Source organism: Hypanus sabinus, chromosome 18 (genome assembly GCF_030144855.1).
Source record: "Hypanus sabinus isolate sHypSab1 chromosome 18, sHypSab1.hap1, whole genome shotgun sequence".
NCBI classification, from domain to species: Eukaryota; Metazoa; Chordata; class Chondrichthyes; order Myliobatiformes; family Dasyatidae; genus Hypanus; species Hypanus sabinus.
The window spans coordinates 7,159,700-7,220,647 of NC_082723.1; the positions used below are offsets into that span (position 1 = coordinate 7,159,700).

The window sequence follows — 60,948 nt, forward strand, 5'->3', positions numbered from 1 at the left end:
ACTGCGATCCATTACAGTTTCCTGCTCTTCTCGACAACATTAGGGGATTGCCTCAATCCATATACAAGTTCCCTGCAGCAGAGGAGACTGTAGAGGTGTGGCAGGCGTGTAGTGTCTGAGTTCTTATACCAACTTCTCGGAAGAGGGGACTGTAGAGGTGTGCTGAGGGCGTATTTCCTGAGTTCCTGTCCCAGTACCTGAGAGAATAAGAGACAGTAGAGTAGTGCAGGGTAAGTTATACCATGACTGGCTCATTCTGGAAAAGGAAACATTGTGGCTGATTACTGACAGCTTAAACTGAAAGGACTATCAATAACATCAGGTCCGTTATGAGAAAAGTAAAATGACGTTAATTGCCCATTGCCCCCTCCTCGTGTTTCCGTCTGCACTGTTGCAGAGTTCAACCAAAGCCGAGCAGTGAAAACGGTGAAACGCCCCGCTCCACACAACACTCTCCTCTCTAGAATCACGTGTGCACTTGGTGCTCGCTGGAACACCGGGGAATCTGCAAACTATGAAAAGAGAGGAGAGCGGAGCGTTTAACTACATATCTGAATCAGATCAGAAATGTTTCTGGCACAACATTCAACTTCCAACTGTCTGCTTCTGTGCTTCTAATTTCGTCCAAAAAATGTCTTCAACAAGTTTTTCTTTGGGGGGGGGGGGGTGAATATGTGAGGGTTTCATGTTCATCTTATCAGACAGTGACAACCTTATTCTTTCCGTCCTCAGATGTTCGACAGAAACACATGGAGATTCTACGGACACGGACTGAAACACTGAGAGTGAACACGATCCTGATGAGGGAGAAGGAGAAGGTTTTCCAGCTGGTTGATCGATACGCTGAGCTCACGGTTGTTTCTACTGTTCGAGATCGGGCACTGGTGGAACATGAACTGCTGGCAAGCGGCAGAGACCAGGAGGAATGGTGAGAGAAACATCTCCGTGGAGAGCTAGAGTAATTCCGCATTGATCATCTGTTTCAGGGCAATTACTCGAATAGTTTTTTGGGAAAAACTGAAAAGATTCTTTTCGCGATCAACTTCGGGATGTTCAGCAGTAGTGGCCGGAGTCCCGGGAATCGGGAAAACAACAATGATTTAAAAGATTGTTTATGACTGGGCCACGGGGGAAATATACCAACAGTTCCATTTTGTCTTCAGTTTCAAATTCCGGGACTTAAACACCATTAACTGTAGAATAAATCTCAGGGAACTGATTCTGGATCAATATCCTTACTTTGGAAAGTCCCTGAGAGAGGTCTGGAAGAACCCAAAGAGATTGTTGTTTATATTCGATGGTTTAGAAGAATTCAAGCACAGATCAATTTTGCAGACAGTTTCCTAGATACAGAACCCATGCACCAGTGCCCAGATCCCGAGTGGTAGTGTGAAGTGTCGGACATTGTGTACAGTTTAATCCAGGGCAAGCTGCTCCCAGGGTGTAGAGTGCTGGTGACCACCCGTCCCACTGCATTACATTTGTTGGAAAAGGCTCGGATCAGTGTCTGGGCTGAAATCCTGGGTTTGTTGGTGAGGAATGGAAGGAATATTTCATCCGACATTTTGATGATGAGATGGTGGCAGCTGCTGTTTACAAACACGTGGAGGAGAACGAGATCCTGTGCACCATGAGCTACAACTCCTCCTACTGCTGGATCCTCGCTATGGCAATGGGCCCCTTCTTCACAGAAAGAGTCAGGGACCAGCAAAGAGTTCCCAAGTCCATCACCCAACTGTAGACCTACTACGTTTACAACATCATGAAAAACCACGGCCGTGCGAGTGAGAACCACCATGATGTGTTACTCATGATTGGTCAGATGGCCTTCAGAGGAGTGTCCCAGAAGAAGATTGTGTTTACAGATGGAGATTTGATCAACTACAGACTGCAGCCTTCCCAGTTCTTGTCCGGTTTCCTGACGGTGCTTTTGGAGAGAGAGGATTCTGCCCGGAGCGTGGTGTACACATTTCCACACCTCACCATCCAAGAGTTTGTAGCTGCAGTCGCACAATTCCTGGATCCGAATCCGGGGGATATCCTGAAATTCCTCACAGAAGCCCACAATACAACAGATGGGCGATTTGAGGTATTTCTCCGTTTTGTTGCTGGTCTCTCGAAACCAATGATTACTCGGATTCTGGCGGAGTTTCTGGGTCCATTTTCTCATGAAACAAGCTGCCGGGTGATTGACTGGGTGAAGGAGGAAGTTAAACGCCAAAATGAAATCACTGGGAATGAAACTGGTCAAAGGAGCCTCCTGAACACATTGCACTACCTGTTTGATTCTCAGAATAGTGGACTAACTCAGGCTACACTGGGATCAGTGGAAACACTTTCATTCCGTGGAATGAGACTGACGCCGATTGATTGTGCGGTCCTGTCTCATGTCATCGGACTCTATGAAACAAGAAAAGAGCTCAAACTGGAGTACTGCCTGATTCAGTCTGAAGGAATCCAGTTGCTGGGACCCGGGCTGCACAAGTGCCAGGATTTGAGGTAACTTGTTTTTAACTCTCAGTCTGAACAGTGGAACTGTTCCATTGTTTTGTTTCAATGTAAAGGATTTTGTTTAAAACTGTAATAACTCAGATTGTGAAGAGTTGTGAAAAATGATTCCTCAAGGACGAGAGGGTTCTGGGATTCCTTGCAAAGGGATGTTGGTGACTTGATGAGATCAGTGACCAACGGCCATTGGTTTAATGGCAGTAGATGGCAGGAATGGCCATGTTTCTCGCTGCCTGTGTCAAGTCCATTAATAATGTTCTTTCTCACTGTCATTAACACCCAGTCCGACACTGACTGCTGCAGGTGGGTCAAAGCTTCACACCTCCTTCCCACTGAGGGACAAGGGGGAGTCAGCAGACTGTCCGAGTCAGAGGGAGAGCATTTCTTGTATGAGAATGTCTCTCCCTGTTGCTATTTCCATCAGTCCACCTGTGTGACTGTGAACACAACCAGATACCCAGACCTCGTAGGCGCATCTCTTTTCTCCGGATTGTGATCCACCCGTCCTTGCGATTTATTTCTGCCTCCTTATCTTGTGGATTCATGTTTCCCTCATAATGTATCTCTCTACCACATCCAACTTCCTTCTGATTGGATCTCTTCAGCTTATTCTCCTTCCTCCTGTGGAATCTTTCTTACCCATCCCCATATCTCCTGTCGGATCTCTCTTCCCCATTCCCCTCACCTTTGAGGATCTCTTCCGCAAATTCTCGTGGACATATTCCAAAACACATCTCCTCCTTACTATGGAACTTCCGTCCACCTTTCAGTTATGACCCTTTCAACCCTCTCAAGTCACTAACACTTTTCTAAATATCGTGGAATGAGACAGAATTTGAGGACATTATAGTTTAACACCAATGGACTAAATCATTGAAGTTCGGTGAATACCCTGGAGCTGTTCAGTGTGGGGCATTGACAGTGATGTGAACTCCAACCAGTGACTTACTGAAGGGTTTAATGTTTCCTGTAATATCCGTGTGAGAAAAATTCCCTCAGACCCATTGTTCGATTAACTTTGTTCATCTATTTGTCTGTTTGCGTTTCGACTTGGGGATAATAAACTGGGAGATCCAGGAGTGAAACTTGCGTCTGCGGCTCTGAGGAAACGGGAGTGTAAAATTCAGAAACTGTGGTAAGGACCAGACTGTGGGAGATTGTGGTTACAGTCACGTGGTGTCTGACACTGAAAATTAATGTGATCAGTAATTGTGTTACTGATAATCACTGAGAATTTGTATCTCCTGTCTCTTTGTGTACTTCACCCTCACTCTCTCTCATCTCCAGGCTGGACAATGACGGTTTCACAGATTCTGGTGCCGAGGATCCCGCATCCGCTCTCAGTACAAACCGATCACTGGCGGAGCTGAACCTGAGTGGTCATAAACTGGGAGATTCAGAAGTGAAACCGGTGTCAGCGGCTCTGAGGAACACGGAGTGTAAAATACAGAAACTGTGGTAAGTACCAGATTATGGGAGATTGTGTTCCCAGTCACTGGGTGTTTTATACTAAACAGTAATGTGATCAGTAATTGTATTACTCATAAACATTGTGGATTTGTGCCTTCTCCTGTCTCACTGCGTCCTTTACTCTCATCTCCAGGCTGTATAGTGTCGGTCTCACAGATTCTGGTGCCGAGATTCTCGCTTCCGATCTCAGTACAAACCGATCTCTGGCGGTGCTGAACTTGGCATCAAACTCGCTCACAGACCGATCTATCCCCGCTCTCCGCCGTCTCATACTGAACCTCCCGCGTCTGGAGTAGATCTAGTGAGTCTTGGTGTTAATGTCCAATGCGATAAAATATTAGCGGATCCGCGGGTTTTCTGGTGATATATTTCTGTGGTTGTTGTTGAAACATTAACCCCAGTCCCCTGTTACGACTCTATTGTGTAATCCATTTATTTCATCTTTAATCCTCCACCTGTTTCAGCCTGGCTGGGAATCAGTTCAGTGAGATCGGGAAGAAGGAAGTGGAGTCTTTGAAGGAACCCAGACCCGGACTGAGAGTGGAACTGTGAACATCTGCGTGTGTCAACATCCCCGCCCGCGGGATGGAGACATTTTGGCCGAATTTGCGCAATCCCCTTTAATGGGCGCCCTCCCCTTTAACTTCCAACGGTCCGAACGGAAGCCGGCTCTGCCAAGCCCTCTGTGACGTCAGAGATGGCTCCACAGTGACATAATTCCGCCTTACACCCAGCGCCGCTGCTTCCGGCGTCCGTACAGGTTGAGATCTTTGCCAATTGTGACCCCGGGAATCGCATAAACAGGAAGACCCCGTGGGTGGGGCTCAGTTCCCGGGATGATATTATTCTGGGAGAGAATGTTTTTTTTTTCCCAGTTTGGGCTGAGGATGATGCATTCGGCAGTCTGGACGATATGATGATGTTAAATTGACAAATACCTCCGCAGTCACCCTGGATCTGTAGCGATCTCGGGCACGGCGCTGAAGTGTAATTTTATAATCATCGATTCCCCGATGCAGAGTATCGGTGAGAAACGGGACTGATTCTTCAGCCTGTCGCTCGTTGTCGCCGATCAGTTAACTGTGTGTGACTGTGAGTGAATCGGGAACAGTTTATTTATTCCCGCACTTCAGCGGCTCACGCATCGTTTATTTTACATTTGTCATGATGAAATCAATAAACCGCTGTAACCTCCTGTCTTGGTGTTGGATTTCAGTCTCACTATTGGAGAAAAAGTGCCCCCCGCACCCGGTGAACTACAATAATGTGTCTGAGCTCCTCACACTGGTGCAGCGGCGTCTCAGCTCCAGGCTGAGGGATGTCAGTCAACCAGGACCTCTTCACTTCCCATCCACATCAACGCTGACACACCGCTTCCTTGCATACCAGATGCACACACTATCCTGACCCCCACCTAGATCCCCGAAGGATCACCTGGTACCCGAGTCACCCCAACCACAAACTACTCCAGCAGCTACCATTCGGTACACGGTAGTACAGCACAAAAGCCAGGACCAACAGGCTCCGGGCAGCTTCTTCCACCAGGCCGTCAAACTGGTATATTTTTTTGCTTATGCAATTGCGCTTCTATGTCGTGTTGACTGTTCTGTTGTACATTGTATTTATTACAAATTACTATAAATTGCGCATTGCGTACTTAGACGGAGAGTTAACGTAAGGATATTTACTCCTCCTGTGTGTGAGATATGTAAGTAAAAAGTCAGAGAAACATGGAACATAGAAACCCTACATCACAGTGCAGGCTCTTCGGCCCACAAAGCTGTGCTGAACATGTCCTTACCTGAGAAATTACCTAGGGTTACCCATTTCCCTCTATGTTCCTGATCTCCATGTACCTGTCCATGAGTCTCTTGAAAGACCCTATCATATCCGCCTCCACTACTGTGGCCGGCAGCCCCTTCCACGCACTTGCCACTCTCTGCATAAAAAAAAACTACCCCTGACATCTTCTCTACACCTGCTTCCAAAAACACTTAGCAGAGCCACTGCCTGCTTATGGATCCTCGGTCACGAACACTGATGAAATCAATAAAGAGGTTTGCTCATTTTACTGGTCCTGATTCTCACTACACCCGTCAAATGCAGAGGCGTGCAATGTTGTCTGGAAAGATTGCGTTAGGTCAGTCCAGAGGACGTATTGCGGCAGGACGCTCCACTGACTCGGGAGGAGCTATCTACTGCCCTTCGGCAACTCCAAAGGAGTAAGTCACCTGGCTTAGATGGACTGAGTATGGAGTTGCATCAGGCTTTCTGGGATGTCCCATGGTTTCATTACAGCCTTGTACTAGGGGAAAGACTAGCCACCGGGGAAATACCCCTCTCATGGCGGACAACTGTCCAGGTCCAAAAAGCATGTGACCTCCACATGCTAAAGAAATGGCGTCCGGCCTCCCTCTTGTGCATGCAATATAAGATCTTCGCCCGGGCAATGGCGAACCGTCTTGTCTCAGCATTGAGTCAGGTGATCCATCCTGACCAATCTTAAACTATCCTATGCCGCTCCATCCAGTACGGGACCTGTCCCACCTACTGCAGGAGACTGGTAGACTGGCAGCGTTTCTCTCTCATGAAGAGGACAAAGCGATTTTCCTGGTGAGCACGCTGCCAGTAGCCCGAAGTCGGCTCATATACTGTGTTGCAGAGTGCCTGTTAAGCTGAACAGATCATTGACAACCTCATTTCCTTCTGAAGACGAGTACGGCAGGGGTGACCGATGTCTTGCGAGATGTATGCGTTCTGAGTCGAACCATTTCAGACCATTCATCGGCGAAAGCTACGGGTCTGCTTCTGCGTGAACCGGACATGGAGGTTGTCCTGTCGGCATGCTCCTCGTGGTGGCAGATAACAGTGACCTGCGAAGTAGGCCCGAGCGCCTAGAAGTTTATTTTCTGAAGCGTCCTCCGCTAAGATCAACTGGGTGAAATGTTCTGGGCTCTTATTGGTCAGAGGCAGGTGGACTCCCTGCTGGAGGAACCGAGAGCGTGTGAGTGGAGTCCCAGCATTTCCTCTATCTGGCAGTCAAACCTGAGTCATTCTGGGGAGACCTAGCTGGCGAACGGGCAGGACCTAGAGACGAAAGTCATGGTCCGGCTGGGACGCTGGTGAGGCCTTCTCAGGGTGCTTTCCTAAGGAAGCAGGGTGGTGGTCATAAACCATCTGGTGGCTTCCGTGTTGTGGTACCATTTGGTCACCTTGACCTTACCCGCCCCCTTTGTCACGAGATTGCAGAGGAAGTTAGTGGACTTCTTCTGGGGTAACAGGGAAAACTGGGGCTCTGCAGCGGTCTTGAGCATGCCAACGGGAGAGGGAGGACAGTCGCAGTTTGCGGCTTCCCTCTTCAGGACTCTGCAGAGATTCCTGTACGCTGGGAACACTGCAAGGTGACACGCGTTAGCGACATTCTTTCCCCGAGGGGCTGCTGTCTCCACGAAGAGATGCGGCGAACACCGGCGTGCTGTTTTGCCGCGTCTGCCGTCACAACCTACAAAGTGTCCGCAACATGGTTGTCTCAGGCCGGGTATCGCCTCAGCTGGCAGAGGGTGGAGTTCCGGCCGATCCTTGCCCAACCCCAACCGATGTCGACGCAACTCAGGTCTGTGACAGTCTCCGGCTGCGCTCACCTCTGGACCGCCGGACCTGCTTGTCGGGCTCAGGCCTTGTAATCCTGTCCGAGACCTGATTCTCACAGAACTTGAGCCGCCTCTTATCGACACCCACAATCCCATTCAGAAATGCAAGTAGGAGGTACCTGAATGGGCTGCTGCTCTATAAACTCTACTTCCTCGTCCTGCTCTACCGTTCCGGGACGCTGTCTTTCCACCTGCAGGTAAGGAGGTTCACCAATTAATGTCCCTTTACGAGGGAGTTCTTCCCATCAACAAGGAGATTTGGGGTGGAGACTGCTGCATAGAGCCGTGCCCTGAAACAAGTTCCTTCGTTGTACACAGTCTCCCAGCCGCATGTCACTTCCTCGCGCTGGAGGTGATCATGTACCAATGTACATGGTGTGTGTGAGACTGCAGACACTTCTCACACATCTGCAAGATCTGCTGTTCACGTACTGTTTACCCTATAGCACCACCCTACTTATATACGTTTATCCAGTAAGGAAGGGTCGAGGACGGATGTGGAGGTCCATGTCTACTTGCTCCCGGGGCTGGCGAAAATAGCTATCCGTGGGTCCATTATTTATTTAAAATGTGCGAATACTTGGTCAATGTGACCGCCAGGGATGGAGTGATACAATGATTGAAATGGAAACCGTGGCAGACAAGATGGCTGGCGAAAGAACTTGCGGTTTCCACGGAGACGATTTGTGGTTCAAGGGTGTTCCACATGGTAATAAATAGATTTTAGTTTGAAACTGCGCTATTTTTATATATTGTTGAGGTTATACGTTGAATATAATGCATGTCTCCCATTTGTTGATTGTTTCTGCTCTGCTGTCGTTCTCTATTGCTAATGTGTATTTTATGTGAATTGAAGATCCATCCTCTCTTCATTTTCGGATTGAAACGTACTCTCTGTTCTCCAAACTAACTGTTCTTTGTCACTCACACTGCTATGAATATTTGTTTCTTCAGCATGACCAGCCGACTTTTTGATTGATATTTCTGGGTTATTTTCTATCCCTTAATTGATTTGCAAACAACCGTTAATGACTTAGGTGACGGAAGAAAGTGGCATGAACAGGGGCATCAGCAAATAGTTTAGTATGTATACACTGATTTTATATATATATATATACAGAGAGAGAGAGAGAGAGAGAGAGACAGACAGAGAGAGAGTTAGAGGAAGTGAGTACGTGGGAAAGAAAAATGAAGAACGTGTGTACGTGTTGTCTGTGTGTGTGTGTGTGTGTGTGTGTGTGTGTACGTGTGTGTGTGTGTGTGTGTGTGTGTGTACGTGTGTGTGTGTGTGTGTGTGTGTGTGTGTGTGTGTGTGTACGTGTGTGTGTGTGTGTGTGTTTGTGTGTGTACGTGTGTATGTCTGTAACTCTTACATATTTTATTATGAACATGTATAAAGTTTCCTAACCGTGTTGTGGATTTTGAAACGGTGAGTAAGGGATAAAGCTGAGAAGACATCCATTCACTGGCTGAGGCGATAATGGTTTTTAACTTGAATTTATTTGGTGTGTGACTTTGTTTGGCTATACTACCTCTATTTCCACCAGGGCACTCCGGAGGTAAACCCAAGTACACTGGTTTTTATGTTACAGCAGGAGAAGTTGACATTTGTTTGCGGAGCTGAATCTATAAATAACAGAAAATATCGCGCCAATATTCACACCAGAGAGCGTGCTGGCGGATGTGTTTGTAACCCACAGGGCGGTGAATGATAGCCTTATCAGCCCATTATATTCCTACAGGTAATACTGTGGTAATTCGCCACAGTATTTCAGCATCTAACTGCTCCTCAGGTGGATTCAACAGCGGTTTTGTCCGGCAAGATCCACGGCACATGTTGTGTTCTACACACCAACACACACACACACACACACACACACACACACACACACACACACACACACACACACACACACACACATACACACACACAGATACTACAAATGTGGGGATGATCGTTTAACGGATGGAGGGAACCGTGGACAGCTCTGGACTTCATGGTATCGAAAATAAATGTACGGGGAGGCTGATCAAAATGAGATAAGCATTGATGTTGTCCAGGGCTGATGGAGAGTGTCTGTGTACACAGCCGCTTTGTTGTATATCTGATGTGTCACAGTGTGACGGGGTGGAGTGGGGTTTCTTCCTGAGCGGCCAGTGTGGAGCTGTTGTTTATAAAAAAGTGAATGATATTATGTTAAATTCTGCAGCAGGAGACCTAGAAAGCTTTCATGTATTCCTGAATCCAGAGCACACTGAGGGGAAACCGGATCTATCTGTCAGCAGGCGTGAAAGTGAAAAGTGCCGAAAATGCTGGACACATCATTTCGTGGAAAGAGAAACACAGTGAAAGTTTCAGGTTGGAAAATGGGAACAGTCGTGACCGCTGACAATACAACTGTGGAAAGTTGTAAATAGAGAAGCTCATTGTTCATTTACTGATCTTATTAACATTTTGTTCGAATTATACAGAAGGATCGGAATAAGGTAATGACAATGATGTTGACGTGTTCGTGTTGGATGCCCGCAGCATTTCGACCTGAGACACCGCTGGTGATGTAATTTGTTTGTTCAATAACAATGGTCAGAGGTTGGGACTTTGTCGCTGGAGATCGATCCCCTGTATAACGTCAGTCCAGAGTGTCTTGCGAGCTGTGGAATTTAGTAAAATAGCGTTCACTGTGTCGGATATGGGATATCGTTCACAAATGGGATATCCAGTAATCTGGCGGATTGAGGACATTTACTACCCGGTTATTTCAGCCGATGGAATTTCCGGTAAGCCGCTGTCACACCTGCAAACGGCAGAAACTGAGAGTAAATTCCGATTATCTGAAGTGTTTCTCTCGTTACTTGCTTCCACAGCCACCTGCCCAGTCCCCGCATTTCAATCATGGGCGGAAGGCGCCGGCAATATTAATCCCAGTGTTTTCATAGTCGGCAGCGCCGCCTATTGGAGCCGAGATGCTGCGTTTTACTGAAATCCTCTCCGCTGCCTCGATGTCATGGAATAATTGTGAATCGAAATGTCTGCACAGCAGGACACCGGCTTCACTGCGTCTGTGCATTTTGTGGTTCTGTCCACAGGAATTCAGTGTGAATTGCGTGGCTGGGTGCTGGAAATGTGAGCAGAGGGAACTGCAGATGTGCATTTCGTTTCATTCCTGTGCTGCTCAGAGACAGTGATGCTCACTCTGTCCATCCCTCACTGCGGCTGAGGAATCATTTAAGCAGCTGGCCTGTCGTCGGTTTGGGAATTCATCCAGAATTAGCCCATTTACAAAACTCGCGGTAATTTCTCGGTCACCCCGATACTGCACACTTCCAGTCGCTTCAGATGTCCTTGGTCCAATGGCCGACTGTCACGCCAATAATGCACACTGTCAACTGCTTCATAAGTTCTGGGTCCGTTATTTTTTTTTACTTTTTGAAGCAGAGAAAAAAACAATCACAAGATCTAATCTAATTCGAACACACTAGCCGACTAGTCAGTAACTTCTCGGCTTCCTCTTGCAGTGAACCTGGTGGAGATTATCATCCTGTCCCGAGGAAAGTATGGTCTCTCTAAATGTATCACTCTCTACCTGCTGGACATGGCAGCGACCGATCTCCTGGTTCTTATCTCCGACCCACTGCTAAAGTGGAATGTTTGCGTATACTTTTGGTCATCCTTCGGACTCCCGTCTGCAGGGTCGTTGTTTCCCTGATTATAGCAATCACCGGGGTCTCCGTCTGGCTGATAGTTGTGGCCATTTGTTGCGAAAAGCTGAAAACAAAATACTGCATCAAAGGAACGGCGGCTGTGGTTATCGGGACAGTGAGTGTTCTGGGCTGTTTAGACAATATCCCTTTTTACTTTACATTAGAGTCTTCGGTGATAATTAATTGAGTTTTCTATGGGTGCTTGAACAAAACGAGTTTTTCTACGTCCCCTTCGCGGGCCGCACTTCACATAATTTATCGCATATCAATACCTGTCTCCAATTTGTTCTTATTTTATTAATCAGTGCTCTGACAGGCGAATATTTTCCGCCAATGAAGTCCGGATGGGGCTCCGGGACGGCAACAGCGAAAGTAAAGACAGGGACAGGGAGATGGAGAGCCGAAGGAAATCGGTCGTTTTACCATTCAATATAACCGATAGTTTTATATTTCTGTGGTTAACGCGACTCTCTTTTTAACATCTACGTGAGGATTACAATCATCCTCCGTTACTCGGTACCGGATCCGATTTATATCGCAGACTCTACGGCGACGGCTGCAGAGTCTGAGCTCCTTACGCCGTGACTCAGGGCAAGTTTACCGAGTAGCTCAAGAACGCGGTTGAATATTCGCTGAAAGTGTTAACCAAATTCTTTAAATCACAGAGCGACGAGTTGGTTTCCGCAGTAGAATTAAGGCAAACAACACATTCCCTCCATAAGCGACCCACTTGCCGAAGTGTAGAGCTACGGTTAACAACTAAGCGCTCTGAAATACGCAGGCATTTAGTGGTGATATCTTTCACTCGCTATCCACCACGTATAGGTGAAATGCGTCCTTCATCAGGTTTCGCTTAAACATGTCGGACCCGCCTCAGTGGTAATTCACCCTGATGGACTCTCTGTTTGCTCAGTCCGGGTTTGCTCAGTTAGGATAGATCGGCTCCCTTTCCTCCACCCTCTCCGCTGATTATCATTCTCCCATTTAGTGATGTTCATGGTGTTTTACTCCCAATCTCTCTCACGATTCCCTCGATTCCACTGGAAACTACCTCGATTATCTCCTCGCACTCGCGAAACACCGGTTCAGAAACATAGAAAAGTTACAGAACAATTCGGTCTACCAAGCCGTGGCAACATGTCCTTACCTTAGAATTACCTAGGCTTTAGACATAGCGCTCTATTTTTGTAAGCTCCAGGTAGTCATACAGAAGACTCTTAAAAGATTCTATCGTTTCTGGCTCCACCATCGGCAGCCCATTCCACGCATTCACCACTCCCTGCGTAAAAGTCTTACCACTGACATCTCTGTACCTACCTCCAAGTACATTAAAACTATGCCCTGTCGTGCTAGCTATTTCAGCCCTGGGGAAAAGCCCCTGACTATCCACACCATCAATGCCTCTCATTATCTTGAACACTTCTATCATGTCACCTCTCATTCTAGTTGCTCCAAGAAGAAAAAGCCTCACTCAACCTATTCTCATAAGGCATGCTCCCCAATCCAGGCAACATTCTTGTAAATCTCCTCTGCACCCTTTCTATGATTTCCACGTCCTTCCTGTAGTGAGCAGACCAGAAATGAGCACAGTCCCCAAGTGGGGTCTGAACAGGGTCCTATTTAGCTGCAACGTTCCCTCTAGACTCCTGAATTCAATTCCACGATTGATGAAGACCAATGCACTATACGCCTTCTTAACCGTGAAGTCAACCCGCTTAGCTGCTTTGAGTGTCCTATGGACTCGGACCGCAAGATCCCTCTGATCCTCCATACTGCCAACAGTCTTACCATTAGCACAATATCTGCCATCATATTTGACCTACCAAAATGAACCACCTCACACTTATCTGGGTTGACCTCCATATGTCATTTCTAGGCCCAGTTTTGCATTCTGTCAATGTTCTGCTGTAACCTCTGACATCCTTCCACATTATCAACAACACCCCCAAATGTTGTGCGATCAGAAAATTCACTCACACCCCTCCACTTCCTCATCCAGATCGTTTATAAAAATCACAAGGAGTAGGAGTGACAGAGCAGTTCCTGAGGCACACCACTGTCACCAGCCTACATACACAATATGACCCGTCTACACCCACTCTATGCATTCAGTGGGCAAGCCAGTTCCGGATCCACAAGGCAATGTCCCCTTGATTCCATGTCTTCTTACTTTCTCAGTAAGGCTGGCATTGGGTACCTGATCAAATGCCTTGCTAAAATCCATGTAACCTACATCTATCACTCTACCTTCAACAATGTGTTTAGCCACTTCCTCAAAAAAACAATCAGGCTCGTAAGGCACGAATTGCCTTTACAAAGCCATGTTGATTATTCATAATCATATTATGCTTCTCTAATGTTCATAAATCCTGCTTCTTAGGATCTTCTCCATCAACTTCCTAACCACTGAATAAGACTAACTGACCTATAATTTCCCGGGCTATCCCTACTCTCTTGAATTAGGGAGCAGCACATACAACTCTCCAATACCCCAGAACCTCTCCCGTCTTTACTGATGATGTATAGATCATTGTTAGAGGCTTAGTAATCTCCTCTCTCGCGCTTCACACAGTAGTCTGAGGTACATCCCGTCCGGACCCTGTGACTTATCCAACGATGCTTTCAAAAAGCTCCAGTCCTTCCTCTTCCTTAATAACTACATGGTCAAGCTGTTCAGTCCTCTGCATGTCATCCCCACAATCACCAGAGGACAGAGGACAGAGGAGCAGTGGGCAGGCCAAACTTTTCTTAACCCCCGGCATTGGTGGAGCTGGACTTATAGCTGGAGACAGGCATCAGGTAACACTACTTTTGCCACTGAGCATTAACTGGACCTGGAAATGGCTTGCAATCCATATCATTACACAAAGTAGCACAGACGGAAGGCAATTCTTATCTTGACACAGAGTCGGACAAACAGCAGGCAATTCTTATTTTGACTCGAAGCAACAACCGGCCGACAATACTCAGCTGGACACGAAGAGACATAATTCCCCAAGTAAACCTTGGTACTGAAGCAACTTTGAATCCACTGTTCTCGGCGGCCTGGACGTACATGGCCAGACTGGCAGTGGTGACAGTCTAGCACTGAACAGATGTAAACCGGCCTTTTTATGTTGCCAGTTCAGTAGAGAATTAGTTGTTTTATTCAAGGAGCCCATGAGAACACGGGGAATAGGGAATTAAGGGAAAATGAGGAGTCAATGGACAGGACCATTGCAGTCATACTTTCCGGGAGGTTTGCCTTTTCCCAGCACCCGGACAACTGTGGACAAGATGCCATTAAACGGCCAAGTATTTACTCTAGTCAATAACCCAGAAACACTCAACACCACAATGCTGAACTCTTGCAGTCGTACTGTCCCGGAGAGCTTCCTAACCCTATCACCGGTCAATCTGTCTTTCTCCTACATAGAACATAAAAAGTGAGAGCACAGAAACAGACACTTTGTCCCACAGAGCATGCCAACAATGTCGCCATATTAAACGGAAACCACCTACCGATACATGATCAGTCTCCCTACATTCCCTGGTAGTCCATGTGTCAACCATTAATGTAACAGTGATCTTGGACTTCTGGGTTCTCTGCTCTCAGAAGCTTTTTGACCATCGTTGTGAATTAGGGAAAGAGAGAAAGGATAGAATGAATGACTCTGGAGGGAGAGCGTGGCACCGTCATAAAGCCAAAGTGCAGGGAGGGGGCAGTGGAAGCGAGAGTGAAAGAACGAGAGGGGGAGTTAGGGGTAAGGGACAGGGAGGGAACAAAGGAGTGAGAGAGAGTAGGGGAGCAGAGAGAGAGAAAGAATACGGCAGGAAGATTGAGAGAAATGGAATGAAGGTGACAGAGAGAAGGGAAGTGCGGAAATGCGGCAGATAGGAGGGGGAGGGAGAGGGATCAAGAAGGGCGAGAGAGTGAGGGATGGAAAAGAGAGGTGGAGGAACAGAGACGGGGAGGCGAAAGTAAGTGAGGTTGGCTGTTCAGAGGCAGGGAGAGTTAGAGGGGCTGCAGGTGGGAGGGACAGAAAAGAGTGCGGTAAAAGAGCGGATGAAATGACAGAGGGGCCGAGGCGGAATGGAGCAGACTGGGGCAGGGTTGGGTAGTGCGGAGAGGTAAGCAAGAGCGACGGGAAAGATGTATGCTGAGATAATGAGGTGAAACAGTCATAAAGTAAGGATTGTAGGGGATGGGGAGAGGCATCAAGGGGAGGATCTGGCCTACAAAAGCGGGAGGAAGGAGAGGGGAGAGAGAGGGAGGAAGGGAGAGAGAGGGGGTGGGAAAGATGGGGGAAAGGAGACAGTCAGATGGGTTAGGGAGAGATGGGGAGAGGGGAGAGTGGGAGGCAGAGTGAGGGGGAGGGGAGGCAGACAGGGGGAGGGGAGGCAGAGAGAGGGCGGGTGGGGCGAGGGGTAGAGGGGAGAGAGGGGAGAAGCGGAAGATCGGGGACAGCGTGGGATCAGAGGGATCGTAGGTTCCAAGTCCATAGGATACTCAAAGCTGTCATGCAAGTTGACAGTGTGGTTAAGAAGTCATGTTGCAGCTATATCGGACCCTGGTGGGACCCTACTTGCAGTATTGTACTCAGTTCTGTCGCCTCACTACAGGAAGGATGTGGAAACCGTAGAAAGGGTACAGAAGGGATGTACAAGGATGTTGCCTGGATTGAGGAGCATTCATAGGTTGAGTGAACTCGGCCTTTTCTCCTTGGAGTGTCAGAGGATGAGTGGTAACCCGATAGAGGTGTATAAGATGATGAGAGGCATTAATCGTGTGGATAGTCAGAGTTTTTTTTCCCAGGGCTAAAGTGGCTGCCACGAGAGGACACAGGTTTAATGTGCTTGGAAGTAGGTACAGAGGAGATGTCAGAGTTAAGTTTTCTTTTATGCAGAGTGTGTGAGTGCGTGGAATGGGCTGCCGACAACGTTGGTGGAGGTGGATACGATAGGGTCTTTTAAGAGACACCTGGACAGGTACACGCAATTTAGAAACATAGAGGACTATGGGTAACTCTAAGTAATTTCTGAAGTGAGGATATGTTTGACATAAGTTGGTGGGCCGAATGGCTTGCATTGTGCGTAGGATTTCTATGTTTCTATGGGGAGAAAAAAAGGAAATCGGCAAGAGGTTCAATCCAGGAGCAAGCAGAGAAAGTGTTCCAATCCGGAAAGTCGCGTTTGTGGATCGTTGTGCTCATGACATGAAATGGCTTCTGCTTTATCACCTTGCCAACAGCCCTACAGCTTCCAGTTCTGACCTCACGCAGCTTTTGTTCAACCGTCTCATGTTTCTTACCTATGTACTTTGTGAGTTCGACTTTCTTCACAATTAAGCCATATTGTTCCTTTTACCAAACTGCATTCTCATTTGTTTCTCAACACTGTATTCCATCTGTCACGTATACGCGCACTCTCCCAATTTGTCAGTCCTGCTGCAATTGCATTGCTTCCTCAGCACTGACCATCCCTCTACCTATCTTCCTAACATCCGCAAACTTTGCCACAGAGCCAGCAATTCCACGATCTCAATCACTGATAATGTGGCAAACAGCGGTTCGAAAGCGGATCCCTGAGGAACATCACTAGTCACTGCGAGCAAACCACTAAAGGCCCCTTTTCTTCTCACTCACTGCCTCTTGCCTGTCAGCCATTCCTCATTCCATGTCAGTATCAGTTCTGTAATGTCATACATTCCTATCTTGTTAAACAGCCTCTTGTGTGGCAGTCGCTTGCTATGGATCTCGCCACCTCTCTCAGTAGAAAGGAGATAAAGTAAGAACCGGCAAGTGATCAATAGGAAGACCCGCGAATGAGTCTTAGTTTCAGGCGATGCGAACGGGGAAAGTAAAATACAGAAACTGATTTAAGTATCGGTCTGTGGGAGATTGTTTTCAATATCACTGGGTGACTGTGTTATCAGTGATTGAAATACAATGTTGGAAAATCCATGGCCATGCACTTTGATAGTAGAAATAAATGAGTGGACAATTTTCTAAACGGGGAGAAAACCCAAAATCTGAGATGGAAAGGGACTTCGGAGTAAAGGTTAACTTGCATTTCGAGTCGGTGGTGAGGAAGGCAAATGCCATGTTAGCATTTATTTCAAGCGGTCCAGCATACCAGAACAAGGATGTGATGCTGAAGCTTTATAGGGCATCGTGATTCACGTTTGTGCAAGTTTTGAAATATAACGCATCCATTGTTATTGATGCTGCAGCACAATCTGTTCACTTCTTTATTCTTCAAACTCTTTCATGCTTACGGCGATTCAACTGACTTCCGAGGAAAAGAATCAGGTTAAGTCACTCTGTAGGGAATGTAGATCAATGGTTGGCATCTCCTGTTACCAGTTGACTCGCTCCCATGTGGACAGAAGGACAGAGATTGCTCTGTTTGTCCGGTGAACTCGCGTGCGTCCTAAACAGACAGGCACGTACAGGCCTGAATTTCCTATCAAATCCAACTGATGGTCGCATGACAGATTCCAGAATGTTACCGACGTTAGTATAAAAAAGGTTATGTCGAATTACATAAAAGTATTCAGGATGCATGAAATTATTCATACATATTCCCACGAACCAAAGGAGCAATAATACTCATTTCCCATTACCCCTGTACTTGTCAAAGGGATGCTCCGTCGTCAGGAACCGAAGGGATTTGACCCGTTTCATCGATTATTTCAGTGTATATCAACTATTAACTGATATTGCCTGCTGTTTTACAGGGGACAGGCCGCTTTTTGATAACGCAAGACCGCGCCCTAGAAGCTAAGGGCGCCTTCGGGTTTCCGAGGCCTCGCAGCCCTGTGGACTAGCCAACTGAAACGACGCGGGAGAAAAGGGAACATCGGGAACAGCTGATCGGCTGTCGGGGGCTCTGCACTCGGTAAACTGCGCGCTGTCTCTCTCTTTCGGTGTCTGAGATTGCGTTACCGATTCTCCAGTTGGAGATCTCAGGGAAGAAAAGTGACGCGACAGATTATACCATCGCAAATCAGCGAGTTCTTTTGTTTATGTCTTCCCTGAATTTCTTTGTTATTAATTTTAAGAATAGAAGCAGGTAATATCAGTAACGGGGAGGTTAACGCGAGCCTGACCTATCAGGAAGGGAGCTTTTATAATATCGGTCAGGCGAGAAAGGAACTGATTTCCGCGGATACCTCCGGCCCAATTTATCCGAAGCTATTTGTGAAACAATCATGTCATCGGGCTCGTACACACACAATCCCCAAATGTCACTAATCAGACTGGATACATTTCTGCATCCAGACTCCAAGGTCCAAAAAGAAATCTGCTAAGGGTTTGACGGCCATGTGCAGAAGCACTCTTTCAGAAGGAAGCTCTGTTGTCGGAAATCGGGGGTGACGACACTCATTGTTTCACAAACCGGGCTGATGTACCCATGCTGTGCACAGACGGATGGTGCTGAACTGACCACCTATCTGAGATTATTTAACAACTTTACACGCACTACATTGCCATCATAATCACAACATAATTAAACAAAAGCACAATGAAGCGAGAAATGCTAAAAATATGTCAGACAATGCGTTACTTTAATTTATCGGGCCAAGTAAAGACCGTTGGAACAGAATAATAAGCATCTTTCGTACATAGGATCGTGGCCCAAATCGTGTTGGAATCAAATTTGATTTTAATTTTGTCTTATAGTTTGCTTCAGAGTATAACTAACTTCTGGAATCCTTCACGATTTATCAACAGTCTGAATTGCCGGTCAGGTAAAAACAAAAACGTTGTGCAAAATTGATGTTAGTTACAGCCACTTAATCAACAAAAAAGGAGTTCCACGCTCTTGCACAGCTTGGTCTGCAATAGGTCGATAGAGCAGCTCTACCAAAAATCTGAATAATTCACATACCGCAACGCATCATACCCCGAGAGGAAGTGACGTCAGCGGTCGTTCAGTGGCCCTGCAGAGAACATACTTCCTTTTCAATTCTCGGTGCTTCAGTGAACACTTCATTCTTCCATCTCCTGTGGGGATCTAACGTGTGTCACAAGGGTCGTGACAGAAAATCATTCCGAATGAATGCAATAAGCATATACAAAAGTACGTCTCTTTGCGATAGGAGAACACATATAGGAGTAAAACAGCCTCTGTCTTAATATTTGGTAAATTATTATTTCTCACTACTGCAAATCATTGCACATTGGTAAATTAGACTGTGTGCATTATTATTCTGTACTTTATTACCAGGTTAATCTGCACACCGCTCAGTCTGTTTTTAACTGTTGCTACTCAAACGTATGGTGTTTTCCCCACCCGCGATCAATAAATTATTATTATTATTATTATTATTATTATTATTATTATTATTATTATTATTATTATTATTATTATTATTATTATTATTATTATTATTATTATTATTATTATTATTATTATTATTGTTGTTGTTGTTGTTGTTGTTGTTGTTGTTGTTATCATCATCATCATCATCATCATCACCATCATCATCATCATTATCAAGGCTGTTGGTCCAAGCCTAACATCTGATTGCCGACACTTACCAAAATAAATACCTTCAGACATACAAAAAGACCGACGGGATGCATCACTGTTTAGTAAGGGAAGACGAATCCCTTTGAACGGAACATCCTAGAAAAGGCAATGGTTACGGTCTATTACAACCATGGGTAAAGCCCACCCAACCACTGCGACCATCTACATCAAACGCTGTCTTAGGAGAGCAGCATATGCCATCAAAGATCCTCACCATCTAATTCAGGCTCGTTTCTCACTGCTGCCATCAGATAGAAGAAGTACGACCCTAAAGACTCTCACAACAGGTGCAAGGAAAGATACTACCGCTCAGCAATCAGGCTCTTGAACAAACAGGACTAAACACACTCAGTTGCCCATCTATTGAGATGTTCACACATCCAGTGAACTCACTTTGTTATTTCGTACCCTCGTTACTTATTGCTATTCCTGTATATTTGCATTTGGACAGTTTGTTGTTTTCTATGCTCTACTTGATCTTTTATTAATCTCATTACAGATAAAATTCCATTAATTCTTGAATATGCACGCAGGGAAAATAACTTCAAGGTTGTATGCTGATACATTTGCGTACACCGATAATAAAGTTTACTTTGAACTGTGAGAACAGACTGTGCCAGCATAGTGATAATGAAGGTTTTATCTCTCTGACGATAGCATTCTGCGATTGATAGTGGAGGTTCTATTGTTACTTTTTACGTGGTCACTGCAGACAGGCATGTCCAACCCCCTCCAGCAGCACTGAATGTACTCATATTAAACGGTTGTAATCAGCTTTGCAGGAAAGACAGTACGGTGGACTCCGTTTAATTGGGCATCGGCTCATTTGGCATTTCCCTCTTAGGTTGAAATCTAAAAGAACAAGGAATAAACCAGGAACATAGACGAAATTTCCTTCGTTCATTTGAGGTACTATACCATTTAATTGGAGGCAGGGGATTGGGGCCAAACACTTCTAACTAGCAATAGTCGTAGGCACATGTGCGGCCGTTAGACACTACACTGGGTCTGGAGACAACGGTTTATACGCAGAGTCAGTTACGAGAGTTTTAATTCAATAGCAAGATTTTTGTAACTGATAGCTGGCAAGATATAAGCAGATTGATAATTTGAAACAGTTTTGATCACCGCAGTTTCAAGCATTTAGACATTATGATACCAGACGCAGCTGGGGGCGAAAATATAACAATTTCATAAGCTCAACAATTAAGAACCAAGAGAATCGACTAATAACTTAAATGTGAAAATGCAAATGAATAATTGGAGAATGCAATCGTCTAAAGAATTGCCCAAAGGCAGTCAATGATCTGCACCGGATTTCTGCACAGATTTTGTCCTTTTTAAAGGTCAATCGGAAAAAAAAAACAAGGTAGGTGATTTCTATACTCCATAAGTATTAAGAACTCATACACATTTTCAAGGAACTGTAGAGATATTGGTAAATTCTAATCTGTTCTGTATTTCATTTAAATACATATATTTTTACTCAGCTAATCGAAGGATTATCCTTTTCATATCTGAGGATAATTCTATGAATCTTCCCCACCCACCCCTCATCACTCACTGGCAATTTCTCCTCCAATAGGAAGCGGGGCAACATTTGTCACTACAGGCGCTCTTGTCAGCAGATGGAGACATAAATTAACCTACCAGATGAGGGTCAGATTCAGGACTAGCTCCTCGAATCTCTCCGACAGCATACATTCTCTCAATGTGCCACCCCTACATCATACGTACGCCTGATTGACAGCCGTCATCATCAGCTTCCAATAATGGCATTTCAATTTCGCTAATCATTCCTAAACCTAACTACTATGGGAAGCCTTATCACCTTATTGAAATCCATATACACTACAACCTCTGGTTTACTTTCATAAATGTGGGTCCTCGCAGCAGCAATGAATTCAATTAGGCTAGTGAGGCATGACTTACCACTCCCCTACCCCCACATATTGACAAGCTATACTGACTATCCCTAATCAGGCTATGCTTCTCCAAGTACATGTAAATCCTGTATTGACGAATCCTGTACCAATGTTTTTCCACAACTAAATTAAGATTCACAGGTTTGTAATTCCCAGGCAATTCCGAATGAAGTTATTGACGACGTTATATGCACGTCAGCTCTGGCAAACACGGCAGGACATTATTTCTTACAAGATGGATCACACCATCATGAATGGCTATGATGATTCACTCTCAGAGAATATCAACTCCTTTAAGGCATGTTTAAGGGAGGAAAGGATTAAGCCTGTTGGAGTCGCTGGAAAATCTCTTGACCCTGTGATCTTTGTCTCGGAGGCCTAAGCTGGAACATCGTTTCAGAGGGTCAAATCTGGCTTCAGGTCCTGATGATGATGTGAAAATCTTCGCCGAACAGCTGGCTGGAGTTTTCAGAGTCATCTTCAATTATTTTCCACAGGAGGTGCAAGTTCCCATCTGCTTCTAATGAGCTGCAATCATACCAGTGCGCAAGAAGCCTCAACGGCTGTCACCCAGTAACATTTACATCTAGTGTGATGGAGTACTTAGAGTGATTGATTATAACTAAACAGGGACCTGGACCTACTGTAAATTGCGGGATGTCATAAGAAGTCTAAGGCCGTTGCAATCTCATTGGCTCTTCTCTCGGCTTTGGATGACATGGACAATATTAATAATCACGTCAGGCTGCAAGTTGTTGATGCAACCCATCATAAGCTCATTACGAATGAACAAACTGCAAAACCTCGGTCTCCGTCGTTCTCGCTGCAACTAGCCGGGATGCCGAAAACTTCTGCATTGTACTGGATTTGTCACCGCTGAGTGGAGACCGAGTTTGTAAATCTATCGGGAACAAAACATGTTTGGAAAGGCTCGTGGGGAGCGCCGTAGAAAGATTATGGGACATGTGGCCGTGTAGTAGAGCCAAGGTCAGGGGTGGGGTTCGGTAGTGTAGGTGTAGACACATTCAGCCCTGAAAATAGACGATGCTTTTTGATTCCAAATAATTGGTTTATTGATTATTACAGAATACCTCTATGGTGATTCCCACTTCTTCTCCATTTTTCCATCCATGATTCCCCTCTCCCTCTTCCCTTTCCGCAATCAGACTTACATATTCCCTTATTCCCTTCAGATTCCATTATTAGAATCAAGTTTAACATCACTCATGAAATGGTGTCATGAAATTAGTTTGTTTTTTAAAAAAATATTATTGTGGTAGCAGTACAGTGCATGAATAACACTACCACAGTACTATGCCGTTATCAGAGTGCTGTAGTTACTTCATACGCTAAGTACTATAGTATAGCTATATATGCGCGCGTAAGACTTTTGTACAAACCTCTATAAATTTGTTAATTATACAAATACTGTTGGTAGAATTTCAGAAGGTGAAGAGGAGGAATACGGGGGCAAGGTAGATCTGCTTGTTGAGTGGTGTCGCAATAAAAACCTTATACCCAGCGTCCATAAGACCAGTAAATTCATTGTGGATTTCAGAAGGTGTTGTCAATTGAACACATACCAGTTCTTATCGATGGATCAGCAGGAGAGAGCGCAAAGAGTTTCAATTTCTTTGCTATCAACATCTCAGAAGAGCTGTCCTGGCCCCAATATGTAAATGAAATTACAAAGAAGGCACAAGAGGGGCTCTGTTTGATTCGGAGTTTGTGGACACGGTGTGAAATTGAAGACTCTCACGAATGTCTGAAGATGTGCGTTGGATAGCATCCTAACTTGTTAAATCTCCGTCTGCCACAGGAGGACCACTGCTCATTATTCAATAAAGCTGCGGGACGTTGAGGACTAAGCTTCTATCATGGACAATAAACGCCCCAGCATCGAAGATATCTTCAAAAAGCGATGTTTCAAAAACACGGCATCGATCATAAAGGACTCTCATCAGGACATGCCTTCTTCTCATTTCTGATATCAAGAAGAAGGGAGAGGAGCCCGAAAATACATATTCCACTTCTTGGGATCAGCGACTTCTCCTATAGCTTGAGATTTAATAATCGATAGTGAACGAGGGAAAACGATACATGAGAAGCTGAACAATCAGTCGTGCTTTTGACCGGTTCGTTGCATGGGGAACGGCTGATAATGAAATCACAATTCGGGATAGCATTCATTATCGTGACAGATCTGGTGACAAGAGCGGACTTAACTGACAGTTTTACATTATTATGTCGTCAGACTACTTTGTGAATTACAGTAAAATTTCCCGCTGCACCATCTGTAGAAAAGCGACGAGTGATTTTCTTCCCCGATCATCTAACCGTGGGCAGCGAATGTGTTCCCAGGCTGGGACACACCCATGATTTCTCTAATCCAAATGCACATGTCCCCACTATGGGGCCAGTACCTTGTCCCTTGGAAAATCAGCGTCGGATGAACAGCCAGCTGTGCCACCTGGTAGCAGGATCACGTATCCAGCCGCCATATGCTCAGCTCGAACCGGGATCGACTGGAAACTTTGATAGAAATCTCAAACTTGCCCGTTAAAGGGAAGGGCGGATAATCAGCCCAAAGTGTTTCTATTCCGTTGGTCATGCTGTTCACATAGAGAGCCGATCACAGGATTACTGCCAGTCCTGGTCTGGGTTCCTGCAAAGATCTCAATTCCTTCTCGCCGGTCCGACTGAATGCATTGTCCCTCAGCCTGAAGAAGATGGAATAATAAGGAAGAAATGAACGGATTACACTGTGTGAACAACAGCGATCTGCGCCAATATTTCAACACAATGTTATCGAAAAATATTATTAGAGGAAACAGTAACACCACTGATTTTATCTACTGAAAAGAAGCACAAAGACTCACTCAATCAACTGCAGACTTGCGGCGGTCAGTATGAAGCGGCGGAGAGCGGGGACAGATCGATCTGTGAATGAGTTCGATCCCAGATCCAATACATTCAGAGAAGTGTTTTTACAGAGAGCGGAGGCGAGATCCTTGGTGCAAGAATCAGTGAGACCTGTCTTGTACAGACTGAAGATGAGAGAGTTAAAGACACGTTGAGAAACGTGACAGGGTGAAAATCCCCAATGTTTATCAGCAACACAATTATTGGTCATACCAATGTTTAACCTGAAACAAATTCTCCAGTATTTTGGTACTTACCCCAGATTCTGTATTTTACATTCCGGGTTTCTCAGAGCCAGAGACACCAGTTTCGCTCCCGAATCTCCCAGGTCATTACTGCCTAGTCTAAACACAACAGGACAGAAAGGAAAACGATAAGATTGAAACTCCATGTCCGGTATTACAGGATATAATTTTAATGTTGCAGGAAACACTTCAGGAGATTAATAACTAAACTTAATTATTTCCCGCACTGCCCGCCGCTCAGTCATTTACGGAAAGTCAGTAATTTATTTAATACAATTCTCTCAGATTTTCGCCTAATTTAGCCTCATTCCGTCGATTGCGAACGGTAGGGGGCGAAACAGATAACGTTGTCAGAGTTGGTGAACTTATCATTCATTCATTGTTGGAACACGGAGACATCCTTCAAACACAGGGCAGGAGGCACAGGCACAGAAACAAAAGAAAGCGCAAATTATTTACAGTTTAGAGATAAATATATTTACCCTAATTGCTGGCATTTGTGCAGCACGAGAACCAGACGGTGGAGGCCTTCACTCTCGATGCGGCACCCCCATAGATCGAGATGTTTGACTGAATCGCAGAACTCAATGGAGTAAGACAGGACGGTGCAGTCAATCGGAGTGAATCGCAGTCCACTGAATGAGAGTGTTTCCATCGATCCCAGTATGGCCTGAGCCAGTCCACTATTCTGAGACTCAAACAGGTAGTGCAACGTATTAATGAGATTCCGTTTACCGGCTTCACTCCATGTGTTTCTAGCTTGACGTGCAACTTCCTCCTTCACCCAATCAATCACCCGGCAGATTGTTTGATGTGGAAATGGGCCAAGAAACTCTTCCAAGCGCCATGCTGACCCTGGGGAAGAAAGGCCCGCAACAAAACGGAGAAATACCTCAAATCGCCCATCCGTTGTACTTTGGACTTCAGTCAGGAGCCTCATAATGTCTCTACGTTCTGGAGTCAGGAATTGTGCAAGGGCGGCTACAAACTCTTGGATGGTCAGGTGTGGGAATGTGTACACCACGCTCCGGACAGAATCCTCTCTCTCCAAAAGCTCCATCAGGAACCCGGACAGGAACTGGGAAGACTGTAGATTGTACTTGATCAAATCTCCATCTGTAAACACAATCTTCTTCTCAGACAATCCTCTGAAGGCCATCTGACCAACCCTGAGTAACATATCACGGGGGTTGTCAATCTCACGGCCGTGGTTTTTCAGAATGTTGTATATATAGTAGGAATACAGTTGGGTAATGGTCTTGGGAACACGCTGGAGGTCCCTGTCTCTTTTTGTGAAGAACGGGCCCAGGGCCAGGGCGAGGATCCAGCAGTAAGAGGGGTTGTAGCTCATGGTGTACAGAATCCCGTTCTCCTCAACGTATTTAAAGACATCTGCTGCCACTGCCTGGTCTTTGAAAAATTTGTTGAAATATTCCTTCCTTTGCTCACCAACAAATCCTAGGATTTCCGACCAGACACTGATATCTGCCTTTTCCAATAAATGCAACGCTGTGGGGCGGGTGGTCACCAGCACTGAACACCCGGGGAGCAGCTTGTTCTGGATTAAACTGTACACGATGTCAGATACTTCACACACACGTTCTGGATCTGTGCACATGTACAAAGGTTCCGTGTCTCCTGAATTGATGCCAAAGTCGATTCTGTACTTGAATTCATCCAAACCATCGAAAATAAAAAGTAGTCCCTCTGGGTTCTTCCAGAGCTCTGTCACGATATTCCCTAAGTAAGGATACTGATCCAGAATCAAGTCTCTCATGTTTATTCTACAGTTAATTGAGTTTAAATCCCGGAAGTTGAAACTGAATACAAACTGGAATTCTTGGTATATTTGCCCTGTCGACCAATCATAAACAATCTTTTGTATCATTGTTGTTTTTCCGATTCCAGGGACGCCGGCGACAACAGCAGAACTCCCAGTAGAACTTTTCTTGAAGTATTTCTTTATATCACGTAGAAATCGACGTGAGTAACTTTTATGGAACAAGTGTTCTGTCGGGATTTTATCCAGCTCCCTCCGGAGATGTTTCTCTCTCCACTCTTCATGGTCTCTGCCTCTTGCCAGCAGCTCATGTTCCACCAGCCTGCGATCTCGAACAGTAGAAATGACCGTGAGCTCAGCGTATCGATCAACCAGCTGGAAAACCTTCACCTTCTCCTTCATCAATATGGTGCTCACTCTCAGAGTTTCAGTTTGCACCCGCAAAGTCTCCTTGTGTTTATCTTGAGCCACTTCAAATATAAGAAATTAAGGCGTTTATTCAAATATGTTCTTTTATGTAAGAATAATCAGAATCAGAATCAGAACCACGTTTGCTCTCACTGTCACATGCGAAAAGTTATTTTGCGACAGCAGTGGTGTTTAATGCATAAGGATACTGTAAGATATAATAAGAATGTATAATAAATTGTCAGTACAAAATTTGATCAAAACTCATCAGCTGCTGTTCATGTGTGCATGGACCTTTCGGTAATGTTCTATCAAAAGAGAAGAAAATATTGTGTATGTCTTCATTCTCCTGCACATTTCCGCCTAACAGCAGTAGCGAGAAAGAGGACATGTTCTGGATGGTAAGAACATAGAAAGATAGAAAACCTACAGCACAATACAAGCCCTTCGGCCCACAATGCCGTGCCGAATATGTACTTATTTTAGAAATTACCTCGGGTTACCTCTAGCTCCCTACTTTTCTAAGCTCCATGTGGCTATCCAAGAGTCTCTTATTGTACAAGGACCATATTGTATCCGCCCCACCACACTCGCCGGCAGCGCATTCCTCGCACTCACGACTCTCTGCGTAAAAAAAATACCTACCGTTGACGTCCACTGTACCTACTTCCAAGCACCTTAACACAGTGCCCTCTCATGTTAACCGTTTCAGCCCTGGGGAAAAAGCCTCTGACCGTTGCCTCACATCATCTTATACACCTGATTGCTGGATGACGCCTATCTGGGAGATCACTTGTTTACAATAACCTCGATGCGTGGAAGGCCCATAATGAAGCTCTCCGCATGTTTATTTCCTTTTAATCTTTTGCATTAACCACTGCACACCAGAATCAGAATGCAATCATTTAGAACGCCATCGATAGTACATCTGCTGAAATTTGCTGGAGGATTTGGTGACATACCAGACTATCTCAAATTCCGACTGAAATGCAGCCGCTGGCTTCCTTCGTCGGAACTACATCAGTATGCTGGGCCGACGGCAGAGCTTCAGAGTTATTGACGCCCAGGAACTGAAACTGCTCACCCTGTCCACTGTTGCCTCTCATTCCGACCTAGTCTGTGTTCCCTTGACATTACTTCCTGGCCACAATGAATTCCTTAGAACTGGTGTGCAAGGCTGCTTCAAAGATACCATTGATCTTAGTGATCTATGCAGCTCCTCGTCACTATCTGAGATTGTGCAGACAGCATTTCCAGCGAATTTAGATGTCGTGTTTGCGCTACGCCTAGTCACAACGTCATTAGTTAGAAAACGTAGACGATGTCTTTGATGATTGTTAACGAGAAGGAGCTGTTTTGTACAGATTCCCTTCTACCTGTGAGAGCTCAGAGATACAGTTGGAAAGTGAACTACGAAGGTCGAGGTTTCGAAGTTTATTGATTCATTCTGAGGATCTGTCTGTAGCTCGTGAATTGTGGCAAGTTTTCAGATATTCTGAATGTGAGCAGTTAGACTTGTCGCCAGACATTAAATCAGAACTTCCCCATTCCAGTATTGCTTAAACAATTATTGCCTATTATTTGCCTGGTGACAATGCTCGTCTCTACCTGTGCAGAATAAGTAGAGGCGGATTCTATAGGCTCTTTTAAGTGACTTTTGGATAGGTACATGGAGATTAGAAAAATAGAGGCTATAGGTAAGCCTAGCAATTTCTAAGGTACGGAGATGTTCGGCACAACTTTGTGGGCCGAAGAGCCTGCATTGTACTGTATTTTTTAATATTTTTATCTTTCTAGAATAAGTGTGATTTCTTGGAAAAGAAACGTGACGACGGTCACTGTTCTGCTCCATCTGGTATCACAGTCGTGCCCAGTAACTATTTATCATCACACTCAACGGCCCAATAATCGCTTCCCCTTACCACAGTAGTCGTTTTAGGTATATATGGGTTTCGAAATGAGTGAGAATTGCTTGGATTTTTTTACTGATGGTCTACCAGGACCCATTCAGTTACAGAGTTCATGTTCTTTCTGTTTATAGCAACATCCTTATAGGTTTTCATTTGCTCTGCAAGGAATTAAAGGAATTTGAGCCGAATCGTAAACAAGTAGTGAACAAATTTTCAAATTGAAAGGAAGTCCCCAGTCAGCGACAACGTCTCAAGAATTGTAAGCATAATTATGAGATTTTATTGTATTTGTCATGTTTTACGACATAGAGAGGAGTGTATGGAGTTTCAATATTCATCAGTCAACGGTTTAAAGGATCTCTACTTTTCCCGGATCATTTCAATTTGCAGTTCGTATCATAATGCTTTGGGATACTTTGAATTCTGACCTGAGATTAAACACAAACATAGAAAACACGATAATGCCCTTCGGCCCAGAAAGCTGTGCCGATGATGTACCTGCCTTAGAACTTAGTAAGCTTACACATAGCCTTCCATCTTTCTAAGCTCCATGTACCCATCAAAAAGTCTCTTAAAGGACCCTATTGTATCCGCCTCCACCACCGTTGCCGGCAGCCCATTCCACGCACTCACCACTCTCTCAGTTAAAAAAAAAATACCCCGACATCTCCTCTGTACCTACATCCCAGCACCTTAAACCTATGGCAACCATTTCAGCCCTGGGAAAAGCCTCTGGCTATCCACACGATCAAAGCCTCTCATCATCTCATAAACCTCTATCAGATCACTTGTCATCCTCCGTCGCTCCCAGGAGTAAGGGCCGAGTTCACTCAAACTATTCTCATAAGGCATGCTCCCCAATCCAGGCAACGTCTTTTTAAATCTCCTCTGCACCCTTTCTATGGCTTCCACATTCTTCCTGTAGTGAAGAGACCAGAACTAAGTACAGTACTCTAAGTGGGGTCTGACCGGGTCTTATATAGCTGCAACATTACCTCTCGACTTCTAAATTAAATTCCACGATTGATGAACGCCAATACACCATACGCCTTCATAACCACAGTCAACCTGCGCAGCTGCTTTGAGCGTCCTATGGACTCAGACCCCAAGATCCCTCTGATCCGGCACACTGCAAAGATTCTTACCATTAACACTCTATTCTGCCATCATATTTGATCTACTAAATGAACCACTTCACAGTTATCTGGCTCGAACTCCAACTTCCACTTCTCAGCCCAGTTTTGCATCCTATTAATGTCCCGCTGTAACCTCACACAGTCGTCCACACTATCCACAACACCTCCAAACGTTGTGTCATCAGCATACTTACTATCTCATCCCTCCACTTCCTCATCCAAATCATTTATGAAAATCACGAAGAGAAGGGGTTCCCAGAACGGATCCCTGAGGCATACAACTGGTAACCGACCCCTACAGATTATGACCCGTCTACTACCACTTGCCCTTCTGTGGCATCCAATTCTGGATGTACTAAGCAATGCCTCCTTGGATCCTAGGCCTCCTTACTTTCTCAATAAGCATGGCATGGGGTACCTTATCAAATGCTTCGCTGAAATCCATATACATGACATCTACTACTCTACCTTCATCAATGTGCTTAGTCACATCCTCAAGAAATGCAATCAGGCTCGTAAGGCAGAACTTGGCCTTGGCAAAGCCTTGCTGACTACTCCTAATCATATAATGCTGCTCTAAATGTTAATAAATCCCGCCTCTCAGGATCTTCTCCATCAACTTACCAATCACTGGTCTGCAGTTTCCTAGGCTATCTCTTCTTCCTTTCTTGAATAAAGGAACAACATCCGCAACCCTCGAATCCTCCAGAACCTCTCCCGTCCCCATTAATGATCATCGCCAGAAGCTGAGCAACCTCCTCCGTCGACTTCCACAGTAGCCTGGGGTAAATTACATCCGATCCCGGCGACTTATCTGTCTTAATGCTTTCTAAAAGATCCAGGACATCCTCTTTCTTATTATCTACATGTTTAAAATTTTCAGTCTGCTGCAGGTCATCACGACAATCACTGAGATCCTTTTTTCATCGTGAATACTGAAGTAAAGTATGCATAAAGTACCTCTGCTATTTCCTCCGGTTCCATGTACACTTCCCCACTGTCACAATTGATAGGTCCTATTCTCTCACGTCTCTTCCTCCTGCTCTTCTCATACCTGTGGAATGCTTTCGGGTTTTCCTATGTCTATCACGATATTCCTCAGGAGCTTACAAAAGCTACCTGAAGAATAAGAGATTGCTCAGCATCGAGACCTCACAAAGGATTTCAAATTTAATCAACTAAAATTCAAGTTTCATTATCATTCAACCATACATGAATACACCCGAACGAAGCAACGACCACACACACACAAACACACACACACACACACACACACACACACACACACACACACACACACACACACGCACGCCCGCACACACACACACACACACACACACACACACACACACACACACACACACACGCACACACACAAACACACACACACACACACACACACACACACACACACACACACACACACACACACACACATCTTATTGTGCAAAACCCTGAGATACATGTCCCGCAAACTTATCGTAGATTCCTGGCAGAGCACAGCACTGCGAACACGTCTTACATTGCACCAACGATCGAACACTGAAGAGCAGCACCGACAGGAACGGCCACCGCAACCCACACCCACCCTCAGAAGGTTATGGACGCCACGCTGCAGATCTTCTAGCTACTTTCTCCTGGAGAGCCGCAAAAGGCAAGACGACGGCTTGAGGTTTTACCGTCGCAAGTACGAAGGCAACGCACCTCCCACACCGCTTGTCTAACCACCAAACTGATATTATCAGTTTCCAATACGGTCAATGAATGCAAGCTCAATGTACAAGACTGTTACCCACGGTTACATTGCATGTCACCTTCATGCACCAGCTCCGATACCTTCGAGTAGAAGGCAGCAACACAATCTGCAACCTGACCCGCACCTACGATCCCTTTGACTCACCGCCCAAGTCCTCCGACAAGCCGGACAGCCTTTCCAACAAGCATCCAGCTTCACAGTACTCCGGCCGGAATTTTTCAGCAACTTGTTGTATCGACGTGGTTAAGGACCTTGTAGGAATTGTCGCAAGGTATTGAAGTATTATTTGTAGTCTATGACGTGTGCAGTGTGCCATTATCCCAGAAAGAATGAATGGTGAGTCTATGGTAGCAGGAGTTCTAACGAGAGGGAATAGAATTTGCGATATATTAGGGCCTAGACTGCACAGCATCATTCGTGTTTAGGATTACAAGTGGGTCAGCTCCCTGCCGAAACTGTTAATGAGTTATCAAAGAGCGTTAGGACTCTGCGAGGTGTTTTTTTTTAGGATTCCGCAATGAATTTCTACTGTATCAGTGGGTCATGATTCAAATTGTGCCAGGAACCTGCTGCGAAGTTTTTCCCTGTCACAGTGTGACTGGACCCTGGTGGTGGTCCCAGCATTTCCACTGTTTGTTTCACTTCTCCAGAGTTCTCTTCTCCGAAGTTGGATATTCCATCCGTTGCTTGATAATCAACGAACCTTTGAATCTTTGGTGCAGTTCAAAAGTGATTGCAGGAAGGTATGGGAGGCGTCCAAGGTTTTGGTTTGAACTGAGAGCAATAGGGGCAATAACACAGTACCGAGAGAAGTAGGAGAGTTAGATATATTCAGGACATTCCGAGGACTCTCAGAGAGGTACATGGAGTAAAGGAAAATGCAGGCCTATATGGGACAGCAGGGTTAGATTGATGTTTGAGTAAGTTAAAAGATCGTATCTGCTCGTATTTGATTTGATATTGCTACCTGTGTAAACCCGTTGTCTGTGCATGATTATATTAAACACACCTTAAGTGATATCATTGTTTTTGTTTCTATCATTTCTACTGGGACTGCTCGGGTACCGAGCACCCTGTGTGCTAAAACCCGTTTAGCAAAGTTCATTAAAACCCCCCTCCCGCTATGGTCACCTGTATACCGTTCCACTACCATTAGTCTTTTCCACCCTCGAAGAATATTCTTTCATTGTCTGTCCTTTCTGTTCCTCTCTCAATCGGGTGGTTTCTCATCCTCAAATCTCCAAATAAACAATCCAGGTATGTCCTTTCTCTACTAAGATCTAATACTCTCTAAAGTGACGACATCCTAACGAGCCTTTTCTGCACATGCTCCAAAACTGCCAGCCTTTCTGTAATGCGATCACCAGAATACGCGAAATATAATTTCACCACAGTACTGAGGAGTTGCAGAATAACCTCCCGACTTTTATACTTAACATCCAGGCCCACAAGATCAAACCTTATTTAAGGCCATATCTGTTGTGCTGCCACTCCAGGGATGCAGGGACCTTGCCATTACCTGTGCAGCCGGCTCTTCAATTGGATCTCACAAAATTAGTTCGGCTGCGACGAATCGCCAGAGGGAGTTGCGTAAATGGAGTTAATGTTTAACCAGTTCGCAGTTAAGATTCGAAAGCCAGAGCGTCAGGGCAGTTTCTCTGAATCGGCCCGCGACTACTCATCGAGTGGGATGCATTTGAAAGGGCGAATGATAATAATGCAAGTGTAAACGGAACGGCCGCTCTGTTAAGTGCGCCGGTGTTGGGTTGCCTTGTTTAGCTGAGATCGGACTTGGGGCAGGTAAAGTATTGTCAAGTTTCTCTCCTTTTTGTACGAAGGTGCTAAATCACTGTTGCAGAGCTAAAAACGATAAAAAGGCCCTGGTGGGAGTTATATCCAGACACCCAAACAGTAGTGAGGATGTGATGCATGCAGAAAATGCATGCCGAACTGACAATGTACAATAGATATGCGGGATTTAAATATACAGTTGGATTTGGAAAATCAGGTTGGTGCTGGATCCCAGGAGGCGAAATTTCCAGATTATCTCCGAGAGGGCTTTTCAGAACAGTTCCTGGTTGTGCCCTGGCTTGTTTGTTGTGTAATGAACCAGAATTTATTAGAGAGCATGAGTTATCAGAACCCTTAGTGCAAGTGATCATAATATGATGGATTTTACAATAACATTTGTCAAGGAGAAGCTAACGGCGGATTGTTCAATATTACGGGATAGTAAAGTGATTTTCAGGGACATGAGAAGAGAATTGGCCGATATTGATTGGTAAAGTACACTGGCAGGGATGACGGCATAGTAGCAGTAGCTTGAGTTTATGGAAGCTATTTGGAAGGCCCACGACATGGAGATCCGAAAGAGAAATACGCTTTCCAAGGGAAGATGACACAACTGTGTCTTACAAGAGAAGTCAGAGCCAATATAAAAGACAAAGATATGGCATATGATAGAGAAATGTTTTGGGAAGTTAGAGAATTCTAAAGCCTTTAAAATCCAACAGAAGGCAATGGAATGGTCATTTAGACGGAAATGGTGGAAAAAGAGAGTAGGAGAGCAAATAACATTAAACAGGATGACAAAAGTTTTTTTTCGGATACGTAAGGTGTCAAATAGAAGCAAGAATAGATGTCTAGCCGCATAAAGCTGCAGAGGTAGTACTGGGGGCAAGAAATTGGCGGACGAGCATTTTATCAGTCGTCGCTGCAGAACACACTGGGAGTACGGTGAGAAATTTGCGAAGTTGCCATTGTTAGGTAGAATGTCCTTGGGGAGTTGAATGATCACACCGTATGTAAATCGGATGGATCAAATGGTTCTAAAAGAGGTGGCCGAAGAGATTGTGGAGGCATTAGTAATGATCTTTCAAGATTCTGTGCAGTCTGGATTGTTTCCGGAAGACAGGATATTTCCAAATGTCTCTCCAATCTTAGAGAATGGAGAGAGGCAAATGAAAGAAAATTATAGGACAGTTAGCCCGACCTCAGTAGTTGGGAAGATGTTGGAATCGATCGATAAGGATGTGGTCCCGCGGTACTTGGAAACACATGATAAAGTAGGTTGCAGTCAGCATGGGGTTTACATGGCAAAATATTGCCAGACAATTCTGTTAGAATTCTTTGAAGACATAACAATCAGGATAGACAAAGAAGAACCGCCTGAAGATTTGCACTTGGATTACCAGAAGAACTTTGTCAAGGTGCTGCACATGAGGCTTCTGAACAAGTTCTGAATCCATGGTAATGCAGGAACGATTTTATCATCGATAAAACTATGGCTAATTGGCAGGAGCCAGAACCTTCGAAAAATCTTCCGTTGATCTGCGGCGACTAGTGGTGTTCCACAAGGGTCTATGTTTGGTCCGCTTCTTTTTAAGTGACATGCAAATGACTTGGAAGACAGAATTGATGGTTTTGTTCAGCATTTCCGGACTATACAAAGCTAGAAGTAAGGGTAGATAGTTTTGAGGAAATCGTGAGATGTCAGAAGGAATTAGACAGTTTAGGTGAATGAGAGAAGAAGTGGCAGATGGAACTCAGTGTCCCAAAATGTATAGGCACGCATTTTAGTAAAGAAATAGAATGGTGACTATTAAAAAGAAAAAGAAGCTTTTCTGTGGCCCTAACGGGGATCCCTTCAGAACTGAGATTACGAGCTTTTATATTCAGTGGTGTATCTGAGGAATTCGTTGCCTTGGGCAACTGCTGAAGCCAGGATTTATTCATATGTAAGGCAGAGGTTGTTTGATTCTTGATTGGTCACAACATGAAGGAATACAGGAAGAAGGCAGGAGTTTGTGGCTGAGAGGGATGATCAGTTTGCCATGACGAAATGGGGTAGGTGGGTTTAATGGCCTAATTCTGCTCCTATGTTGTATCGTCCAATGGTCTAAGTGCAGGGCATAACACATATCTGGATTCAGAGTAACGTGTTTCTTCTCCTGCCATAGTTCAAATGTTCTGTATCCTGCTGAGGAATCCATTGACAATATTGCTCCCTGGCCATAATTCCCCCACTTTATTGCGTCTTTCACAAACCTGCAGCTATTCCACGCACATTTTCGTGCACTAATCTTCACTGAACAAAGCTGGTGTCTGACTTCCAGTTAGGAGAAAATTTCCCAACACAGGCAGTGTCTTTCATTGCTAAGTCATTTTCAAATCCAAACCCCTAAATCATCATGAGTCTCAAGGGGATTTTTAAGCTTTCCACGAGAACCGATTTCACAAACTTTACTTAGATTGATGTATATCATATTTGAAGCCTTTTCTCCATCAGTCATCTTTACCATCTCCTCATAAAATCTCAGTCAGGTTTTTAAGACATTACACAATCCCGAAGAAATCTTAATCGTCTATCCTAAATAAGTTCGTGCTGCCGCAAATGTGAGTAAACCTGGTGCCAATAAATCTTTCGGCGTAAGTTTTGCCACTGATGTAAATTTCAGCGGACTATAATTCCTGATTTGCCGTGTGCTGATTCTAAAATCACAGTTGTTTGTAAACTATGAAATCTAGAGTAGTTCTTGTCCTACCTTGCATATGACAGAGCACTCTGGATAAACCCCGTTCTGTGTCCATATAGGCGAACAGACCTGAACCTAATGAAGGAAAGGCATTTTCCAGTAAACGAGCTTAAATAAATGTAGGAAAACATGTTGCGTTTAAATATGAACTTGACTACACTGTCTAAAGTTGCCGTACCGTGCTCCTCGATTTCTTGCACTATCTTCCTCAGCTTCGGTAAGGTCTGGCGAATTTCTACGAAAGACTCCCACATCACCCTCCGAGCCCGAGACCCTTTCTCCATTACTAGGTTCAGAAGTAGTTTGGAACCGTTCTTCCTGCTACCTTTTTCAGCGAGCTGAGTAACCTTCTGCAATGAATGATAAAAAATATATAAATATATATATAACAAAAGATCTTCCGTTCATGAGTGTGTCATCTTCTGATTGTTTTTCGAACAGAAAGCGAGCCTTGAACATGATGAAAGTACCTTGGTTAAACTTATTTCTCTCCTCCTAAATGACCTCCTTAACTATTAAAGCGGTGCAGAAGAATGTGTTCTAGAAGTTTTGACGCCTTTAGAATTGCAATTCACAGTATAGAGAAAATAGAATTGAAAAGAGTGCATGTTGGAAATACTTAGATCCTGACACTAGACTCACATTATCTCGCCAGATCTGTGAAATGTCTCTCAAGTGTGTAACCAAAATTACATTTTCAGGAATCTTGGGCAGCTTATGGATATTAACTGGTAAAATGTTACTAAATGTATGAGATTGGTTTTCATGCTCTTACGAAAGAGTGGGCTTTAGTTGCTTAAATACCCAGACGCAAAGTATCCACGTGGACAACCGTTATAATGAATTAAATGAAGACAAAGGTGGCGGGGACCTGCCATAAAGATTACCTTAGGAGTTACCATGAATGAATGGCTATAGTCTAGATGCAGTATGAAAATCTGTCATGAGCGCTGGTGCCGGAAAGGTAACTTCCTGTCTTTGAAATTCTGCCTCCATTGGCATAAACTCTGTCTACGTTTCTCCTACTTACGTGATACTCTTGGCCGGTGAATTGGTCTGCGCCTGTTAACAGGAGACCGATGCCCTCCACCCCCTCTTCAATCGCCTGCTCCAGTCGGTCTCGGTAGAATCTCGTCAACTGCAGCAACTGGTGATCGTCACAATTTGACAAGAAACACGTGATTTTGGAGTTCGGATCTGTAAACAAAGCGTCCAGAATCTGAAAACATTCCTCACCACTCTCCATATATTTCGAAGTGTCAACCCCAGATATAAAATATGCACTTATACACACAGATGCAAGAAAACTGTAGCTGCGGACTCATCTCGTGCACGTAGAACCAGACATGTGGCACTGACAAGTAAAATATAAATTACACACAACTGGACAACGCGTTGCTAAATTGTAAGAGATAAATGAGCGTTCTGGGGCAAGATTGCATACTACCTCAACGATAACTTCCACTCAACGTCAGTAGAACAAAACAGCTGATTTTTGACAGAGGAAAGGGAAAAATCGGCGAACATAACCAACCTACATTGCGCCGAAACCAAAATTATCTGAAATCCAAATGCTTCCCGTGTGCAGAGTGGGAATACTCTCTCTTCTGAACATATTGTTCCTGGCTGCATCAAGCGCAGTCACGTTCCTCTAAAAGTCGTCGTCCAATTCGATAGGAAAGGAATTGCAGCTCACACGTTGTTCTCACAAATCTAGCCCAGCTGATCTTGAGTATTATAGTTTTGTTCTTCAAATCAAACTACGGAAGTTAAATCTCGCCATTCTTTTATTCATGTAAATGCAAATATGCTATTGCTCATACATTAAAACACGTTCTTAAAGAATCCTACAGCATGCGCAGGCCATCTACCTAATTCTTCAGCGCTATCTGGACGTTATTGTTGAGGTAGTAAGCAATCATGCCCCAGAACGCTCATTTATCTCTCACAATTTAGCAACGCTTTGTCCAGTTGTGTGTACCTTTCCTTATAAACCCTGTCCCCATCACTTCGCCCACAGCGATGAATGCTTCAGAGATTCAGATTTCCATCGACATACGTCTCAAATACTCAAAAATACAACTGCAGATGTTGTGGATCAAAGAATATGTACACAACGCTGGAAGAACTCAGCAGGCCAAGCAGCATCCGTGAGAAAAGAGCAGCCAACGTTTCGGGCCGAGACTCTTCATCAGGAATGGTGGGGGGGGGGGGGGGGGGGTAGAGGTCCGAAGCCCAGAAATAAATATAGGGGAGGAGGTAGGGCTAGAGGCGCCAGGTGGAGAACCAATCAGAGGAAAGATAAAGGGGAGAGGGGAGAAGCATGAAAGAACTGTAGAGATAAAGGAGCAGAAAATTGAAAGGGGAGAGAGGAAGAGAGGGAACTGGGATAGGGGGAGGCAGAGGGAATTACCGGAAATTGGAGAATTAATTCTTCATGCCATCAGGCTGGAGGCTACCCGGACGGTAGTTGATGTGTTGCTCCTCCAACCTGAGTTTGGCCTCATCATGGCAGGAGACGAGGCCATGAATGGACATATCTAGATGGGAATGAGAGGCTGGGTTGAAGGGGGTGGCAACCTGGAGTACATTCCTATTGTGACTGATGAAGCGGTCCCTCAATCTGCGTCGGGCCTCGCCGATGTTGAGGAGGCCGCACCGGGAGCACCGGATGCAATAGACAACTCCAGCAGACTCGCAGGTGAAGTGTTGCATCACCTGGAAGGACTGTCTGGGGCCCGGAATGGCGGTAAGGGGGGGAGGTGTGGGGACAGATGTAGCATTTGAGCTTACAGGGATAAGTGCTGGGTGGGAGTTCTGTGGGGAGGGACGTGTAGAACAGGTAGTCGCGGAGGGAACGATCCCTGCGAAAAGCTAAGAGAGGTAGGGAGGGAAAGATGTGTTGGGTAGTGGGGTTCTGTTGAAAGTGATGGAAGTTGCGGAGGATAATGTGTTGGATCCGGAGGCTGGTGGGCTGGTAGGTGAGGACAAAGGGGACCTTGTCCCTGTTGTGGTGACGGAAGGATGGGCTGAGGGCTGAAGTGCGGGAAGTGGAGGAGATGCGGGTGAGGGCATCTTTGATGACGCCAGAAGGGAAACCGCGATCCTGAAAGAAAGAGGACATTTGAGAAGTCCTGGAACGGAAAGCTTCATCCTGGGAGCAGATGCGGCTGAGACCCAGGAACTGGGAAGAGGGAATGACATTTTTGCATTGGGCAGGGTGGGAAGAGGTATAGTCAAGATAGTTATGGGAGTCTGTGGGTTTTTAGAAGATGTCAGTGGATAGTCTGTCTCCGGAGATGGAGACCGAGAGATCAAGAAAGGGTAGAGAAGTGTCCGAGATGGACCAAGAGAATTTAAGGGCTGGCTGAAAGTTAGAAGCAAAGTTGATGAAATTGACGAGCTCAATATGGGTGCAGGAAGCAGCACCAATGTAGTATTCGATGTAGCGGAGGAAAAGTTGGGGAGTGTTGACAGTAGAAATTTGGAGCATAGACTGTTCCACATAACCCACAAAGAGGCAGGAATAGCTGGGGCCCATGCGAGTGCCCATGGTTACGCCCTTGATCTGGAGAAAGTGGGAAGAACCAAAGGAGAAGTTATTGAGAGTTAGAACAAGCTCCGCCAACCAGAGGAGTGTGGTGGTGTTGGGGAACTGGTAGGGTCTGTTATCCAAAATGTAGCGGAGGGCTTTGAGGCCTTCTTGATGTGGGATGGAGGTGTATAAGGGTTGAGCATCCATGGTAAAAATGAAGCGGTTGGGGCCGGGCAATTGGAAGTTATTGAAGAGGTGAAGGGCATGGGATGTATCCTGCATGTAGGTGGGGAGAGTCTGAACTATGGCGGATAAAATGGAGTCCAATTCGGCAGGCAGAAGTTCGGTGGGGCAGGAGCAGGCTGAAACTATGGGTCTTCTGGGACAGTCAGGCTTGTGGATCTTGGGGAGGAGGTAAAACCAAGCTGTGCGGGATGTGGGAATTATGAGTTTTTTGGCTGGGGGAGGAAGGTGTCCGGAGTTGATCAGGATGGAGATAACGCGGGAGACAGTAGCTTGATGTTTTTTGGTGTGGTCCTGTGACAGGGGTAAGTACGAGGAGGTGTCGGAGAGCTGCCGTTTGGCCTCAATGGGGTAGAGATCCGTCCGCCAGACTACTACAGCACCACCTTTGTCTGCAGGTTTGATGGTTAGTGCGGAGAGAGTGGAGGGCAGTGCGCTCAGAGGGAGTGAGGTTAGAATAGGAGAGAGCGGTGGTGAAGTTGAAACGGTTGATGTCTCGGCGACAGCTAGAGATGGAAAGGTCGAGAGCAGGTAGAAGGCCCGATGGGAGTGTCCAGGAGGAGGAAGAGCGTAGAAGCCTGGAGAATGGATAATCACTGAGGACGAATCCTTGTTGAAGTAATAGGCTCGGAGACGTAGGCGGCGGAAGAAGAGTTCAGCATCATGGCGTGCATGGAACTCACTGAGGTGGAGGCGGAGGGGGACAAAAGTGAGGCCTATACAGAGCGTTCTGCCTCACATAGGGGAAGGTCGGGGGGGGGGGTGGTGAAGACGCGGCATGGGTTGGGACTGGGGTTAATAGACAATAGACAATAGGTGCTGAAGTAGACCATTTGGCCCCTCGAGTCTGCACCGCCATTCTGAGACTATGGCTGATCATTCACTATCAATACCCAGTCCCTGCCTTGTCCCAATATCCCTTGATTCCCCTATCCATCTGATATCTATCTGGCTCCTTCTTGAAAGCATCCAGAGAATTGGCCTCCACCGTCTTCCGAGGCAGTGCATTCCACACCTCCACAACTCTCTGGGAGAAGAAGTTTGTTCTCAACTCTGTTTTAAATAACTGACCTCTAATTCTCAATCCATGCCCACTGGTACTGGACTCTCCCAACATCTGGAACATATTTCCTGCCTCAATCCTATCAAATCCTTTAATTACCTTAAACGTTTCAATCAGATCCTCTCTCAATCTCCTCAATTCCAGTGTGTACAAGCCCAATCTCTCCAATCTCTCTGCCTAAGACAGCCCTGCCATCCCAGGAATCAACCTAGTGAATCTGAAGGGAGGATAAGGAGTGGGAAGTCTCAGGGAGAGGAGGGGTGTTGGAATGTTCAGGGAGAGCGGGCAGAGGGAAGGATGAGGGATCGGAGGGATGGAGAGGGGATAAGGGATGAAGGAAAGGCTGGGAGTTACAACGAGAATAGGAGGTAGCAGGGGAATAGGACGGGCGTTAGGACCGCGGCAGCACCGACAGTCCCGGCCATAGGATCCCGGTCTGAGCCTGACTGGGAGTTGGGGCCTCCGGAGCTTATAGCCCGCAGGGCGTCAAATCCGTGGTCAGAGTCCGGAGAGAGAGAGTTTATGGCCCGCCGGGGGCTGGAGCCCATATCTGTGGTGCGAGTCCGGATCTGGGGAGTTCATTGTCCGCCGGGGGCTGGTGCCCATGTCCAGGGGGCCGTGGTGAACTAACCCTAACCCTAACTCTCTTCCAGCTTTGTTTAATATCATTCTTAAGTCACAGCACTCAGCACTTTCCAGCTTCCTATCGAAGCAACAACTTCACATTTCTGTTTTGTCTGAAAAACATTTGCTGGTTGATATAATAAATACAGGCATTTCCTCCTCCTCGTAATCCGTCTAGTGTCACAACCTCGTGCTCACCTCTTCTTTTCGTGCACTGCAGGCGTAAGGAGACCCTATGTCCTTCCTAAACCTGCGAATGAAGGCCAATCTGGAGTTGGCCCTGAAACCTCAATAAACCATCCTCCTCCAGAAGGGTAGATTTATGTAATTGGATAATATGATGATGATTTCCAAAACATTTTGTACCCAGAATCCCAACCAATTCCTAAGCTATGCTGCTCGCCTGGAACTTCAATTGGCTGTTTGAAGCACTGAGGTTGTGGCTGCAGAGGGGCCTGTCTAGTCCCTGACTGTGGAGATTGCAACTGATAGTTCCCTTCCCGTTTGTCGCCACCTTACCGTCACCGTTATCAAAACGCTCATCGTAGTTATTTTGTGCTCCAGCTTATCCCTGTTATAATTTATCGGTAATGGCTTACAACGCGTCACAGACACTTTGTTTAATTGTTACGCACCAGAACTCACTTCAATTAGAAGATATTCTGTCTCTTGTTCCTTTCACATCAGTGTGACATTCCAGCGAAACTGGAGGAGCTCTACGTCCTCTCCCATGTGTAACTGGGATTCCCCATCTTTCACTGACCTTCTCATCTGGTGGACATCTCGATTCTCCCCGGCAATGGTGAGCCACAATCTCTGTCTGCCTGTCTGCGTCTCCCTCTACCCCCCTTCTATCTCACTCCCTCACTGTCTCCCTCTGTTTTTCTCCTTCCCTCCCTTCCTCACGCCTCGCACACTTCCCTCCTTCCCTCTCCGTCGCAATCTCTCAGTGACTGTATTTAGTTTCACATCCCTTCTCATTCGTCGGATAATTTGATTCTTCCATCCCCTTTCCCCTTTATATTTCGTCTCATCAACCCATCCAAATTCCAAAGCAGCATGCATTGCTCTCTCAGTTGCTGGCTATTTCATATTTCGGATTGACATCCTTTGCTTTTCGTTTCAAGGACATGGATACATTTATTTTTAATTTCCTGAAATCCTACCTTTCGTCTTTTTCCGGGGATATATGCCCACGATTGGAACTTCAGACATGATGACTGCGGGTATTCTCAGAGTTAGATTCTCTGCAATAAACATGTGATATTCAATATGAACGTGTCCTTGTAAATTTAAGTCCCTCTCGTTACCGGACCACTCATAGAAAACGGGATTGTTGTCCGTTTTATCGTCACAAGGACAGAGCTGTACCACTGATACAAAACATCAACTCTATCTAATTTGGATTCCTTGGTATCTGCAGAACGTTGTCATCATTTTCTGTTTTTTTTTGTTTCAAAGTTCGGTGATCAGCATCATTTTGCCTTTCAAGCATCGAGCTTGCGACCCTCCTCGGTCACTTTTATTCCTGCTGAGACTCCTTACCAAGAGGAATCACCCACATCGTCCACACCAGTATGCTCCGGAACGTTCGCAAATAGATTATATTGGGCAGCTGAACAGGTAACTGCCCCTAATGATTAACTAATCCTAGACTGGACGTACAGTTTCTCACGCAGTGCTCACGTGACCATTAAAGGTTGACTTGCTTGCCTTGACAGGTTCATGCATTTTAGCTTTTCGAAGATTATGCATTATCTGCTTAATACGATTTAAATGCATAAACAGCACGAATAACTATATAATTGACATGAATCCTTTTGCTCTTTATATGCAGTGATGTTATGAGATCTTGCTGACTAAATTTATATATTTATTTTCAGTCCTGTTTGTCCCTCATAGCCCCGGCTCTCAGATAATTATGATTAATTGTACATAATCACACCAATTTCATCTGTTTCTGCTTGCATAAGATATCACAACTCTCTGTCTGTCTGTCTGTCTCTCTCTCTCTCTCTCTCTCTCTCTCTCTCTCTCTCTCTCTCTCTCTCTCTCTCTCTCTCTCTCTCTCCCCCTCTCTCCCCCTCTCTCTCTCTGCTTAATCCTAACAGTCAAATTATTGCATACAGTATGAGTGAATGGTATGTTCTCCACACTGGTCAGACAACCTTACGCAAGTGTGAGCTGAGGGACTTCACTCTCACGAACAAAAGGTGGATGTTGGAAATCCAGAGTAACATGCACAAAATGCTCGAAATCAGCAGTTTGAAAGATTATGGAGAACGGTAAGCAGTCGAATCTTGGGGATGAACCCCTGTATCAGACATCTTCTGCCTCTCCATAGATCCCAACTTGACTGTCGATTTTGTGTGCGTTACTGATGAGTCTCCATTGACTTTCTCCTGTAAGGACTCCCTCAGTAGATCGAGCTGCAGTGAACAGATATGTACTTTTGCAAATTGACCGGGTTTTTAATTAGGTGGCCGGGTGATAGTGTCATTGGGAGGACAGGGTCTTCTCTACAGTAGTTGCTATCCCAAAAAGAAGAATAGATGATGCACCTGTGTTTACAAATCACCAATTCCATATAATGTATTAAGATTCATAACTGGACTAGGATGCTACGAGGTTAAGAAGATGCCGTGGAATTTCATGGAATCTCCTGTCTGTAGCCGCATTTCTATTAGTTGATTCCTCTGTATCTGTTGCATGAAACCTTGTTCTTTGTGGGGGAGGGGGGATCAAAGGAATCTGATTTTGCTGTTGACGTTGTTTGAACGTTCAAATCATGTTCACTAAAATTAACAACGCTTACGACTTATCCAAAGTAATTATGGCGGGTTTATGAGAATTTCGCTTCCACAGCAGGGATATTCAACATAATTAGTAGAAGAAGCGGAGGGGATAAGGTGAGAAAGGGTTTTCACTCAGGGGTTGACATAAGTGTAGAATCACTTGCATGTTAACACAATGAGAGATATCGGACTTCCTTCAGAGTTAAAGAGTATTTTGGAGTTTACGAGAAAGTGAGACCCTTCCGTGCACACAGCCTTTGTTGTCTCGCAGCTGGAATTTTACTTTATATAATGTGCCGCGCTGGCTTTCTAGCCGTGTGAAACATTCCTGTTCGGATCAATAGTTGGTCAGCAAAGCTATGAGAAAACAGATAGAAGGAAAGTTGTTTGAAGGGAATAGCAACGGTGGGTTTAATAGGGCGAAAGTTGGGATCAATAGGGTGAATACCTTTTCCCCTACTGGCACAGACTCACTATGGCTGATGTACCCGGTTGCACATTTTCTACAATTATATTTTCTCCTGCTCCGCCTGTATTGTCACTAGAATGCAAGAAAATGAAAGTTTACTTCTAGAGCCTATTGATCTACTTTGCGGCTAAAATATGCAAACATTTCTACAAAGTGAATTCAGCAGTGAGTCTGACATGATTGGTGTCTGATTCCATCATTCAATTTCTTTAAAACAATCTATTTTCTTATATTTGCTATATATTTTTTGTAGAGCATACAAAACAACGCCGGTGGAATGACTGCTTAATTTTCTAAAACTACCCAATGTTTCCAGTATATTTTATTTTGTCGAGTTCATTTAACGGTTCTTACCTTCTGTTGCGTCTTCTAGCTTGAGGCACAGAGTTTGAGGAAACTAGCGATTTGAGTCAGCACTTTGAGTGAAAGCTGCCAGGGTGATCAATTGCACATCACTGTCATAAACCCGACCTATAGACTCTCTGCTGCAACCGCGCCCCGTCCTTTATGCACTGAACCACGCACATTATCATTCCAACCGAATTTTAAAGATTAGTTACTTATCACACTGGTTATATTGCGGTTATATTACCCATGGTTCATCAGTCGGTGCAACTTACAATTCCAACTCGAATTTCCTGCTTGTGGCTACGTGAGCTTTGATCTCAGCTGTCAGGTTTTACTGTGAGTGGTGTATCAGTTGATACTTTGCAATAAATTCGAGAGATAACGTGGGGCAAAGATCAGTGTCAGTCAATCTGATTCATAAAGAGGAATGGATATTGTGCACCTAATCGACTGTAGCAGTTATTGATTAACTTCAAGGAGAGTAATCGAACAACCTTAGAATGCTCACCCGAAATAGATTTGTCAGCTAGGGGGTTGATATGTACAGCCAGCGAAGTCAATGTTGGTCGCCCATACATAGCCATTCAACCTGGATGCAGGGCAGTCGGTTCACTGAAGTAGGCATCTATTCAGAGCCATGCAACGTGGAAAAAGGACAGTCGGTTCACCGAGTGGACATCGACAGTCCAGCATCTACTTGCATGGAAACCATTTATTCTTCGCACATTCCCACGAACTCCCTGAGCTCTACAACCCACAGTGTCTTTAACTGAAGGATAAATCCGTTAAAAAAAAATCGGTGACCAGTCCGTGAGATATCGGGAGGCGAGTAGTGACCTATCCGCACAGTGAATACCCAAATTCACATCGACAGCTTACATTTCAGGATTGAACAAGAACAGCTGCATATTTGAGGCAGCTTTCCGGATAGTTTGTGTTCAAATTCCCCCTTTCACTAGATGTTACTGCAAGGTTACTGCAAGCCTGTCGGTACCCGAGGAAACCATGAATGACAATATATTGTGTTACTGATCAATAAGCGACGGTAAGATTGGTTCAACATGGTATCATTAGAAAGAGGTGGCATAGGGCTCGATGGTGTTGATATACTTTTGATAGGGCGAAGGAACTGCAAGGGTTATAAAACACTGTTGGGAGTTGTATACAGACCCCCAAACAGTAGAAATGATGTGGCCTACAAATTACAACGGGAGGGGGAAGATGCATTCCGGAAGGGCCATATTACAACTGTCCTGGAGGACTTCAATATACAGGTAGATTGGTGGATATCAGGTGGGTGCTTCATTACAGGATCCATAATTTCTAGAATATCTACTAGATGGCTTTTCAGAGCCCCTCGTGTTTGAGCTCAGTGGATCGGCTCTTCTGGACTGGGGGATGAGCAATGAACCAAAATTGATAAGAGAGCTCCAGCTAGCAGGACCCTTAGCAGAAAGTGATCATAATATGATCGAATTCTCCCTGAAATTTGAGAAGAATCTAGAATCAAATGTATCAGTATATCAGAAGTAAACAGAATTACAGAGGCATGAGTGAAGAGTTAGCCAGAACTGATTGAGAAAAAAAAACACTTGCGGGGATGACAGCTGAACTGCAATGTCTGGACTACGGGGAAACAATCCGGAAGGCATAAGATATATACATCTCAAAGAGGAAAGAACATTTTAAAGAAAAGATGACACAATCATGACTAATACCACGGCAGAGGATCCGAATGCACATTTTGCATCAACCTTCACAGTGGAAGACGTCTGCAGTAAACTGGACATTCAAGAATGTTAATGTTTTGGAGGTGAAATTTGTGCAGGGAAAATTACGACTGAGAAGGTGCTCAGGAAGCTTCCTCGTCTGTGGCTGGATAAATCTCCTGTACCTGATGGATTGAAGAATGTCCATTTAGAATTGAAATGAGGACAAATTAGTTTAGTCAGAGGGTGGTAAATTTGTGGCATTTGTTTCCACGAGCGGTTGTGGAGTCCAGGTCAGTGGATATATTTAAGACAGGGATAGATAGGTTCTTGATTAGTTAGAGCATCAGAGAGTATGGGGTGAGGAGACAGCGGAGTGAGGATGACTGGAATATTTGGATCAACCCATGATTGACAGTTGTAGCAGAGTCAACAGGCCGAACGGCCTACTTTCGCCTATGTGTTATGGTTTTATGCTCTTAATACGGGATTTCAAAACGAAAAAAAAGCAAATGAAAGAGTGAACAATTGAGCAAGATTACTGGGAAGTTGGAGCACTGGAAAGTCATTATGAAGGGAAAGATCGAGTACGAAAGTAAGTTAGCGAATAATATTAGCAAGGATATCAAAATCTTCTTCATATATATAAAGTAAGAAAAATAGCGACACTGGACATCAGATCGCTGGACAACGATGCTGGAGGTGTAGCAATGTGGGACCATGAAAGACCGAACGATCTAAATAAATATTTTGCATCAGCCTCCGTTGTGGAAGACACAAGCTGTGTGTTGGAAATTTCAGGTGTCATGGTTATGAAGTGTGTGAAGTTACCATGACGGGACAGAAGGTTAGTGAGTAACTCAAATATCTGAAGGTAGATCAAATCGACAATACGGTGTACACCCCATAGTTCTGAAAGAGTTGGCTGAAGGCATGCTTGAGGTACTAGAGATGATCTTGCAACAATCACTCCGTTCTGCAAAGTTTCCGAAGACTGGAAACGTCACTTCACTCTTCAAGCAGGGAGAGACAGAAGAGGGGAAAATCTAAGCCAGTTTGTCTGACCACAGGGGTTGGGAAGATGTTGGCGTTAATTATTAGGGATGATGTCTCGGTGTACTTGGAGACACATGATAAACTAGGCCGGAGTCAACATGGCTTCATCCAGGGAAAATCTTGCCTGAGAAATCTGATGGAATTCTTTCAATGGGGAACAAGGCGGACAAATGAGAATCATTTGGCGTTGTTCACTTAGATCTTCCGAAAGCATTTGAGAAGGTGCCACACATGAGGCTGCTTGACAAGCTACGCGCCCAAGGTGATACACTAAAGGTTCTAGCATGGACGGAGCAGTAGCTGATTGGCTGGGGGTAAAATGGAGTAATACATAAAGCGTTTCCTGACTGGTAGGCGGTGTCCAGTAGCGTTTCACAGGGGTCTGTGTTGGGATCTATTATTTTTGCGTTATATGTCAGTCATTTAGCGATGGAAATGGTGGTTTTGTTGGAACAATAGAAAAATCCTATGACTTCCGTAGCTCTGACGATTTACGCACACTCTGTAGTTATTCGCTTTATCATGATTTCCGTTCTGTAAGATGGAGTAACATAACTATTCCCCTGTCTCACAGTGTCCTTGGCAATCCGGGGTACTGATACATTGGTTAAGAGCCAGCAATCTCATCTCTGTCTCTCTATCCTCAGGCAAATCCCATCAGATGCGGGAGCCCATGATTAATATTACGTCCACTTTTATTTTAACTCTTTTTTTATTTTGTATTGTTTATTTGAATTAAATTGGCCTTATTAGTGAAATCGTTCACTCGTGAAACAAGGAGTAAAAATCTTTACGATATATCTCCGTCTAAATAAGCAATTTGCAATTGTTGTAATTTCTAAACAGTATTATGTACACTAGGACATTCATTATAACATAAAATACAGTTGCGTCAGCATGAATTAAACCGCCTAATGGCCTGTTGGAAGATATCCCGGAGCCTGTTGGTCGCGGCATTTGTGATGTGGCACAGTTTCCCGGATGGTAACAGCTGAAACAGTTTGTGGTTAGCGTGACTCGGGTCCCCTATGATCCTTCAGACCCTTTTTACACACCTGTCTTTGGATACGTCCTGAATATTGGGAATTTCGTATCTACAGATGCGCCTGGATGTTGGAGTCCTGCGATAGGGCGAAGTACAGTGTGCATCCACACTTGAGAGCATCCTGACTGGTTGCAGGATGCACAGTCCTGGCGTGTACAGACCAGTTGAGATCCTGGGTGATGTTTATGCCAAGGAATTTAAAATTGTTCACCCTCTCAACACCAGATCCATTCATGTCAATAGAGACTCAAACTGAGAACCAATTCCACTGGTCACATCAGTCACTGTGCCAGAAATCTTCTGCTTGGGAATTCCGGAAGTTTTGCACTGACCTCTACTTCTGGTGATACCGACTGTGAATCCTCACTCTGATCTTCAGCCCATCAGCGAGCGTCTTGGCAAAGGATGTGATTATCAATTATAAGTCGGCACTAAGACCCGTGTTTAGGAAGGTCATGAGGAATAATTATTAAAATTATGAGCTAACAGTCGCAAGGTAATAGTCACTACTCCAGCCTGGTTATCATTTGCAACGTTCATGTTTTGTTCAATATTTGTATTCATTTATCAATTGTACAGAAACCCATTTTGCAAAATTATGGTATGTGGACCGAGATCCATAATGTACACCCTTGGGCTGTTTCTCAAATAATACTATTGAATGTTCTCTGCATTCATATTGTGTATTAGTGTTTGCAAAGCAATTCCGATTTAAAACAGTGCAAGCCGAATGAGAGTGTTCATTCACTGAATACGTAAACACATCACTGAAATCTGCAACAGCCTGAAAACTCGAGTGAAGTATCCTCTGTCTCGGTAGTCCAAACAAAAAGACAAAAAGATTTCTTGTTTAGATCCGTCAGCGGAGCCACCACTGAACTGAAGTTGTTCCTGAACTTTGGATGAAAGTTGGTAAACTCACACTGGATGGTGATAGTCAATGTCCAATTGCCTGTCTCTTACTAGGGTCTCTCTTGCGAATACCATTAGAGATGATGCAGCCCAAAAAAAGACATCGTGTTTACCAGAAATTCGGAATTCATCAGGCTGAACTAAAGCCTATGATCAAGAACATGCCGTTTATAAATGCTTGGATAACTGCTGGCGCGTTCATAAGTCTAAATGGCATGATCTCACCTGGCCCCGAAACACCACTGGGATTATAAAACGGGCCCAGCAGAGATTGCACTTTCTGTTGAAGCTTAATTAAGCATCACTCCCCACTAACATCTTAACTACATTCTAGAGAGGCGTGCTTGAGAGTGTGCTGACCTTTTGCATCACAACCTGGTACACTAGCTGCAGTGCTGCCGACAAAAAAAAGACTTGCCGAGGGTAGTTAGGGGAGCAGAGAAGGTTATTGGGGTCTCCCTACCTTCTGTCCAAGACCTCTTTTAGAGTCGATGCCTCCAGAAGACACGGTACATCAGTAAAGACCCCTCACACCCTCTCCATGAACTGTTTGTTCTTCTGTCATCAGGTAAACGATACAGGAGCATCAAAACTAAAACCACAAAGCTACTAAACAGCTTCCTCCCACAGGCAGTGAGACTGCTAAATAGCTGCTCTACTTGACTCTGCTTTGGACACTTTTAACTTGCATTGGGCAAATAACTTGAATTTACCTGACATTTTACTATTTATTGTATGTTTATTATTTAGTGTTGCGTTTGTTATGTTATGATTTTACTGCCACAGGGAAATGCTGTCTCATTCTGCCCTGCAGAGCTGATGTACAGTTAGAATGACAATAAAGTTTTTGAATCTTGAATCATCAATCAGGCACTCAAGGCGCCTTGTCGGTGTATTGTTTGCCGTCTTCCAACCGTTTACCTCCCATATGCGAAAGAGGTTGCATGAACTCCACGAGCCCAGCTTCCAGAATCTGCTTTCACCTTGGGGAATATGAAGAGCAGTGTTCATGTTTGGAAGAGTAACGAGCCTTGAACTTTAGGTGGTTCATTCCTCTATAATCAATGCAAGGCCGCCGACTCCAGTCCTTCTTCTATATGAAGAAGTTATTGCTGGCCGGAGAGTTGGAGGCCGAGTGAATCCCAGTGAAAAGCCTACCTAATATATTCCTCCGTAGCGCTTCTTCCCGGGCCTGAGGGCGCGTGGAATCGAGCCCGCGGAAGGAACGGACCTGGAAGTGATCTGCTGCCCCGGCGGATGTTCAGTGGTGGAAGAGTCGAGAACTTCTTCCAAATCCTTGTAAACTGATTTGATTTCTGCCTAATAAGGTGCTGCAATTGCCCCAGAATCTTACTCTGAGTATGACCTCTGAGACTCCACCCGTAGCGCGAGTGAGTCGAGTTCCTTTGTTTCAGAGCAGAATAGACCCTGGACTCTCCCCCAGAGGCCCACGTGTCTTTAGTGAAAACAGAAGCCAGATCACAGTGAGGGACCTCATCCGTATCCGCTGGCATCGTATGCGTGGTGCCAAAAATACTATTTCTGGAAAAACAAGGTCATTTACTCTTGTTATCTTCACCTTTCATTCTGACAGGCCCATACGAACTTTGCACGCTACGAAATTCATTCCGGAACGCGACCCAATTACCAGAAAACGTCCGTCCCCAATCGACACTTGCTATGTGTTTTGATACCGTCAAAATTGACCTTTCTCCAATGAAAATTCTCAACGCACGGACGAGAACGAACTTTTTCCATATTTACATTGAAACCAATGGCATTGTGATCACTAGTTACAGAGAGTTCGGAAAAACAAGCTTTTATCCCTTGCCCTGACTCATTAATTTCATAATAGTATATCAAGTATCGCACACGCTCTCGGCGGGTCGTAAACGCACAAATAAAAATAAAAAATCCTGAACACATTTGACGATCCCCTACCCATATAGACCTTTCAAAGTGTGGTATTAACACTCAACGTGCGAAATGTTAAAAACACCTACACTAACAACCGTAATGATTTGCAATAAACAGCGATATCTCCTCAACATTGGCCGTCTAAATGCTGCTGACTATTGGGTGGTCAGTAAACTATACCCATTAACGTGATCACACCTTTCCTCATTTTCAGTTTCTCCCATAAAGCCTCAGTAGATTAATCCTGCATCTGTCCTGACTGAAGTCAGCCGTGACAGCTCCTCCTGCTTTAGTCCATCCCGCTCTATCACTCTGAAACAAAGGAACTCAGGGATACTGAAATGCCAGACCAGACTCTTCTGCAACCAACTCTCATTAACGGCTAAGCTACCACGATTCCAGGTTTTGATCCAAGCCCAGAGTTCATTGACTTATTCTCCGATACTTCTACTACTGAAGTATACGCAGCGCAGGACACTAGTCGTACCTTCTGACCAACATGTGTGAGATCTTACCAACATGTCTGCACAATCTCTGCACTAACTGTACTGACACTTTAGTTACCATTCCCCTGCAAACGCAGTTTAAACCTAATCATGACAATATTCCAGCAGGATATTAGTACACTTCTGGTTCACGTACAAATCTTCTTTATCAATAGGTCTCAGGTTCCCTGGAAGAGAGTTGAATGAATGAAAAATCCTTTGGCCTCTCTCCTACACCAGATCCTTAGCTACGTGTTGATCTGTATCATATTTCCATCTCTCCCATGATTATGACGCGACACGTGTCGCTGTCAGATCGCCGAAGAACCTGCCCTCCACCTCAGCACCAAAATCTCTGAATTTCCATTGCAGAATTTCATCACTCTTCCTACCATTGGCACCTAAATGGAGCTAACCGCTGCCTGCTCACGCTCCTACTGGAGAAAGTTCAAGAATTATTCCAAGTAGTCCCGGACCTGGCACCAGGGTGGCAATATACCATCCAGGAATCTGTTCTTCCCTTACCCTTCTGAGTCACAGACCATACTCAGTGCCAGAGATCCGACCTCTATGTCTTTCCCCTGCTAGGTCATCCAACCAGAAACGGCATCCAGGTCTTGCTGAGGGTAATGGCCATGGAGATAGTCTGCACTGGGTCTTTAAACCCTTTTTCTTCCTGATCGTCACCCAGTTTTCTGTGTCCTGCACCCTGGCTGTCCTACCGCTCTATATGTTCGGGTCCATCACGCCCGTGGCCCTGAATGAACCGGAGTTCATCCAGATTCAACTCCAAAAACTTAGGGCGAATTGGTACAAGCTGCAGCTGTGTGCACTTCTCGCAGGTGTCGTTATCAGGAACTCTGGACGTCTCCCCGCCTTCCACATCCCGAGAGGAGCCTTTTACTTAGACGGTGGCTGCCCCGCTTGTCCATGTCTTACTTTAATGCGTTCTGTGCCTTTAACACTGGATCAGAGAACCTGGTCGAATTACGTTCTGTTAAGCGTCTCATCTCTCAGAAAGGCCGCTGTTCTAACGTCCAAAGCACCCTGCTTCTGTTTGCTCTCGATCAGATTAAACATGGATCTACAAGCCTGAACAACATTCTGACTGTAATAACTCTCATCCATGACGGAGTGATGAAGCAAACCCAGGAGACCGAACGGCCTTTCTGCACGATGTCTTATGTTCTTGTGAACCTTGTCACATCTTCGCTTTCTTCCACAATCATCAGATTATTGGGCCTTATAGTCTACTTAACAACATCCATCTGTAGAGCAGCGCTGGCCGGTATCACTGAACCTCCTGCATCCAGTTTCTGTTGACGTTGTCACGATCAATTCCCACCCAGCTTTCAGATTCAGTCCTGTCTATAAGCGTTTATTTCTCTGCTTCCCTAAATATGAAAACAATGAGTCTTCCAAGCGTTATCATCTATCTGAACAAACGTCCTTCCCAAGTTCTTGCAGAGATGGGTCTCACAAGTCTTGGATGTGTAATTTTTTTTTACAGCTTCACTTTCCACAGAAGTTGCCTAACCTGAAAAACTGTAACACTCTCGCTTCATTTCCGATTGGCAGGATGATATGTGTGTTTTTGTGTCTATAACTTTGCTTCCAAATCAAGCATTCATTCCCTTCTCAAACACAACTCAAAAGTTGTCAGGATGGCCGAGTGTTCCAAGGCGCCAGACTCAAGGAATGAAAGTATTCTGACAAACGGGAGCGTTCTGGTCTCCATCTGGGGTCATGGGTTCGAATCCCACTCCTGACATAATTTGTCTTTAAGCGTTCAATCGAGGTGATATTACTTTTGCAAACAAACCCTGGGTTGTTGAGGTGGATTAGAAAACTGGTTGGAAGATAAGATTATGTTTTTGACACTGTTCATCGCATTACAACAGATCACCTTGCACTAAATTCTGGGTCAGTGATTTATTCAGAAACAATTTCACGGTGAATTATCTGGTCCTGAAGTCAACTGTTTACACATTTCCACAGATGCTGCCAGGACTGCTGAGCTCCTCCTGGCATACTCAGCTAATCAATACAGAATAGTTTCGAAAGTGAAATGATTGGTTGTCAGAATATTCAATGGATGGGCACGTGAGTGTACATTATCACCTTTTGATCAAAAGTCCGGTGTTGGATGCGTAGCAACTGTTCTTGAACGTGGTGGTCCGAGTCCTGAGGATCTTGTACCATCTACCCGATGGCAGCAGCGAAAAAAGAGCATGGCAGGATGGTGACGACCTCTGACAGTGGATGCTGTTTTCCTATGGCACTGTTTCATGTGGATGTGCTTAATGTTTGGTAGTGCTTTCCCGTGATGGACTGGACAGAATTCACTAACTTTTTAAAGATTTTCCTTCAAAGGTACGGTGTATCTGTACCACGTCCTGATGCAGCCGGACAAGATACTCTCTACGACACATCCATAGAAGCTCATCAAGGTTTTTGATCTCATGTGGAATCTCCACAGTCTCCTAAGAAAGTAGAAGAAATAGTAATGCCAACTATTTAAAGTTACTGATGCGCCCCGCCTCTGATCCTCCAAAGAAAACTGGCTCAAGGACCTCTGGTTTTCCCTCTGCTGAAGACAACAATCAGTCCTTGGTCTTGCCGACATAAAGTTATGGGGTGTTGGCACATCGTGTTTATAATGATCCCCTGTTAGTTGAAATGTACACCCTAAGAGGGGAACGTTTAAAGACATGTAAACCCTGGAATGGAGATAACTTCTGCGTGCTCTACGATTATCTATGCCTCAAAATCTAAGAAACGTCTATTAGATTCCCCCTCACCTCTGATTCTCCAGAGAAAAAAGAACAAGTTTGCCCAAACTTCCGTTATTGCTCAAACCGTCTAATTCATCTAATGCATCTCCATCTTAGTGATGCTCTTCTGCACACTCTCCAAATCCGCGTCATCCTCTCTCTGGAGGATGGCCTGAACAGAGTTCAACACAATTCCAGTGCTGTGATGCTGTACGCTCTGATTTCGCTCATGCTCGGCAACCTGAGAAAATGCATCACGTCCAGATTCATTTCACATCCCAGGATATAGTGTGTGTTTGTATGTATACCCTCGCAACAAAGCAGTCATTCAGTCTAATCCGAAATACAGCTGGTTATCTGGCATGTAGAGAGAGTACAACATGGGCGGTCAGGTTGGCCGAGTGCTAAGGCGCCAGTCTTAAGGCAAGAAAGTCGCTTCCTAGTCAACGCGAGTGTTCTGGTCTCCACCTGGAGACGAGGGTTCGGACCCCACTCCTGACAAATACTCTGTTTTTCACGTGCTGGTTTTTTAATGCAATCGCTGTAATTTTACTGCAGTGATCAAAGCGTGAACTGTTTGGGAGTATGAGAAAGACGCAATTAAGATAAAGATTTTGTTTTAGTCACAACAGAGAGCAGAACAACGGGTTACATGGGATTCAGGCTGCTGAGTTTGAGGAAAAAGAGACCTCGTTGATGAGTGTCTGTGTCACCTTCTTAATTTGGACAGATTTACATCAGAGCCATTCAAACACGTTGTTGGTCTCTATATTGAAACGACATTTTACATAGTCGTTCTTAAGCATACATCTGCCGTGGAGCTCCGTAACGTGTGTTTAACACGTTTCTGGATTTGGGAATATCGGATTGATCATTCCGGACTGGATTATATTCACTTTCCGTTGTTTAACAGGCCACTCTTCCTTGTTTTGCAATGCAGATGTTTTAAGTCGTACAGCATGGAAAATAAACTTCGGCCCAATTGGTTCAAATTTCAAAGCTGAAAGTAACTTTTGCATCACAGCATATCTATATGCATATATCACCATTTGCAGCAATGGGATTGAAATTCCTGCGGGCATCCAAGAAACACAATAAAATCCATGAAGGACCTCACGAAGAGGACGGTCAAAACACTCAATGTGTACAATACAGCAATCGGTGCAAAGTCAAGTGAAAGAATAATGGTAATAGCAATATTAATTGTTACTTTACGCAATAATCCAGGGCGACTATGAAACTCACTGGAGTTTGTTTAGATTTAACCTCTCTCAGAGACAACCAGATGAATTACACATTGACAGAGGATCGAATATGCACGATTTGAAATTATTCACGTAAAGCTGAAACACTTAATACAGATAGAAAATATGATTTCAAAAGTTATAAAAATAAAATCTGGATAAAATAAGCGTATTACATTAAATGTAAAGAGAGTTGCAATTGAGGTAGCATAATATATAACATAACTGCAGGATAGAGTACAACTGATGGATGAATAATTTTATTTTATATGTTAATGACTTGGATGCTGGAATTAATGATCATTCGGACTGGTTTGCGGTCCAGATGAAGATAGTTGGAGGTGCAGGAAATCTGGATGAAGTAGAAAGTCTACAAAAGGACAGAGGAAGATGAGGAGGATGGGCAAAGAAGTGGCAGACATAAAACACGCGCACAAAATGTATGGTGCTACACTTGAGCAGAAGAAATAAAATGGAAGGCTATTTTCTAATCGTAGAAAAAATTGTAAAATCTGAGGTGCAAAAGGACTCAACGTTGTTCGTCCAGCATTCCCTGAAGGTGAATATGCATTTTGCGAAAGTGGTGAGGAAGGCCAATGCGATGTTCGCGATCATTTCCAGAGGAATGGAGTATGGATGCAGCGATGGAACTTTCAGGTTTTAAAATGCACTGATGAGACCTTACCTCGAGTATTTTGAGCATTTGGGAGCCCCTTGTCTGAGACAGGTTGTGCTGTCACTGAAGACGGTTCAGAGGTGGTTTAGAAAATTATTCCCGGGTTGAAAGCTTTGACATGCGAGAAGCATGTGCTGGTTCTGGGTCTCTACTCAGGGGAATTCAGGAGATTGAGTGGTTCGTGCATCAAATCACCCCTTGGACAGTCTCTATCACTCGCGTCACCCAGCTGACTACTGGAACGTCTCTCCCCGTGTCTATCACTCGTGTCAGCCAGCTGACTACTGGACCGCCTCTCCCCGTGACTATCACTCGTGTCACCCAGCTGACTACTGGACCGTCTCTCCCCGTGTCTATCACTCGTGTCTCCCAGCTGAATACGGACCGTCTCTCCCCGTGTCTATCACTCGTGTCTCCCGGCGGCTTCGGCGCTCCTGCTCCATGACTAAACTCAGCTTCCCTCTGTTTCATCAGCTGCGGATGAATGTCAGGAACCCCCGCTGGAACCAATCGGCGAGACCTCTCTCAGAAAGGGATGACCTCGGTTGCTCTAATACTGTGGCAAGTACTCTTGGAGAAATAAAGCTCAGGACTGCCAGTGGAAACGGCGTATTCACGTTCCAACACGTTGTCAGTTAATCTCCATCACAATTCCTCGAACATTTCAGCAAGTGTAGGGTTACCGGTCGCTCTAGTTGCTCCCAGAATGTAACATGACAGGTTTACACGGGATGCACCTCACAGTTCCTCCTTTCCGCTCATTATCCTACTTAGCAGGAACTTGCATCTTCTTTAAAGCAGTTCTGAAAACATGGTGAATGGACACGGTGTTCAAAAAGTTCTCTCTACTTCTCTCTTTGCTTGCTCTTTGGAACCTTCTCACAAGAATAAAAAAGTTCCATCCGTTTCCATAGTCTCAGTTACTCCAACATCTGCTTCCATAAATACCAGCTTCAACGAAAAGTAGCCATTGTATGGGTACTTATCAATACTAAGCACCAGAATTCCAAGGGCACTAACAGGCACCAATGGCAGGTACGTGGACACCGATTGTAAATGACACTAGAAGACACTAGACAACAGGATATGACAGCACAATACAGACCCTTCTGCGCTCGACTTTGAGCCAAACCATATATTTCTTTCATCCATTTGCCTGTGCAAGAGGCTCTTAAATACCCCTAATGTTTTAGCCTCCACAACAATCCCTGGCAAGTCATTCCAGGCTCTCACAACCCACTGTGTAAAAAAAAATACCACTGATGTCTCCCATAAACTTCTCTCCCTTAAATTAACTGTATATGTATGCCCTCTGGTGTTTGTTATTAGTGCCCTGGGCAACAGGCACTGGCTAGCACCTTATCTATGCCTCTCATAATCATGTAGACCTCTATAAAGACCCCTCTCATCCTCCCATGCTCCAAAGAAAAAAGGTCCAGCTCTGCTAACCATGCCTCATAACACTTGTTTTCCAATCCAGGCAATGTCCTTGTAAATCTCGTCTGCACCCTCTCCATAGCTTCCACATCCTTCCTATAATGAGGTGACCAGAAAGGAAAACAATACCCTAAGTGTAGTCTCACCAGTTTAGTAGAGCTGCAACATGACCTCTCTACTCTTGAACACAATCCCCCAATAAAAGAAGCTTAGCATCCCATAGGCCTTCTTAACTATTCTATTAATCTGTGCAGCGACCGTGAGGGATGAATGGATTTGAACCCCAATGTCCCTCTGTTCATACACACTCTTAAGTAACCGAACATTAACCCTGAACTCAGCCTTCTGGTTTGTCCTTCTAAAATGCATCACCGCACACCGTTTCCTCCAGTAAACATTATTTTTATCCAAACAGCAAGGATACCTTTCGCGGGGTACCTTGTCAAATGCCTTGTTAAAATCGATGTAGACGACATCTACGCCCTACTCTCATCAATTTATTTTGTTATCTCTTCAAAAAACACAATTGGGCCCGTGAGGCACGATCTTCCCTTCATAAAGCAATGTTGACCATCTTTGAGTAGACTGTACTTCTCCAAATGCTCGTAGATCCTATCCTTAAGAATCCTTTCCAATGGTTTGCAGACCACCGACGTAAGACTCACAGGTCTAGACCAGGTCTCACCAGGTTTCTCTGTTACCCTTTTTAACAAGGAAACTACATTAGCCGTTTTCTAATCCTTCGGCACGTCTCCTGCAGCCAAAGAGGATTCAAAGATCATAGCTACTGCTCCAGCGATCTCTTCTCTCACTTGCCACAGCAACCTGTGGTATATCTCGTTCGGACCTGGGGATTTGTATTTTTAAGAAGATCCAACACTTCTTCTTTCTTAATCTCCACATTCTCCAGCACACAGGCCTGTTCTATTTCGACCTCACCCTGATCAAGATCCTTTTCACTTATGAATATTGAAGCAAAGTATCCATTTAGTAACTCTCCAACCTCCTGCGCCTCCAGGCACATGTTGACCTCTTTATCCTTTTGCGGCCCAATCTTCATTCTTGTCATCGTTGCTCTTCACATACGCGTAGAACACCTTGGGCTTTTCCTTAATCCTAGATGCCAAGGCCTTCTTATGCCCCCTTCAAGCTCTCCTAAATCCTTTCTTAAGCTCCTTCCTGGCTATCCTGTATTTCTCATGAGCCTCTCCTGCTTCCTGCTTCTTATATCTAACATATGCTTTCTTCTTTCTCTTGACGAGTTGCCTCGCATGTTTTGTCAGCCAGAGTTCCCTTTTCCCTTGCCTCAGTGGGACAAACCTACCTTAAACCCAGCACAAGTGTTCCCAAAACATCCTTCACATTACTTCTGTGCTTTCACCATTGAACATCTGTTTCCAATTTACTCCCGCTTGTTCCTGCCTCATCCGTTCAGTTAGCCATTCCCCAGTTATGTACTACCCCATTGCCTGTTTTTATCCTTTCCCATAGCAATGCTAAAGCTAAGGGAGTTAAGATCACTCTCACCAAAATGCTCTGCCACCTGATCAGGTTCATTAACTAGAACTGGATCCAGTATGGCTTCTCCTCTCATCAGCTGGTCCACATACTGTATCAGGAATCCTTCTTGAACACACCTGACAAATTCAGCCCTATCTATCCCCCTTGCAGTCAGGTGGTGTCAGTCAATATGAGGGAAGTTGAAATCACCCATAACTACAACCCTGTATTTCCTGCACCATTCTAAAATCTGCCTGCTTATCTGCTCCTCAGTGTCCCGAGGGCTATTTGGGGGCATATAGACTACTCCCAGCATACGTGATTGTTCCCTTCCTATTTCTGACTTCCACCCACACCGACTCAATGGACACGCCCTCTGCAGTGTCCTCCCTTTCTATAGACGTGAAACTATCCCTGACCACTACTGCTACTTCCTCCTTCCCCCCCCCCCCTTTCTACCTCCCATCCCATTCCTTTTAAAACACCTCAACCTCGGTACCTCCATCAGCCAATGCTGTCCTTCCTCCAGCCAGGCTTCAGTAACGGCCAGTGTCATAACTCCACACACGGATCCATGCTCTAAGTTCATCCACTTTATTCCTAATACTCTTAGCATTGAAATAGACACAGTTCAACCCCTCTGTGGCTACAT

The 60,948-nt window shown here is 44.9% G+C and overlaps 1 protein-coding gene and 1 non-coding gene across 2 annotated transcripts; one reads left to right on the top strand and one right to left on the bottom strand.

The window, feature by feature from the left end:
* Nucleotides 1–22,188: 22,188 nt before the first annotated feature.
* Nucleotides 22,189–41,853, bottom strand: LOC132377458 (NACHT, LRR and PYD domains-containing protein 3-like). The gene is made up of 7 exons (XM_059943739.1): nt 41,715–41,853; nt 37,495–37,661; nt 36,643–36,814; nt 25,422–27,189; nt 24,952–25,038; nt 24,652–24,819; nt 22,189–22,300 (listed from the first exon to the last, which is right to left on the bottom strand). The coding sequence occupies exons 1-7, from the start codon at nt 41,851–41,853 to the stop codon at nt 22,189–22,191; spliced, it is 2,613 nt and encodes an 870-aa protein (XP_059799722.1).
* Nucleotides 41,854–54,323: 12,470 nt separating this feature from the next.
* Nucleotides 54,324–54,436, top strand: trnal-caa (transfer RNA leucine (anticodon CAA)). The gene is made up of 2 exons: nt 54,324–54,361; nt 54,402–54,436. It is a non-coding gene; the product is annotated as a tRNA-Leu (tRNA).
* Nucleotides 54,437–60,948: the final 6,512 nt, after the last annotated feature.

Bases quoted from the DNA above. Each gene is read 5' to 3' on its own strand.
- LOC132377458 (XM_059943739.1), bottom strand. From the start codon at position 41,853: ATGGGCTCCAGCCCCCGGCGGGCCATAAACTCTCTCTCTCCGGACTCT. The intron at 37,662-41,714 runs GTGCTGCCGCGG...CTTTGTTTACAG, and splicing joins TCCTATGGCCGGGACTGTCG to ATCCGAACTCCAAAATCACG. The intron at 27,190-36,642 runs GTACGGCAACTT...TTATATTTGAAG, and splicing joins GCAAGAAATCGAGGAGCACG to TGGCTCAAGATAAACACAAG.